Source organism: Arachis hypogaea, chromosome 9 (assembly GCF_003086295.3).
Source record: "Arachis hypogaea cultivar Tifrunner chromosome 9, arahy.Tifrunner.gnm2.J5K5, whole genome shotgun sequence".
In the NCBI taxonomy this organism is placed as follows: Eukaryota; Viridiplantae; Streptophyta; class Magnoliopsida; order Fabales; family Fabaceae; genus Arachis; species Arachis hypogaea.
The window spans coordinates 112464643-112518881 of NC_092044.1; the positions used below are offsets into that span (position 1 = coordinate 112464643).

The 54239-nt window shown below is 31.0% G+C and overlaps 3 protein-coding genes across 4 annotated transcripts; 1 reads left to right on the top strand and 2 right to left on the bottom strand.

Moving 5' to 3' along the window:
- Positions 1 to 25577: 25577 nt before the first annotated feature.
- On the top strand, positions 25578 to 30260 carry LOC112711982 (actin-interacting protein 1-2). Of its 2 annotated transcripts, none has more exons than XM_025764744.3 (7): positions 25578 to 26323; positions 26899 to 27060; positions 27308 to 27494; positions 27757 to 28179; positions 28618 to 29025; positions 29100 to 29397; positions 29900 to 30260. In XM_025764744.3, exons 1-6 carry the CDS (start codon positions 25722 to 25724, stop codon positions 29355 to 29357), a joined length of 2040 nt encoding a protein of 679 aa, XP_025620529.2. In that variant the 5' UTR covers positions 25578 to 25721; the 3' UTR covers positions 29358 to 29397; positions 29900 to 30260. The 2 variants fall into 2 exon arrangements, with proteins under 2 accessions (XP_025620529.2, XP_025620530.2); XM_025764745.3 differs by having other exon boundaries at positions 25714 to 26323; positions 29924 to 30260.
- A 1733-nt stretch (positions 30261 to 31993) lies between these two features.
- Positions 31994 to 34927, bottom strand: LOC112711983 (heavy metal-associated isoprenylated plant protein 37). The gene is made up of 3 exons (XM_025764746.3): positions 34236 to 34927; positions 33953 to 34028; positions 31994 to 33473 (listed from the first exon to the last, which is right to left on the bottom strand). The coding sequence occupies exons 1-3, from the start codon at positions 34272 to 34274 to the stop codon at positions 32335 to 32337; spliced, it is 1254 nt and encodes a 417-aa protein (XP_025620531.1). The 5' UTR covers positions 34275 to 34927; the 3' UTR covers positions 31994 to 32334.
- A 12887-nt stretch (positions 34928 to 47814) lies between these two features.
- Positions 47815 to 48535, bottom strand: LOC112711984 (heavy metal-associated isoprenylated plant protein 22). The gene has a single exon (XM_025764747.3). The coding sequence runs from the start codon at positions 48456 to 48458 to the stop codon at positions 48015 to 48017; it is 444 nt and encodes a 147-aa protein (XP_025620532.1). The 5' UTR covers positions 48459 to 48535; the 3' UTR covers positions 47815 to 48014.
- Between the last annotated feature and the right edge of the window lie 5704 nt (positions 48536 to 54239).

Below are 54239 nucleotides of genomic sequence, written 5' to 3' on the forward strand. Positions count from 1 at the left end.
TTTAATGAGGAGTTAAGGAGGCGTTAAACCCCTTTGTTTCTTATAAAAGCGCTACTACTTTTTCTCTTTTTTCTTTTCTTCATTTCGAAAGCTTTTCCATGTCTTCTTTCCTCTGCAAAGAATTCAATCCTTTCTGATCCTTCGTTTCAATCATCCTTTGATTCTAAAACTTCTCTTTCTTGGATTTCTTGAAGGTCTCAGCTTGTTGTTGTGGAGAAAATCGTTCGGGATTTTGCCATTGATGTGCCCCTTTTTCGTTTTAATTTTTATTGAGGTTGGTATTTATATTTTTTTGGTGTATCTTTTACTTGAGGTTGTTCTGGGTAGTTTTTAGAGCACTATATCGATGTTGTTGTGCTTTGTTTGTTGATTCTTGAAGTTGCTTTAACTGTTGTTTCATTTCTTTTGCTGAAAAAGCCTTTTTGATTTTTTTTTTGAGACTGGTGTAGAACGCTTGATTTTAAAGGACTCCCGAGTGGCTAATTGATATCACCCCTTTATTTGTTTTGATTTTGAATTTTCTTATATTTGTGGAACTATATCTGTTATCATTTTGCTGCCTATTTGTATCTGTGTTGTCCCCAATGATGTCATTATTATGTGACGATGTTTACATAGGAGGGACACCTTTGGTTGCTTGTTGAAAAAAAATTAGAAAAAAAAATGACGAGATCCGACTTCTCTTAGTAACGATCTTTTTACTTTGTATCTGTAGATGTAACCTTTATGTCTCGTGCCGTAGTTCTGAATATGTCGACTAAGGTCCCTCCTAACCTCTTATCTTGGGTAGATACTACTGTACTCTCTTGTGTCTCTGTAGTTGATAGGAAATACTGTGATATTTTTCGTAAGCATCATAAAAATAGAAAAGATGAGAGAAATTACAAATTAATGATACCCGATCCCAAAGAGAAGATTTGCTGTCCCCCCCTAAACAAGTTGGAACACCCTTTTTTCTATGTATATGACTATTTTTTTATTAGATTAGGCATCTGTCTTTTTTGTATCCATTTTGAGACAGACATTCTATAGTTTTACAATGTAGCCTCTTTCTAATTTTATTCGAATTCTTGAGCCTTCTTTAAAAAATACATAATTAAATATCTAATTTGATGACACTAAATATTTATATAAAAATATTAGAATATAATTAAGATCAATTATGATCAATTAGTATTATTTAGTATATCAGAATATTTATTATAGGAGATTACGTTCTTATTATTATGATTCTCTTAGTACCTATAAATACCTTTTATATTATATCATTCCAAATAATTTAAATAGACAACTTAATTATACTCAATAATACACAAATTCTTCCTCCAGTTTAATTTCTTATTTCTAACAAAAAAAAAATAAATTCAAAATTCAACTATCTACACCTATATTTGAATTACTTACATTTGGGTGAGAGACTATTAGTCTTTGAAAAAATTACAATATGGCACGGGAAAAAGAAAATTAATGTAGCTCTTGAAAGTCACAACGGAGAATTTTCCATAACTACTTCTAAAGCTGCAGCCACTCAATAAATTCACCACTATCACATTTTTTTTTTGAAGTTAACAAATCAGCCACAACATTTAACTTCTCTTTGAATAAAATAAAATTGAACTTCTCAATTAAGACACGATAATTTTCTAATTTTCAAGTAAATTACTATCAACACAAGACACTTGTTAGGAATCAAATTAAAGCAACAAGAAAGTATTCATAAAATCAATTTTAATATCGACTATCTTATAACCACACTTCTAAACAAAAAACAATTTTTTATGTACAGAAAAAAAAATTCACAACGCAAAATATTTCAAATAAAGAAAAAGCTAAAATAATTTTTTTTCAAGAGCTATCGTCAGACCTAATTACACAACAAAAACCGACGAAATTGTTATAAAAGAAATGCTGACATCATAATTATTTATTTTTACTATACTCAGTATTACTGAGAGAAGAGACAAGTTAACATCAACACTTTACGTCTATAAAAACCTATTTGAGATCTTAAAATAATGCAACTCTTAAATAAGTCTCGGAACAATTTTTTTTATTCGACCAGATCTCTTGAGAATGGAACATTTTTTGGTATCAAATCCACCACAACTCAATAAAAAAGATGAATTCATCTTTTACAACCAATTCAACATGATAGTATAGAATCAATAGAAAAAATATCGTTGTCCAACCAAAACATACCCAAAATGGACCAGACATCTCTAGTTTTATAACACCCAAAGAAACAATGAAAAATCGTCTCCTTATGTGCAGTAAAAAATCGTCTACTACGATAATTATTACTTTATTATATATATATATATAGGGAAAGTATGAGAAGACAATAATCTTATTGTACAATGTATACAATGGGGTTTAATTGAAATTAAAATTAAATTATGGGTTATTAATTAATTTTGAATTCTTTCTAATTTAAAATTTGAAACAAATTAGGGTTTTCATATTAGTGAATTGAGGCTCTGCAACTAGCCTCTCAGCTTATCTTTCTCTCGCTGGACCCTCTCACCTACTGGACGCCAGCAATTAGCGTGCATCCACAGCCGACACCGCCCCCTCTACGGCAATCTTTGAGCACCCGCCGTCCCCTGAAAATCTTTTTCCCACATGAAATTGATCGACGCAACGTGCAGCCCACCGCAACTTCTTTCTCTGCCGCGACTCCCACACCCGTGAGGCGAGACATCCGCGACTTCTTCCATGCACAAAGCCACCTCCAACACCACCGCGATTCCCCCACTCACGATGAAGAAACCCAACCCCAAAACGGCACTCGAAAGTCGTGCCACTGCGTTGCAAGCCGCAACGCGTCTGATCCCTTGCGTCGCCTTCCCGACGATGAAGAAGATTGCCCTCTGCTCCGATGCGCCACGCGTTCCCAATGAAGAAGCCTGCCCTCTGCTCCCTGCGTCACGTCTATTGAAAGGGGAACAATAAATGGAGCATGTGAGCATTTAACTAATTAACCTGAGTCTCTTTCCCTTTTTGGCTTAGATTTGGTTGCAATTGGAGCTTTCTTATTTGTATTTTTATTGTATTTTGGGGTTGAATAATAAATGAATAATTGCTTTTTTTTCCCTCTCTGTATTTATATTGAGGCATGTCAGGGCTTTAGATAAGCAGTTTTTCATGCTTCAAATGGAACTAGCAGCTGCTAGGAGTTCTCATGAAGCCAGGATCTCAGACTCGAATAGCACGGCCACTACCATGAGGATATCCGGGAAAGGTGCTCCTAGGAAGAAGGCCTTTGTAGTGATTGGAATAAACACAGCTTTCAACAGCAGGAAGAGGCGTGATTCGGTCCGAGAGACTTGGATGCCTCAGGGTATATTATATTTCCCCTAGAAACTGTTTCTGCTAAGAGTCAATGTTGGTATCTACCTTTAAAAAATGGGATAAAATATTAGAGAAAAAGTTTTATGCTGATAGATGTTTATATGGATCCTAACATTGAGAGGACATTGAATTAGAATGGCATGGCCAACTTTAATATATATCTAATACCTGTTTGAACAGGAAAACAACTTCTTCAGTTAGAGCGCGAGAAGAAAATTGTTATTAGATTCATTATTGGTCACAGGTAATTGGTAGGAACAATTCTAGTTTAGTGTGACTGGAAATTATCTTGACAATATAAGTTGTTAAAGTTATCCTTTCCTTTGAGGTTTTAATGTATGTTATTGTGTTTTTGTGTAATTTTTTTAATCCTAAATACTTATTAGGATAATAGTATACTCAAACTTATCTTTACTATTTATTTTTGTCAATTCTATTTCTTCTATATGCCTATGTTGTGCAAATAAATTATGTGTTTAGTTGTTTGAATTTATCCTTTCCTTTGAAGTTTTAATGGATGGTTAATTTCATTATTAATTATTTAGTTGTTTGGATTGGATTCAAGTAAATACAAATAAATTATGTTGGATGTGATGAAACTGAGGCACGAGGTTCAAATTTTAACTTATTGTTGATTTAACAATAAGTAGATTTTACAATCTAGTAATATTCATATGTGATATTGAGCGATGTTTGTTGTGAATTGATACATAGTTACCGAATCACAGTGGCCTCCATAAAGAAGAAATACCAAGAGTTGGATTGCGGTTTGATCTTTGCAACTGGAACAGGATTTTTATGCAAACTATATAATGAAAGTCGGTTTTGTAAGTAAGATTAGGATTCATAAACTAAGTGATGTTTAGTTTTTTGTATTGGATTCAAGTAGACCAAATTAAGTTATGCTGTATGTTCATTTTACTAGGTTTGTAGATGGTCAATTTCATTATTAAGTGTTTAGTTGTTCGGATTGGATTCAAGTAAATACATTTAAATTATGTTAGATGTTCATTTTACTGGATATACAGATGGTTATTTTCATTGTTCAGTGGATGTTTGGTTGTTAGTATTAGATTCAAATAAATACAATTAAATTATGTTGGATGTTCATTATACTAAGTGTACAGATGGTTATTTTCACTGTTACGTGGATGTTTGGTTGTTAGTATTAGATTCAAGTAGATACAATTAAATTATGCTAGATGTTTAGTTTAATAGGTATGCGAATTGTTATTTTCATTTTCAAGTAGATGTTTGGTTGTTTGTATTAATTAGTTATTATGTATCTTATGTGAATACATAAAAAAGCAAAATTTTCTTATAACTTTAAGGAATTTAATTTTTATGCACTGATTGTGTAAACCATTTTACCTAATTGACTAATCACACCTATCTTTTTAGATGATTATTCACGTAATCAAAGTAAAATAGTACTAACAAAAATTACATAAAACTAATTTACACTGACAATGTATTAAAATTAAATTAAGTTTTTAGTCGTTAGAAAGAGTTACTAGAAAATTTTATCATTCTCAATATATATAAATTTTATTGATAGTGGTATAAATTAAATTGTGACCAAGATTAGATAAGAGTGAATTCTCCCTTGATTTTAATATTTTTCTAAATTAACTTACATCTATGTATGTGGTTTATGCACTTGCATCATTCAGATGATTGCAATCCTTTTTAAAGTATGATATATTTGTGTCATCAATGCATGAAAAGTAACAATAATGAAAAAAAGAAAGGTTAAGTAATTAATTTTTACCCTTTAGAACCCAAAGAAATAATAGAATAATAAAATACATGAAACAAAAAGAGTGAGTCAGTTTTGTCACAAAATAGTTACCTTGCTAATGCTGGCTAACTCCAGTACATGATCATTGATCACTAGTAAAATGGCCAATTCCAAATCATAATTTTTAATTACGATACGACGGATGTTTAATTCAATAGGTATGCGGATAGTTATTTTTATTCTTAACTGGATGTTTATTCGATTGAGACAAGCAAAATAAAAAAAGGAATATCTATACATTTGTGACTAAAAAACATCATACTGTCTTATAACTAAACTCTAACTATTCAACAAATAAACAATATCAAAGAGGATTGTACTATTTTCACTTTTATTCGACTTATTTTTTTCTTCTTTTGTCCGTCTTTTTCTTGGATAATTCTTCAATCTATTGTGTAATGGTCCTCTTCATGGGTAAGCCACATATAAAATCACGCAATATGTCCTCTGCAATCCAATGCAAACATCTTTTCAGTTTATACACAAGTAAAAAAATTTAATAACGTAGCAAATAAACCTTGTAATCATTCCAACCTTGTACTCTTAGATTTATAAAGCAGACAAATTTTCATATCAAGAAATGTAGAATTATGAGTTTTATTTTCCTTTTCAAAAGCAACATGCAATACCTGAAGGTTATGAACAATATTACAATAAAACCATAAGCCAGGATCCTTTTTCATATGATTATGCCTATCATGAATATAATGGAGAAAATAATCAGCCTTTGAACTTTTAAATTGAAATTACACAAGTTAGTCATAATAAGTCTCACATTAATAATGATTTTCAAATAAATGATGACACTGCACAAAACAATATACGTGATGATACTGCACATAATGATATAAATAGCACACATACACAAATAGTGACAACTCCTACAACCTTAACTCAAACACACAAAAACCAATCCATGCACTCACATGCCCTATACCAAGAAGGTCTAATAGAATTAGACAACCTTCATCCAATCTTAAAGACTATAAGTGCTAGAATCTCACCACCAACAATAATAGCTCAACCATGAACCACTTCAGTAGGTATTATTTATCTAACACTAAATCAATTGCAACCATCTACACCCATAATTTATTCTACACATTCCAATATACTGAAATTGCAACAATGGAGTTCTTCACTAGGAACAACCAAGTATCTAAGCAAGATTCATTGCATCTAAAATTAGAAGGAACAGAAACAGTAAACCATCTATAATTAGGATGAAAAACTAATTCATCAATACATATATCAGCAGATACACAATACAACTGACCATCCACACACTTAACTAACAATCAAAATAACTAAAGGTCATGTCAAATATCACTAACAATCGAATACCAGGAGCATATCTTTCAACTACAAGCATACCAAACATCAAGGAAAACTAGTTTCACACAATTCATCAAGTAGAGAGCTCCATATATTGTTTTCTTTCTTCACTAGAGGGCATGCCAATAAATGATTCACAAAAAAGCTATTCACTTCAGGCAAGTCTGACATGAGCATATAGAATTGAAATTTTTATTTAACAATCAATAATCATACAAAAACCAAAAGATAAAATAAGCGTGTTCATTATAAACTATTGAATGACATAATAAACAAGACCGTTTAGAAATTATAAGATGCACCAAAGACACAATTATGGTTTCAGTCCTCTTCCTAGCACAAGATTCAGCGACGGCACTTAGCTGTTCATCAGTAGGTTGGAACAAAGATGATAGATACATGTTTCAGGCGGAATCTTAGAAGCCATCCAACAACGCAACAAATACAAACATATAGAAAGCGGACACCGTGATATCAAGTTGTATAAACCAACATGCATGTTGTGAGAATTATTATATAAGGAAAACTAAACAAAGGGGATTCACCTAATAGTAGGTTAACACGCTTGATTTGTTGAGAGCCTGAACTTGAGATAGAATGGTTGTTTTACGGCTTCCTGCGGCACAAAAAAAAAATTAATACGGTGTATTTATCCGGCTCATGTAGCTGGAAGTAGGATTTAAGTATATTAATGCATATAAAGTCAAGCTTGTTTTGCACAAAACAGCATGATACAAAGATGCCTCGCAAAGCCACCAACACATTCCTTTTTCCATGTAGCAAACATTACCTTGTTAGAGCATACTAACTTTAATTTCTTCGCTCAGGTCTAAAAATCAGGGGGTCCAGGCTTGAGAACAAAATTCTTTTAGTGTTATTACATATCAATATCATAAAGAGAGGTTAATTATTTGGTTACAGTGACAAGAGAAACATATTTGGTAGCGAAAATTGACCAATCTTTATCATACTAAAGTAACCATACGTGATAATGTCAACGAAGATTCAACAATGGTCAACCAAGAAAATGTCAAATTAAATGCACATGGTTCACACAGATACACACCAAAAAAAAAAGAAAAAAAATTAATTTAAAATGATATGAAACCAAAAGGAACAAACTTTTTCATACTTTTCCCGCACTAAAGTTAAATCAACATGAATTGCAACAACGTAAATGAACTGCCTAGCCCACAATCTCCGGGATGCTACCATGGCACCCAAAACTTTCTTACCATGGTTAAACGCTCATATAATCAACAAAATCTATCTCTAACACAACATGCAACAGCAATAAACATTCAAAAAATGAACAACTACAGATACTAACAGATACTTCGAGAACGCGGCTGATTACCTCAGATCGGATGTTCAGTTGGTCAGCGATGGCGTTGCCCACGCGAGTAAAACTGCTAGAATGCTCCTTTCGGTCGTGAGCGCTCCTCTGCCTTCAGCTCTGACCGAAGGCACAGCGCGGACGGTTTCCGGGTCGGTGACGGCGGGGTGTTCAGTCGCCGCTCTCCCTTCGGCGCTGATCAGAGGCGGGGCACGGACTTCCTCGGGCGATGAAGGCAGGTTGTTCTCCACGTCCTCGGGCGGTCACGGCGTGGTTCTCTCGACGGCCTCGGGCGGTGACGGTGGGGTCTTCTCGACGGCCACGGTTGGTTGGCGTTTGCGGCGCTGCGGAGTCTTCCTTGCAAAACGGCGCTGAGGGGTCTTTTTGGTTCTGTTCAACAAATGCAAGGTTAATTGATTGGGAGTGAAACGGCCTCAATCTCCTTTATTAGGATTTCGGAGAAAAAATGTAATTAATTATAATTTTGTGGTATGGTTAATTAAACATCTATAAAAGATTAGGGTTATTAATGGGTTAATTTATCCTATTAAACTAAATTGGGCCTTATAAAATAGTCTATTGTAGCCATTGTAGACATATTTCATTGTCTCCCTAGCGTTACCCATATATATATTGTCTGTTTCATATATTATTATTATTAATAATAGATATTTTTAAATGTGAAATGAGATTTATTTATTTATTTTGTCAAGTTATCTCTATTTTTAGTACTAAAACTTAAAATTTCATTTTGTAAACTAAAGTCTTTAAATTTCATTTCGTAAAAGAGAAATATTAGTGAGCAAGTCCTTTCAAGTAAGTTTTAAACATAATTTCAAAAAGAATATTTTTTATTTTTTGTGTTTAATCTTAACTAAATATTTTTTATAGATAAATAAAGAAAATAATAAAAGAGAAAAAAGGAGTGTAGAGAGAAAGAGGGCGAAAGAAAAATGACTCAAGGAGAAAGAAAAATAAAAAAAGATAAATACAGAAAAAGTAGGATAGTATATTGGGTGAAAAATAATTTATGCACCAAATATTATTGTTTCTAAAATCATGAAAAAACTGATCAAATTAAAATAACAATAGTTTGTCTTAGATAAAAACTAAAATGACAAGGATCAAACTAGTTTTTCCTTTTAAGTGATTTAAACATCATCATAAACATCCTTGTTTTTTTCTGCTGAGCTAGCACAATATTGTTTTTGTTTTCGGGAATAAGATAAAATAAGATATTGAAAATAAGACATAATGGATAGAGATATAAAATTTTATATTTTTTTATTCTCTTTGATAATAAACTAAAATAAATTATAAAAATTTAATTTATTCTCATTTTTTTCATTCAAATAATTTAAAATAAAAAATATAATAATAAAAAATATAATTATAAAACATTAACAAGAATAATAAAAAAATAAAAAATAAGTTATGTCCCTTATTAGTATTTTTGTGTCTTTTCTATCAGGATAAATATAAAATATATTAATTCAATATCTCTAAACATATTATCTCTATCCATGTCTCCTCTATCAAACATAATTTTATGTTTTTATATTTCTATCTCAATGTCCTATTTCTATAAATAAATATAGCCTTGTATATATTGTTCACTCGTGTTTGTAGATTCCGACAGATAAAATCGAAACATATACAATAGGAAAAAAAAATTCATTAGCCAACATTTATTATTAACATCTACTTCTACCATACATAATAGTATATTAATGTATGAGAATTTTGATATACAGTTTGTTTTTAAACATCATCCTTCATATATAATTTATTATACATTTTCTTTAATATATCTGAAACTTAAATATAAGATTTTATGCTTAAACCAAAAATATTAGTTGTTTTAAATAATTTTATATTTATTATTATATACTTTGTGTATATTTAATAAACAAAAATACTTTATATAAAAAATAATTATTAAATCAATCACTATATATTTATATATAAATATATTATTTAAAATTATTTTTAATATATATTTTTATATTTAATATATTTTATATTACAATATATATTTTATAATAATTATTAATTTATTGACTATTTTTTAGTATTTAATTGTTAGATGTTAATAAATAAAAAGTGAATTAATATGTATATATGCTACTAATCTATTAGTTTTTAGGTGAATTCTTCCAAACCCATGTTAATTTTGTGGGTAAATTACCCTTGTACATGTGTCATCATCTCTGAGACATTGATCAAAAAAATTTTCAATCTTTCATTAATGTATTCATTGGTTATAGCAAAAGCCTTTAATGAACATATACCATAACAAATACTACATTAATTATTGTATACATATACTCTATAGTATATTGGGAAACATTTGCAATTATAATTTGTAATGTATAACTTATTTTTTATTTTAAAAAATACCCTCCATGTCTTCCTGAAATTCAACATGCATGTCTCAGAACTTGGAAAACGCATAGAACCCACTACCCATGGTTTTTTCTCCTTCGTTCTATACCCACTACCCAACCCTGAAAGTTGTTATCCTAGAACCCACTACCCAACCCTGTTTCGTTTTTTCACCTTCGTTTTACACCCAGCGTCCATTTTGTAAAAATGATCTCGTTCGAGTAACAGGTTCCGGAACTGGTGCTCTGGTTCCGTCGGATTGGCATCGACGTCAACTGAGGAGAGGGTGAATGCTAAACTGATGTGACTCCGGTAGAGAAATTTGTAGCTGAACTTCTGCTTGATCCGAAACTGTGGTTGCTTGAAGCTAGTTTACCAACATTCATTTTTCGGCTGGCTTCGAATTAGGTGCGTCCGATTCGGCAAGGTCACCTCCCTCTGAGAGTGCATTTTTTATCCGTTCAAGCTCAAACTTTGGTTGTCATCAAGGTATGTCCGATTAAGTTTTTTTGTTAATCCAGATTAGTTTAATTTAGATGATAGTCTATGCCTTTTAAACGGTTATCTGTTTAGGGTGTTGGGTTGCTATTCTGGAATTTAGAAATTAAGTAACATTATCTAGTTCTATGCTGTGGCTAGGTTTGGGAAATTGAAATTAAAACCTTATACTGGGGTCGAAAACAATTGGGTTAGTTTAATTGGTTTTGGTTCTTTTAATTTTACATGCAGCTTAGTTTAGCTTCCCGTAGTTACTGCCATCGGCTCTGTTTATTGACATTTTTGGGTAAAATTATAGCAGGGGTTAAATCATGTCCATAAAGGAGGATGATGTGAAGAATGATTCTGATAATGATTTGGGTGATGATTTCGATTATCAACCAAATGCAGAAGGTGATGCTGAAGACGACGATGTGGACTCACTGGATTCTACTAGCAAGAGTGAAGAAGTTTGTGGTGTAAAAAGAATAGCAAATTTAATGGTGGAGGATATTTGGATCCTGGAGTTTAGGACAGAGGATGAGGCTTGCCAATTTTACAACGCTTATTCTTGTTGGCATGGATTTATAATGAGGAAGGACGACGTGGTTAGGGATAATCAAGGTAGAATCATTAGCAGGCAACTTGTTTGCAACAAAGAGGGGTAGATGAATGTGAGGTATCTTGATCTGGATGATAGATCAAGGGAGGCAAGGTCACTAACGTGAACCAAGTGTCCAGCTCGGCTTAGGGTAAAGCTTGACTATGGCTGCGGTAGATGGAAGGTATCATGTTTTGTGAAATCTCACAACCACGATCTGACGCCACCCCAATTTGCGCATCTGGTTCCGGCCAATCGTCGTCTCACTGTCACTGATAAAGTCAAAGTGAAAAATTTTCATAATTTTGGTGTCAAGACCTGCCATATTATGGGGTATATTGCGTTCCAGAAGGGTGGATATCGTCATGCTGGCTTCACACGCAAAGATTTGTACAACCACATTGATCGTTATTGTCAGTCGAAAGTTAAAAACGGGGATGCAATGCGGCAATAAACTATTTGATTGGCAAGTCAAACAACAATCCGCTGTTCTTTGAAAAGTATACATTCACTAGTGACAAAAAGGCTCGAGCATATTTTTTGGGCAGATGGGCAGTCAACTATCGACTATCACTGCTTTTGAGATATTGTTGCCTTTGATTCAACCTACAAGAAGAATAAATACAACAAGTCTTTGGTCATTTTCTCCGGATGCAATCATCACGGGCAGACTGTTATCTTCGGCTCCAGCCTACTATCCGACGAAACCAAAGAGACGTATAAGTGGTTGTTGGAAACCTTTGTTGAAGCGATGGGTGAAAAAAATCCTAAAGCAGTAATAATTGACAGAGACCCTGCCATGCAAGATGCAATCAAGAATGTTCTTCCTGATGCGACCCATCAGTTATGCGGATGGCATCTGTAGAGAAATGCATGTGAAAATATAAAGAATCCTAATTTCCTGCGCGATTTTAAGGGTCTTATATACGACAACAACGACCAGAGAGACTTTGATCAGAGATGGGCAGCCATTTTGGATAAGCACAACCTTGTTGGGAGTACCTGGATGGAAAAGACGTACGAAACTCGTGCGATATGGTCCCATTATTTCCTCTGGGATAAGTTTTTTGGTTACATAAGGATGACATCACAGTGCGAAGGTATAAATTCTCTCATAAGATTTTATGTTAATCGCAAGAACACCCTCATTGACTCATGCATAACCTGGATAGGGCCTTAAAGGAGTATAGAAACAACAAATTAATAGCTTACTTTAAGTCTCAATTCTCAGAGCCAGTGATGATTACCTCGTTGGAGGTATATGAAAGATCTGCATCATGTTATTTCACGCGAAACATTTTCAAGGAAATTCGTAATGAGTTTCAGAGGGCAGGGGCTTTGAATATCAAGTTACTAAGCACGACCTTAGACAAGGTCGAGTTCAGTGTGACTGCTCTAGGAGACCCGGCCAAAGATCGACGGATGGAAGTCGATAGAGGTAAGAATCTGTTCTCGTGCTCGTGCAAGCTGTTTGAATCACGTGATATTTCCTGTAGTCATGTCTTCTGTGCCATGAAGTTCGAAAACATACTTGAGTTTCCAGATTTGTTGATCTACAAAAGGTGGACAAAGAATGCAAAGAACGAATTTATTAGCACAGAAATGCCTGTGAATGATGACATCGAAAGGGTCTTAAAGTTTCGAGTTGGTGCATTGGCATCGAATTGCAACAAGCTGTGTGATATTGCTTGTAAGGATCTTGCAGACTTTGATGAAGTCCAGTCTGAACTTGTCAATTTAGTTATCCGCCTGCAGTCACGCAAACAAGGCAAGTCAACTCCTAATGTTAACGTGGAAGGCATCAACAATCCCTTTGTTGTCAAAAGCAAAGGAGCCCCTTCCAAGAGGTCTTCTTGGAGGAAGAAGAGAGCATGCTCTAATTGACACAAGTACGGTCATTACTACAAGCGCTGTCCAGATCTGATGCAGCATAGTGTGGATGGTAACCCTCGCGATCGATCAGACAGCAATGCATTAGCCAAGGACTCAGGTTTTAGTCCAGAAAGGTTTGCTAATTCTTCGAGGTCGTTCTCAGTTAAGTCCGAACACCACTCAGGACCTAAGACCAAGGTACGATTTGTTTATTCTAACTAGGCTCCTGCTGTGAAAATATTTTTCAGTGTGTGTCCCTTTAAAAACCATTAAACTATGTGAATGTTCCTCTGTTTGTGCAGCCTTTTAAAAAGGGTAGAACAAGAAAGTTTACGGCGACGGGTATGAGGAACCAGAAGGGTAAAGACAACACTTTTGATGAGGTAATTGTTTTGACTGTAAACCTCTAATTTTCGTATCATGAACTGGGTAAATTAATGAAGATCTCGTTCTTCTTGTTTAAAAAAAAATTATAAAACAACGGAGCCTCCATGAAAGCAGTGAATCCATTGACATCGCGTCCATGAATGGTTTTCTCAATAAAAATCTCTACTCGTTAACACAGGTGCGATGCGTAAAACTCCTCTTAACCACTTTGCGATGAATGACCATTATGCTTTTATGCATGATTATGGTTTCTGATTGGGATTATGATGTCATAACCAGGTGAAGGAGTCACAGCAGGACAAGAGACATTCATTCACAAACTATGAATGCGTTAATGATGTCATTGATGAGAAATGTCACACACCACATGTGCAGATCAATGTCCGAGATCCGTTACCATCGTCACTGACTTGTGGCAACAAACAAGGATCGTACATGGCATTGTTCGCGTCGATGCATAGGACACTTTGACCATTTTAAGGAATTAGTCTTCTGAATTTAGTGCAATGCAAATATATTTGGTTCTAAAAGCATGATTTATCCTGATTTACTGACCGCAATGTATTTGTCATTGCTTGGTATTGAGAAGTTTTAATTTGTAGTTATTTACGTTAACAGTAAATATGTCCATTAGGATAATAATTATGTTCAATAATATGTATGTGATTTGCTTACATTGCTGTATTCTAGTTGCAGTTAATTGTGGTTGATTTTTGGGTAAGGAGTTGCTACCATTGTGATTATGCAATTCAGTTGATAAATTAGAGTTGTGTTAATCGATTTTTTTACCTACTTAGTCCATTATGATGATAATCATGTTCAATAATGTGTTTTACTTACATTGTTGTATTTTAGTTGTAGTTAATTGTGGTTGCATTTGGGGTAAGGACTTCCTACCATTGTTGTTATGCAATACAGTTGATAAATTAGAGCTGTGTTAATGGATTTTTTCCCTTCTTAGTGCATTTGATTTACCAACCAAATTATTAGATTGAATGGGTTGTAGTCTCCAGGGTTGAATTGTTCAGCGATGGTTGTAAATCTCTTTTGTTACTTTGAGGTTGTGAATCTATTTTGTTATTATGGATTTCCTATATTCATTGGAAATTTTTTTAACGAGAAATGGCACCCTGTGTATGAAAGCAGTTTCAAATATATATTTGTCATGAATCTTATTACTAACCCACAAGGAAAAAGTTGCACTCCTCACTCATACACACAATGAATTTGGTTATGTCGCAGCAATTTGGCACTTGAATGAAGACGCCGGTGGAAATAGAATATTAGAGCAATACTGCAGGTTTGCGAGTCGAAGCATTAGAGAAAATCCAATACTATTCGTGGATGATAACCTAATTTTGTTGGTGAACAATTCAAAGGAAAGAGAGTTACTCGTCAATTACAGGCACAGAGAGCTTGTGTTGACAGAATATGACATCGAACATGACACTAGAAATCTATTGGTGAGGAGAGCATGGCGAGACCCAGGAATGCCACACCCGATAACAGTAAGGTCTACACTCAAGTATTTTGCAGGGATATTTCCTGTCTAGAAATAATTGACATTTAGATCTACTCCAACTACATGTATTGTGGAACTTGGTTGAACCTCTATGTTTAGTATTCCGGTTGATGTTAATTATGTTTTTTTTGTTAATGAAATCCCCAGTTAACTGTTATGAAATTGGTTAAATCCAAGTGTTTTTTATTTCAGTTTTTCTTTACTAGTGTATGTTTTACATTGGTTTGTAAGACCCAAAATTAAGAGAAATGGTTGCATAACAAATTCAATCTATCTAATTCGATGTTTCATGTAGTGTTCCTCATGTACAGGAGATTTATAATCGTGTTATTCTGTTTCTAACCATCCTAGTATAGGGATTATGTGACAAATATCAGTTAACCTACTAACATTTTACGCGAATATTCAATCAAGAAATGCTATTCCAAAAAAAGATTGAGCAAAGTAAGGGTGGACATACACATGAGTGGAATAAATAGTTACCTGAAAAAACTTGATTTGGCTTAAAATTCCGGAGAGAGTTGGGCTTAACCGGTTTCAAGCCAGTTGCTGCATTAATCCTCAGCTGAATTATCTACTAATTGTTTTTGTAGCTTGCCCAATTTGATAGATAGCCCACTTTACTTTTAGATAGACTTGAACTACCAAAAAGTAAATATTTTTCCAGGTTAGTTGACCGAGCCCAATCCCAACTATATCAGAAAGACTAAATATTCAGTTAATTAAAGTAACTAACACTGGGAAAAAAAATATCGATGACCTTTGATCATATACTATGTTACACCTTAATACCTAACCAGAACTCAACCGGGAAAATCGTGAATCGAGACATGCATACAAAATTCGACCTATAATTCGACCAAAGTTTTCCTATGTAACACGATTCCACCAAAAAAGACGACATATAAACGGGCAATGATGAAACTACTTGAAATAAGTTAGAAGACAAACTTACATGATGGCCCTGGGTTTCAGGAGCACAATTGTATACACCACTGCTTTGTTAGACGATGGCAGAACCTAACCCAGTGCACGGTAAGACCTGCAATAAGCCATACACTCGTTGAATATTACTATATAAGAAGAAAAACAGAGCAACCCAGTACATGGTAAGACCTGCAATAAGCCATTAGCACTCTATAACAAACTCCAGGTTACACTCTACCTCCACGGCCACGTCTCTGAAATGATCAACCCATTAGTACTCGTTCATTTACTTTGGCTTATAAAGTAATAGGAATTCAATAAAGTGCATGAAAGGGTGAATAAAGTCAAACAAATTGAGCAAACAAAGGATTCAACAATAATGGGAAGTTATGGTTTTTAAAAAATCAGATCTTTCAATTGGAGTATTATACATCATGTGCAAGGGTATAAAGATGATGATCTACAACTTCAATACCTGATGAGTTGAAGCCTTTGAAATCCATTATGTTAACAGACAGGCTAGCTTATTTAAAGCATCATAGCTGGTCTCCTTTGCTGAACAATTGATGTGTATTAGAACAAAGCAGTGGCCATTCATCATGATCAAATAAACTACAAGTGTTAAGATTTATTTAGGTTCAAGGGATTAGAAATTTGAAACCTATGCAGGAAATTTTCTGAAAGAAAAGCAATTAAACTTGACTAACAAGTTGCAATTCACCAAATTTTCCAAACCTAACATAACATTCTAGTTGACTTTCAGCTTCTTCATTCTCTCATTTGTTAAAATTTATGCTGCACACTAGTATATAAGAAGAAAAATAGATCTTGTCAATTATCTATTGTGGTGGCTGCATGATTTGTCATGGAAGTCACCAAATCATCAGTCTATATTGTCATGCCCTTCTCCTTCATACTCTTACAGAATTATCGAAGATTGAGTTATAACATGACTGCAATCTTAAGCATTCGTGTCACTAATAAAAAGGTTGTTATTTTCTGGTATTCGGGCTGACTTACTACAACATATTAGCCTTCATATGCTACTGAAATTAGTAGGGAACTTTGATAACTAAGTCACAAAAATAAATACCAAAAAACATATACGTATCTATAGGTAAAACATAATCAAATTCCAACCATGTTGCCCATATCAAAAAATGACATCGACAATTTTTGCTTTAAAAGCTTCAAGCAATTGTGTGTCTACATTCTAGCAGAAAAATTCTGAAAGAAGGAAATTATTCTTAAGTTTCTCAACCTACTAGAGGTGCTTCAGGTTCCGGTTTTGATCTAATGGTTAGACTTTGTTGATGAAGCCTCCTTCTCTCTTGCAGCTGCTTCTCTAGTCTTCTTCCTCAACTCTGCTTGTATACTTTTCTTGTTCAGCAGCTTCTCTAGATTTACTATTCTTTCCTCTACATGTGCTATCAGGTTATTCATTCCCAAATGTTCTTCAACATGATTTTGCTTCCCATCACCCGATCCCTTGTAGTCTCCCCTGCTCTGACCCTTACAATGTGGTCATCAACCCAGAGAAAGAATTTGCAATGTGCTTCTGTCACCTAAATCAAATAGAACACAATGAATGTATGGTTGTATAAAACACTCCAATTCAATCTAATCCACATCTGTGACTGTAATTAATTCCTAAAGGCTAAATCTTAAAAATCCTTTCAAATTTTAAAGCAATTTTTTATATCATATCAGGTTCCATGTCAATTCATGCCTCAATCATTCTTCAAATTTAACCAGCACCAATATCAAATTATATACAATATCAATCTAATTTAATAGCAAATCGCTTACAAAATCAAATCATTTTCATAACCAATAGGCATGCCATTCCAAACAATTCAAAATCACATCCACAACAACTTGAGCTAGGGAAAATAACCAAAATCTATATTCTAAGCCTCCATTCCAAAAATTCAAAATTTACCCAAATTTAGCATAAACTTAGTGATCATACATGAAGAATTGCATGCTTACCTTTAACAATGGGCATCCAAAAATAGCCTATTCGGGTTGGTGTCTGTCTTAGTCATGTAACAGATGGCATATTTTCCGCAGAAGCATTTTGGGGCCACACCATCTTTTACATCCCCAGGTTACAGCGAAATTGAACTTGCATATTCAGCTATTAGTTCCTGTTGTCCGCCGGCTTCGACTATGCCTCGTCTCATGTTTGAGGAGAATGCATCACTGGCCATCAATTTGATTAATATTAAACACCACCATGAAAAACTATTATCAACTATTGCATTCAAAATTGAAACAATCTACTTCGATCAACAGTGATTAAAGAAAGTGAATAACAAAACAAATCATGCAAAGGTTTCGTAAATACTTCACTCTGCCTGTGAGTCACAAAAAAGGACACCCGCGTAACCCTAGACGAAGAAGCAGTAGGTAGGGTCTTCGATGGGGTTCGAAAAAGTCGGTTCACTAACGATGAGTCACCGAATAAATCAGAAGAATGAGGTAGAAAAAGAGGCTGTGGACATTAAAGCGGTTTTTGGGGGAAGGTTTTGCGAGTGGGTCACCGAAAAAATCAAACGCTTCACCTACAGGAACAGTTGGAGGAGCAGTTAGGTAGAAGAGGAAGCTGTGGAGATTACAGCGGTATTAGGGGAAGGTTTTTTGAGTGGGTCGCTGAAAAAATCACACCCATCACCTACAGGAAGGGTAGAGAAGAAGGAGTAGTAGACACAAGGGTAGAAGAAGCAGTGAGGTTGAAGAAAAAGCAGTTCCTTCAAACTGTATTTTGAGAGGTAGAAGAAGAAGAAGCTGTAGATATTGAAATGGTATTTGGGGAAGGTTTTGATTTTTATGGTGTTTGGGGAAGAATTTGTAAAATCAATTATTTGTATATTGTACCCATTTATGTAACAGTATAAATACTTAGTGTGGTATAATGTAAATACTATAAAATACAATGTAGTGTGAAAGCATTTCATGAATCAATTAATGAAAGTTTAAATTTTTTTTTTGATTAATGGCTTAGATGATAACACATGTGTAAGGGTAACTTACCCATAAAATTGTCATGGATTTAGAAGAAATCACCTAGTTTTTATAAACAAAATAAATTTCGCTAAGTCAAATTTCAGTAGGCCTACTTTAATTTTAACCCTTGTTAAAGTCAAGAATAATGATTTACGTGACAATTTTTAATTAGATGACACTCTGAGTCTGAATGCATTTTTTAAAAACTTCAACAATTGGCAGTGATAAGGGATAAATATTCAATTTAATTTTTAAATTTATATGTAAATTTTAATTTAATTTTTAAAATTTTAATTTTTTTTAATTTTGTGAATATGATCCATTTTAGTATCACAAACAAATTTTGTAAAACAATATTGTTTTCAAATAGTTAAAAAAAATTATATTATAAATGATGTTTATTGAAAATTTGTTTTCTAAAAATAAGTAGTATATGTTATAATAAAAAAAGATGATGTGGATACTCATTTATTATGAGCGACTCATATTCTCAAAAATGAATATGTTAAAGAGGTATTGAAAAACCAAATATTTTACCTCTATAAATAGTAAAATGTAATTTTGCATACGTATAGAAGCAATAAAATACTCCTCTCTTCGTATATATAGTATAAATTTTCTTTCTTTAATCTATCTCTCTATAAGTATAAGTTGCAACATATAATATCAGTAAATATATATATATATATATATATATATATATATATATATATATATATATATATATATATATATATTACTTTTATTATAATGAGATAAGAGTATCGGTGAACATTAATACTAGAGTCTTCTATTTATATTTCTTTATTTTATATTTATTTTTCTTTCTTATTTATTTATTCTACAACATGTTATCGGCATGAGACTCTGATCAAAATTTAAGAAGACTCAAGTAATAAATTTTCATTATGTCAAAACTCTCTCATCTTGAATTTAATGCTTTTGATATATCCAGAAACAACTACTTATTATGGATACTAAATGCTGAAATCCATCTTGATTCAATGGATTTTGGAGATACTATTAAAACTGAAAATAATGCATCCCAGAATGATAAAGTCAAAGCCATGTTAGAAAAAACTTTCTCGACCTTCCACTTCTCGAATGTGCTTCTGCAGCAACAGTATCGAGAAAAAGAATTTAAAAAACATTCTGAGCTAATTTCTTGCCTTCTTGTTGCTGAACGCAACAATTAATTGCTTTTGAAAAAACATGAAGCGCACCACTCCATTTCCTGAAGCAATTAATGCAGTAAATCACTACCCCAGAAGAGGTAAATGACAAGGTTTTGGCAACCAAAAAAATTACGGAAGAAAAAAAATTATGTTCACAAGAAAGGATCTCACCAAAAGTGGGATAAAGAAAGAAACAATGGGTAAAATAAATCAACAGAGGGTAAATATTTCTATTGTGGTGGAAAGGGTCATTGGTCGCGTACCTATTGTACCCCGAGGCACTTAGTTGATCTTTATCAAGCATCCTTGAAAAATGATGACAAAGAAAAAGAGACAAATTTTGTTTCAAATGATGTTGCTAAAAATTACACCACTCATTATGAAGTATCTGATTTCTTTGAGGATCCTAAAGGAAATATTGATCATTTGATCAATGATGAAATAGTTTAATATGTGAGTTTGATAAGTACTCATGTAAATAAATAATGTAAGAAACTTTTTGTTAAGTTTTATCTTGAGTTTCAAGTATGAATATATCATGTATATAAACAATGTTTAATAAAATATTTACGTCTATGAATTTTAAAATTACTAAATGTGCTAAGTTCTAAAATAATAATAAAATTTTTAGTATATGATATTATATACAGTATTTTTAAAGAAAATAATTTCAATCAAGAAAATAATTTTACTGCGCATATACTTTTACTCATTTTGTTATTATTATTATTTATCTTTGAAGAAAATGGTAAGGACATACAGTGAATATGTTTGCCTTGCGGATAGTGCAAATTCCCATACCATTCTCAAAAGTAACATATATTTTACACATCTTGTACCAAAAGAAAAATATGTTAATACTATTATTGCCTCAAACAATGTGATAAAAGACTCCGGAATAGCTATAATTTTATTTTTCGGAGGAACAAAATTCATAACAAATAATGTACTATTATCTACCAAGTCTCTAAAGAACTTGTTGAGTTTTAAAGATATTTATCGAAATGGATATCATATTGAAACAATAAATACAAAAATCATGAGTACTTATATATCACAACTCATGATTCAAATAAAAAGGCTATATTAGAAAAGTTACCTTCACTTTCATTTGGGTTATATTATACTAAAATTAGTGCAACTGAAAATTACATGCAATTGTAAACTAGAAGTTTACTAACCCAAATGCATTTATAATTTGGCATGATCGATTGGGTCATCCGGAAACAACCATGATGCAAAGAATTATTGAAAACACTCATTGATATTTATTAAAGAACCAGAAGATTCTTAAATCTAGTAAATTTTATTGTGCTGCAAGTTCTCAAGAAAAGCTAATTTTAAGGCCATCACCAGTAAAGATTGGATTTGAGTCCCTTGAATTCCTAAAAAGGATTCAAGGTGATATATGTGGACCTATTCATCCACCATGTGGATCTTTTAGATATTTTATAGTTCTAATAGACACGTCTTCGAGATGGTCATATGTGTGCTTATTGTCTTCTCGCAACTTGGCGTTTGCGAGATTACTTGCTCAAATTATTCGATTAAAAGCATAGTTCCCAAAACTCCAATCAAAGTAATTCATCTTGATAATACCGGTGAATTTATTTTCCAAGTCTTTGATGCTTATTGTATGGCTAACAGAATAAGCGTTGAACATCTAGTAGCTCATGTTCACAGACAAAATGGGTTAGCAGAATCATTTATTAAATGCCTCCAATTAATTGCTAGACCCTTACTTATGAGAACAAATCTCCCAACCTCGAATTTGGGGCATGCTATTTTACATACTACAGCACTTATTCGTTTGAGGTCGACAAGTTACCATCAGTTCTCTCCTATGCAATTAGCTTTTGGTCAGCAGCCAAATATTTCCCATTTAAGAATATTCGTGTGTGAGATATATGTTCCCATTGCACCACCTTCTCGCACCAAAATGGGATCCCATTATCCCAAAGAAAATTGGGGATATATGTTCGATAAGATTCTCCCTCCATAGTGATGTATCTCGAGATACAAATAGGAGATTTGTTTAAAACTCGATTTGCAGATTGTCATTTTGATGAATCCAAATTTTCAACATTAAGAGAGAGAGAGAATAAGTTTCTTGAAAAGGAACTTAATTGGAATGCATCATCCTTGATGTATTTAGATCCTCGATTAACGCAATGTGAACTAGAAGTTCAAAAGATTATACATTTGCAAAGAATAGTAAATGAATTGTCTAATACATTTTTTGATACAAATAGGATAACCAAATCTTATATACCAGCTAAAAATACCCCAATTCGAATTGATGTCCCAGTTAGACAAGTGGACAATGAAACAAATTCACACCAGAAACATCGTAGATATGTCGGTTCCAAAGACAAAAATCCTCAAAAAAGAAAAGAGGTAAATACTATTCCTGTTGAAAAAGATAAAGACATAGTAAAGACATCTGGAGTTGTCCAAAATTCTGATATAGTTTTGACACCAGAAGACGTTCAGGTACCTGAAAATTGTGAAAATGATGAGATCTCATTAATTATGTCTTTATAGGAGAAAAATGGGACCGAAATAAGACAAATTGTCAATAAAATACTGGCATATAATGTGACATTAAATATCATGCATAAAAGTAAGGATCTTGAGTCAAGAACAGTCAAAGAATACCGATAAAGGAATGATTGGCCAAAATGGGAAGAAGTTATAAAGGCTAAGTTAGATTCACTTGCAAAACGTGAAGTCTTTGGACCTGTTGATACATATGGGTATTTGTGAGAAAACGAAACGAGAAAAATGAAGTTGTACGCTACAAAGCTCAACTCGTGGCACAAGATTTTTCACAAAAGTTCGATATAAATTAGAAAGAAACATATTTTCCTGTAGTAAATGTAATAACATTGCGTTATTTGGTCAGTTTATTTACATATCATAAACTACATATACATTTAATGGATGTAATAACAACCTACTTATATGGATCATTAGATCGTGATATTTATATGAAAGTCCCTAAAAGATTAAAGATATCTAAATCATCCAATGAATACAGGGGTTATACTCACTTAAATCGCAAAGACCTTTATATGATCTAAAGCAATCTGGACGAATGTAGTATAATCATCTTACTAAATATCTGGCAAAAAATAGATTCAAGAATGATGATATCTGCCCATATGTTTTTGTAAAAAATCTGCATATGGATTTATTGCTGTGTACGTTAATGATTTAAATATTATTGGAACCCCTGAAGAGATTCCAACAACTATAAAAGCTCTAAAAGAAGAGTTTGAGATGAAAGATCTTGAAAATACTAAATTTTGTCTCGACTTGCAAATCGAACATACAACAAATGAGATCTTTATTCATCAAACAACATACACAGAAAAGACCTTGAAGAGATTTTAGATGGATAAGTCGCATCTATTAGTATGTACCTCAATGATCGTAAGGTCTTTGAATGTGGAAAAAGATCAATTTCGTCCTAAAAAAGAAAATGAAGATATTCTTGATCCTAAAGTACCATATCTTAGTGTCATTGGAGCGCTAATGTATCTTGCTAATAATACACGACTTGATATATCATTTGCGGTAAATTTACTAGCAAGGTATAGTTCCTCTACAACCAAAAGACATTGGAATGAAATCAAACAAATCTTTCGATATCTTCATGGAACGGTTGATGTGGGGTTGTTTTATCCATATGGATCCAAGTCACAAATAGTTGGTTATGTAGATTCAGGATACTTGTCTGATCCACACAAAGAGAGATCTAAAACAGGATACTTGTTCACATATAGTGGTACAGCTATATCATAGAGATCCACGAAACAGACGATTGCAGTAACATCCTCTAATCATGCTGAAATACTAGTGATATATGAAGCAAGTCGCGAGTGTTTTTCACTCAGGAGTTTGATCCAATATATTCTGTCATCATGTGTACTAATTGATCATAAGATAGCTCTAACTGTTCTATTTGAAGATAATACAACATGCGTTGCGCAACTTAAAAGTGGATACATCAAAGGTGATAGAACAAATCATATTTCTCCAAATTTTTCTTCACTCATGATCTTCAAAATCAAGGAACAATTGATGTTCAACAGATCCGCTCAAGCGATAATTTGGCAGATTTATTTACAAAGTCACTTCCAAAATCCTCTTTTGAAAAATTGGTACATTAGATTGGGATGCGCTGATTTCGAGATATTAAACGATGTGGACAAGAGGGGGAGACCGTACTCTTTTTTCCTTGATCAGATATTTTTTCTATTGGGTTTTTCTTGACAAAGTTTTTAATGAGGTAGTCCCCATCAAAAGATATTGTACTCTTTTTCCTTCACTAAAGTTTTTTCCCATTGAATTTTTCTTTAATAAGGTTTTAACGAGACATAATCTTAAATGGTTATCAAAGGAGAAGTGTTGTGATAAAGATGATGTTGTGGATGCCCATTTATTATTTATCATGGGCGGCTCACATTCTCAAAAGTGAATGATATTAAAGAGGTATTGAAAAAGTAAGCATTTTACCTATATAAATAGTGAAATGTAGTTTTACATACATACACACAGAAGCAATAAAATAATCCTCTCTTCATATATATAGTATAAATTTCTTTCTTTTCTCAGTAAGTATAAGCTGCAACTTATGAAGCACGGACACTTCGCTGAATTGTCGTATCCGAGTGTCAGACACGATATTCATTGATACTCGTCCGACACGCGTGTCTGCTGTATCCAACCGTGTCTTAATAAAAAGCAAAAAAAATCTTCTCCGGATATGTTTGGACACACCTAAATACCATCATGTGTTAACGTGTCTAGTCTTATTCTTAACATATATTCTTAAAATAAATTTAGATATAATATATATTATTATTTATGAAAACAAAAAATATTTTAAATACTTGATATAATTAAAATAAGACATTAAAAATAAGGTGAAAACTCAGGTGCAGTTAACTTCATGTGAAGTTGATAGCTGAGAGCAGTTAGATGATAATTTAGTCAAATCTGTCAAATTATTTAACAGTTATCAACTATCAACTTCACATGAAATAGACTGCACCTGAGTTTCCACATAAAAATAATTAAAATTAATTTATATTTTAAAATATCAATAAAATATCAAAATATCATTACGATTTATTTAAAAAAATACTTTATATTTTATATGTATGTATGTCCTCGTGTCTTATAAGATTTTAAAATTCGCGTATCGACGTGTTCCGTATCGACAAGCTGCAACATATATAATATTAATATCAGTAAATATATATAAATTATTTTTATTATAGTAAGATAAGAATATTGGTGAACATTAATACTAAAATTTTTTATTTATATTTTTTATTTTATATTTATTTTTTTCTTATTTATATATTCTACAACAGTATAACCTAATTTTTGAACACTAAAATCAAAATTTTATTATTTTACTGATTTTAGCGCGACAACATTCTATTAATATTTATGTATTTTAAATTATATTAAAATTAATATGAGTCGTATTTATAAAATTTGAGGACTAAGGGGAGACCATTAAAATTTTAATGATTAAATTAAAAATAGCCTGCAAAGTTTTCAGGAACCAAATTAAAAAAAAAAAAGGAAATCTGAAATGCCATGGAGTTTTGAGCAGAAGAAGAAAAGTGATACAACTCGTTCAAAATCCATTCCTCCATTTCCGCACTTTGATTCACACTTATTTCACTAACACTCGCACCACAGATCCGATCCATCACTACCACAACCCCAACACAATGCCCACTCTCTCGGAGACCTATGCCTGCGTCCCCACCACCGAGCGCGGCCGCGGCATCCTCATCTCCGGCGACCCCAAAACCAACAACTTCCTCTACTGCACCGCTCGCTCCGTCGTCATCCGCAACCTCGACAACCCCCTCAAAGTCTCCGTCTATGGCGAGCACGCCTATCCCGTCACCGTCGCCCGCTACTCTCCCAACGGCGAATGGATCGCCTCCGCCGACGTCTCCGGCACGATCCGAATCTGGGGAACACACAACGATTACGTTCTTAAGAATGAGTTTCGGGTTCTATCGGGTCGGATCGATGATCTCCAGTGGTCTGCCGACGGCATGAGGATCGTTGCCTGTGGTGACGGCAAGGGCAAGTCCTTCGTTCGCGCTTTCATGTATGTGTCTCTCTCATTCATCATTCTCGATCTGATTCTAATTTATTTTTATCGATCTATTTTTTTCTATTTGCTTAGTATCTAATTATGTTCCATTAATCAAACCTTCATATGTAATTAAAAAAGATAAATTGTTTGGTGACATAAGCACATGATGCTTGTAAATTGTAATGCGATCGTGGTAAGCTCGCACCAGTTGCATACAAACTTGTGTGGAGTGAGCAATACACACAGCGGGCACGCGCGCTTATTATAGTATTTGGTGATTGTATTGCCATTTGGTTTGGAATTTATTCTCTTCGAATAAATTGATTAGTTCACACTTGCTTTGGAGCTTTCAGATGAATAAAAGAAAGATGTAGTGCACGAGATCAGATATTCCACTCATGGAATTTGGGTCAGGGTAGATGTTCACGACTAAATATTATATCTGGATTATTTCTTTTGAAATTTAAAACAATTTTGGTAGAGGCACATGAATAATTTTAAATTTATCAGTAATTAGCATCTTGTGGGCTTCCAACTTTTCACCACCTTACCCCATTTTTCAATTTCATTTGTTTTGTAATTTCAAGGTGGGATTCGGGTTCTACTGTTGGTGACTTTGATGGCCATTCCCGGCGGGTTTTGAGTTGTGCATTTAAGCCAACAAGGCCATTCCGCATTGTCACATGTGGAGAGGACTTTTTAGCCAATTTTTATGAAGGTCCACCATTCAAGTTCAACATGTCAATCAGGTAAGTATTATTTGCTATATGGCATTGCATATTTATCTTTCTTATTCAACAATAGATACATACTACAAGCTATCTATGAGCTTTTCCCTTCTTTATCATTTTCTCTTGGGTGCAGCACACACGGAAAATAATGCACATTATTAGTTATTTACATTTGATTTGAGAATAGTTCATAGTTTAACCATATTTTACTTTATTTTTTTTGAGTTGAGTAGATCATAGTGATACTGTGTATTTTTATCTGCAGGGACCATTCGAATTTTGTCAACTGTGTTAGATATTCGCCAGATGGGAGCAAGTTTATTACGGTGAGCTCTGATAGGAAGGGAATTGTATATGAAGGAAAGACAGGGGCCAAACTTGCAGAGTTGCCTTCAGGGGATGGTCACAAGGGCAGCATATATGCTGCTAGTTGGAGTCCTGATAGCAAACAGGTCAGCTTTCAAGTTCACTCATTTTCTATTTTCCCTTTTCCCTCAGAACTGTGGTTTTAATGGTTAATGTTGTTTCCTTACGACTTGTCAAGCATTGTTAAGACTTAAGAGATTAATCACTATATGTTGAATAGATTTTAATGGTGACACAAATGCTATTTGATTATATTCTAAATTTCATTACATTACAATGAGTGTTTTGACGTTATGATTCTGCTATTTGATTATATTTTAAATTTCATTACATTACAATCAATACCAGGTAGTAACTGTGTCTGCTGATAAGACCGCAAAAATATGGGACATTCTTGAGGATGGTAGTGCAAAGTTAAATAAGACTCTGTCTTTTACGGAAACTGGCGGAGTGGAAGACATGCTTGTTGGTTGCCTTTGGCAGAATGCTCATCTGCTTACTGTCTCTCTTGGTGGCACCATTAACTTATATGACGCTAAGGATCTAGATAAAAGCCCTTTATCCTTATCTGGCCACATGAAGAATGTTACTGTTTTGAATCTGCTTCACAGAAGTGAAAAGATGCTGTTGTCCAGCAGCTACGATGGAGTGATCATTAGATGGATTCCTGGCGTTGGTTATAGTGGTAAATTTGAGAGTAAACAATTTGGATTAATCAAATTGTTAGCAGCTGGCGAAGAAGAAATTATTACTGCTGGGTTTGACAACAAGGTAACATCTTTGACATGCGTCTTCACTATAATCAAATTGGTTTATTTGATTTGCACCATTAAAAATATCATCAATATTTCTTCAAACACTGAGATTTTACCTGTGATAAGCTTAATAACCAACGAAACCAAGAACTAAAAGTAAATATTAACAGCTCTGCTATCAGCTAATGATCTAAGTGTTGTAAAATTTAACTTTGTATTTTTATTTCTTTTATCTTTACTCGAGAGTAATACAAGCAAAATTGTTGACATCTTGATTTTGATAATTTAATCTGTTGAGGGAGCTGATCATCATTGGATGGTCAGACTTGTCACTAGCCAATTTTTTTGTATATTTATTATTATTATTGAGCTTACTTTTGGTTCCAAAGCACAATGCCACGATGGTTATTGCCTTCAATTGATATGATATGAAATTCCATGGTATTAACTAAAGGTATCCAGAGTTCCTCTTCACGGGGACGATTTTGGTCCTGCTAAGCAAGTTGATATTGGAAGTCAGCCTAAGGATGTGAGTCTTGCAGTTAAAATCCCTGAACTTGCTCTCATTGCAATTGAATCTGGGGTTGTCTTACTCAAAGATTCAACAATTTTGTCAACTGTAAACCTGGGCTTTGTTGTGACTGCCTGTGCAATTTCACCTGATGGTAGTGAAGCAATTGTAGGCGGCCAAGATGGTAAGTTGCACATCTATTCTGTCTCAGGTAATACACTTACAGAAAAAAGTGTCCTTGAGAAGCACCGAGGTGCCATCAGTGTAATCCGATATTCTCCAGATGTTACCATGTTTGCATCTGCTGATTTGAATCGTGAAGCTGTTGTGTGGGATCATGAATCCAAAGAGGTAACTTGAGCCCAACATGATTACTGCTTCCTTAATCTGGCTTTATGAATATAACCAGAACATTTCTATTTCAGGTGAAACTTAATAACATGTTGTTTCACACTGCACGTATTAACTGCCTATCTTGGTCACCTGATAGCAGACTGATAGCTACCGGTTCACTTGATACATGCGTTATTATATATGAAATTGGAAAGCCAGCAGCAAGCCGCAGAACCATAAAAGGTGCTCATTTAGGTGGAGTTTATGGGTTAACTTTTGTTGATAATGACAGAGTTGCCAGTTCAGGCGAAGACGGTTGTATTCGTATGTGGACTTTAACTTCTGAGTAATCTTAGCTTCAGAACCTTCCCATGCTTAATGCAGTTCGCGGTAAGAAATTCACAGTTCAGCTATCTTATGATAATATTCAGTATTCTGCAATGATTTTGGAGTGGTAAGGAGAGTTTAATGTGGGTGTATCATCCCTTCCTAGATTTCTAATAGGACTAGAAGTCTCGAGTCTCCAAGCTAGATTTACATATGCAGATTGCATAGGCAACTCCTAAGAAATTAGAATTAACTCTTAGCAAAATACCACCATTAGTTGGTGAATAGCACTTTTGCTTCATTTATTTAGCTTAGACCAATCTTATTCCTTGTAGGTATTACAGTAGCAATCGAACTCCTGGCCTCAGTAATGGAGGAAACTCTTAATGGTTCTTGAGTAGCTATATATATATAACACGAGGAGAGAGGATGGAAATGAATATTAACTTTTTTATTTTTTGGGACACATAATATTAACTTACTTTAATCAACCTTGTCTATCTTATTTATTTGCTACATAGTACATAGTATGCAAGTCATCATTAAAATTATGGTCTGAGTGCAGGAGATTGGCTTTCTTGTGTGGCAGATAAAGGTGAGCCCCCGTATTGGAGAGAACAGTAGGGAGATGAAGAGATAAGATAATGTCATTCTCATGGAGATGGAAGTGAGTCGCAGATGCTGTAGCATTACCATTGTTGTTTCTTCACTGTGTTTCCTTCTTAAGCCAATGGAATGGGCTTGAGAAATTCTCAATCAGTTTTGTAATTTACGTAGAAAAGTCCGCATTACACACATTTCTAGACTAGACAGAGAGGCCTAATTGCATGAAACTAGACAGTTCTGCAAGTGTAGAGGTGAATTCAATTTGATTTTGTTTTCTGTATCTATTTGCAGTCTTTACTACTGATTAGTTGGTGCAGCAAGATCTTTTGTTTCAACGTTCTATAATACTACAACTCTAACGGTAAGAATAAGATGCGTTGAAATGGTACATGACCCCTGGTCAAAAGTCAAAACTCGTCAACATACCACTTAAAATCCAGTTAAACTTTTTCTTTTCTTGGGCACAATAAAACAAGTTCTAAATTATACTAAAACTCTTGAAAGTTAATTTTGTCGAGTGTCTTTAAAAAGATCTACTCTTTTCGGACAAGTTCTAAGAAAACTCTGTTTTCTCTTTTGAAAAGTTATAATGTGATCCCTCGCTGTGTCGCCATATTGAGAGAGAGAGAGAGAGAGAGAGAGAGAGAGAGAGAGAGAGAGAGAGAGAGAGAGAGAGAGAGAGAGAGAGAGAGAGAGAGAGAGAGAGAACTCTTAATTGGCGCTGATTTCTAGAAAAGTAAGGTTGGTATGGTATTGGGGCAAGGTTCTTAATTGAGAGCTGAGAAGAATAAGGATTTGGACTAGCAAGAAGATATTTATCAAACAACATTCAAATGTTTGTACATTCTGAGAACAGTTCCAGTGAGTGAAAAAGTGTGTTTTTCTCATGTCATTGTTGTCCCCCTCCCTGGCCCCCCAAACTTTATGGGGTAACCACTAGCCATCAAGATACAATTCAGCATTTCAGCCTAGCGTTGCACCAAAAATAAATAAATATTCATCTTTTCAAATTTTACAGTAATCTAGCTCAAAACATTGAACAGTACAAGACATTGGTTTATGCGTATGGCAACCCCATTCCACTGAATGATTATTATTTATTTCTCTTTTTCATGGATTCTCCTTGTCTTGAGGGTACTGTTCTGTATTTCTTACAATCTTTTATACCAAACCAACCCTTCTACCAAACTGCTCGTATTTTTTTATTTTTACATGTTTTTTCACCTTCCTTCATTGACCTCAAAACAGCTTGAGCTTTTTCATCCACGAATTATACCATACACAGTTGCTCCAAGGACGTACCAATATTCCAAAAGGGGCCCCTTTTATCGGATATTGTAAAAGGAAATCTCTTTTTTATAGATACATATTCTTCAACGGACCTTAACACACATAACACATTATTCTTATTTTGAAAATTTGAAGTGGCTATTTAGTATTTACTTTAACAACATTCTTTATCCCTTGACCCCCCAAATTTGATGAGTACTAGATATATTGGCAAAAGTAGCTGTTCTAAAATCCAATGCTGTGTTTCAACTTTGAAGCTCCTTTTTTCCTAATTAGAAAAAGAAAAAGAAAAAAGGGTATGTTCAACCAATAAAACTTCTCTCTCTTGAATTGCACCTTCAATATAGTGCATGTGGTTGGGTGTGCCTATGAGCATCATGTGTGCATAATTAGCATAACTAGCTTAACAAATATTATATTGTATTATCATATCACAAAGCTTCAAGTTGCAATGTGGTCCTGTCGGTTACAGCATTACAGGATTACACACGTGACATACGCGTGCTTACCCACCTTATGTTTGCACAATACAATATTGAATATTCAGAGAGCTATGAACATTGTCAACCCAACTGTTCCTACACACACTGTCATCATGTCTTCTTTGTGCACGGAAAACAGTAACTCATGTCCCCTTTGTCTATTTTGAGAATATCCCTATTAATGTTCTAATCCAATATAATAAAACTAGACCCATTTCTTAATGTATCCCAGACCCCAAAGTTAGGCTTATTAATTATTTATTTAGCCTCTAAGTTAGGAATTAGGATAAACTCAGAGGATATTCATTCATCAATTCCAAATAGTACTAAATACATTGATATGATGAAGTTAGTCATGAGATAGAACAAGCCACAAGACATGTATGTCTTTTCTTAAAAAAATAAAAATAAAAAAGGCAAACATAATCTTCTCAACTACTACACAGGACACTGATATGACTCAGTCATACATCCATGATCCACCACCAAACACACACATCTGCCACACCCAAATCACACACGGTCAAACTCTATACTAGTTGGAACATAAAGGTCAAATAACATGCCTTGTTCCTCTTTTTCCTTTTTCTTTTTTCAACCTTTCTGGCTCTACACAATCCTATTACATTATGGAACAACTACTAGTATTGTCATCACTGAACATATGTGCTGCAGAGTTATCATCAGTTGCTGGACACTGGTGTGGGTAATAATTAGGCAAAGCATAAGAGTAATTTGCAGGGCTGTAGTTATTACTATGATTGTAGTAATAGCCAGTGTTAGGAGGAACAAACGGGGATCTGTGATACATCATCTGAGGTTGTTGCTGCATGGCTTGTCTTGCCTGCATGTTCATGTTCATCATTAATGAGGATGGAGATGGATGGTTATTGAAGCCATTCATGTTCATTAGCAGTGATGATGGGTATTGGCCGGTAGAAAAAGCACCATTTGGGAGAACAGCAGCTGTAGAACCTGGAGCCATGTTGTTAGACAGAACAGGAAAACCACCCAAACCATTGGAATTTGCCCCTAGAACAGTGGCACTGCCAACATTATTAGCAACATTGTTGTTATTATTCCCATTGAAACCAGCTAGATTCATCATTGCACCAATGTCACTAGCCCTTTTGGCTTCTCCAAGATTGAGTCCTTCACCACCTCCCATGTGGCCATTGTTCAATTTCAGTGCTGCCATGGTTTTCTGATCAAGAACACCACCATGACCATCCTTAAGTCCCATGTTATTACCAGGTCCTCCCTTTTTACCAACATTGTTGTTATTGCCAGCATTGTTGTTCATTTTAACATTGTTGGAACCACCAGAAATTGCTCCAACACCTTTCTTCAAGTTGTTTGCTTCTGCTGCTGCTGCTGCTGCCTGCTGCCTCAGCAAATGAAGTTGGTTGGCTTTTTCCCTAATGAATCGCATCTCTTCATCATCGTCTTCGTCCTCATCATCGTAGTCATAGTAATCATCATCCTCTTCAGAACTAAAGGCAGATGGGAACTTCTGCTGCTGATTCTTGAAGGCCTCAAGACCCTTCACCAGTCCTTGCTGCTTTTGCCCCCCTTTGTTCTTGTCATCTTTGACAATGTTGTTGTTGTTCTTCTGCTTTGGATTCTGAATTGTTTTCTGCTGAGACCATGGCTCAGCATACTTGCCAGCTCTGACCAGTTTCTTGATCAAAGTTGCAGCATCCACACTTCCTGAAACTGTTACTTTCTGCTGATCTGCATCTATTTGAACTTGGTAGACACCTGTAGAGACCAAAACTATTATTCCAAAATTTCATATTAACCAAAAGAACAACTCCAAAATATTATGTCCACCTAGTAGGAAGTGTATAAAGATGCTAGTTACTCCACTTTTCAGAGCATTCCAAAGTGACACAAAGCTTAAATTGTTACTCCACTTTACACCTCTCTACATTTAATACACCAAGGTAAACTAAGACAGGCAAAGACAATTTTCGCTTTCAGTTTTACTATTATTTCCATAACTCCCAATAGAGTTAGTTGCCTTTGGAAGTGAGTAAATAATATTCCTACACTCAGTTTGATTATGATTAATAAACTATAAAATGTGCTATATAAGAAATATTTACCCAATGCTTTATGGACCGTACATCTTATCCTCAAGAATGAGGATAGTGAGAGCAATGTGAGTAAATAGTAAGGACAAGACAGAATATGGGAAATACTAAAAGAGATGAAAAGAAAGTGAGTGAGGGTGAGACCTTCAATTCTCTGAAGGAGTTTCTTCACTTTCTGCTTACACCCATCACAGTGAATGTTCACTTTGAGAACACAAGTCTGTAGATGTTAAAAAAAAAATAAAAAGCAACAAAAGAAGAAAACAAATAAATAAGTAAAGATTCCTGAGGAAAAGACCAATGCCAAACTTTGCAGTGTTGATAGGAAACTAAAAACTAGAATAAAAAGGAAAGGGGCATAAAAATGAACGAAAAGAGGTTCTCTCAAAAGACAGAAAGCATGTGAATGAATGGAATGGAGAAAGACCTGGATTTTAAGGAGCTTAAAGTCTTCTTCTTTAGTCATTTCTTCAGTGCTGTTTGCAATGAAACAAGTTCCCTCTTTTCTCTCTCTAACCCCCACCACTACTTCTGTTTGCAACCAAAAAATAAGGTTAAGCAGCAGGAGCCTATTTCCAAAACCAAAAGGGGTTGTTGCATGTGAGTTTCTACAAACTTATAGATTCTATGTTCTCTCTCTCTCTACTAAGTTAAGTAGCTAACAAGCTTAAAGCTAGTAGCCACTCTTGTTCACTTCTTTTCTTTCTCAAAAGCAAACAAACAAAAACATTGGCACATGGGACTTGGGACTCTCTCCCTTCTATTAAAATAATAACTAAAAAAGGTTGCAATGTAAAGAAAGATGTGAGTGAAGTAAAAAACTAAAAAGAATTGGAGCCAAACGCCAAGGAAAACAGTTAAACCACCAATAGAAAATTGAGAGAGAAAAAAAAGTCAAGGTGTCAAGTCAAGAACAAAAGAAAAGCTGGAGAATTCAAATAGTAAAAAGAAAAAAAGAAAAAAAAAAGATAGTAGGAGAGAGAGAGAATTGCGGGATAGCTCTGAGTTTCTGAAATGGATGTGATTTAACGTTAAATACTGAGTGAGAGACAATAAAAAGAAGAACAGCGACTTGACATGCCTATTTCATACTCTGTACCCTTTGTCACATCTTAAATCGTACTCTCGTGATGATATTTCATTCACTTAATTATGCTTACCATTAATTAATTAAAGCAATACAAATAACTCTATGTTCTGCTAATTCTATTCAGTTGAAAAAGTACAAATTAATGCATGGTTGGTTGATATCGTGCTTATTAGTTAGTTTTGAATGATGCTCCACCGACAGAACTTGTTCTTCTTCCAATTGAATGCAGAAATTTCTTAACATGTTCTAACTTCTAAGAAAAATCAAATTGTTACTGTTTATAATCATTTATGAAAAATAAGTAAATAACCAGGGCAAGGTGAGTGACATGATATATTTATGAACGGTAAATAATGTAATATCAATGATGTTGTTACATTCCTCTATGATCATGTTACACATTCTGATAAGATTTTATGTCCAAGGTTATTCTCTATTCATATTCATTGCTTAAGCTCAAAAATAAAGATGTGCTAATAATAATAATAATAATCATCATCTATGCACTCATCATCAGTAGATCAGAAACAGTTCAATGATGATGGTCATCATGCAGGGCAAGAATCTCAATTAATTAAATATTTATAGCTTCAGAAAAATAATGTTTTTTTTATTAATTTTGCCTTGCAATGAATCTTAGAACTGTTATTAATCTTATTATCATCTACGAATACTAGACACGTCAACACACAATTTTAAAATTTTATAATTATAGGTTTATGCATATATATATATATATATATATATATATATATATATATATATAAAATATAAAATATTTTTTTAGATGAATCGTAACAATATTTTGATATTTTATTGATATTAAAACATAAAATAATTTTTAATTATTTTAATAAATAATATTATATATTATTTCTAAAATCATTTCAACAATACTAAGAATAAAGTTGGACTTAGACATATTAACACATGATGATTTTTGAACGAATATCAATAAATATAATATTTAAAATATATTCGCAATGCAAATACAACTACTCACTAAAATGTCAGTGCTTAATATGTTATTATTAGTTTTCTTAGAACTTTCGTATGATATATCAATCTTTTTAGTGTTAAGAGTAATGATTTGTAAACACACAAATAAAGTTTTGTTAAATTAAATAATAAGGTTAAATTAGATGGTGATGATGACTTCACTAGTTATATAAGGATGGTGAAGAGTGAAGGAGCATCACCGTACATTGGAAGCAGTAGTCAATCCTTACTTTGCGATCTGTGTCTGAGACAAGTTATTCGCCATTGTCACGACTCGTTTGTCTTTCGGAATTGGGACTTACTTTGCTAATCATTCTCTACCAAATCAATCCATCGTTTTCCTACGCTGGACTTTGATGACACATATATATGTGACCAACTTTGAGACTGTTACCCTTACTTTGATTATATGCGTCACCATAATATATATAATCTTTCCAACTTAGAATAAATATGTGACATAATAATAGTATTTAGATGGATCAACCATGCTGGAACTAGCAAATGATAGTATTTCGAATGAGCATGTTATGTTAACAACATTTTTCACTCAAGTGAATATGGTCTTGTTCTGCCTTTTTTATGTATAATTTAGTTTTTTATTTTGGTTAAATTTTATTAAAATAATTTTGTATTGATTTTGTTGGATTAGTTTTTTTTAATAATATTTGTTATATTAAATTTGCTATTTAGTTTTAGATTGTTAATAATAATTATTTGATTGAGATGGTGCCCGAATTGGGCTAATTTTTTTTATATTGTATAAATATATGTGTAATACATTGTTATGGGAAGATTAGGTGTTTTTTTTATATGGTGTTTTATTTAAATCAGACGGTCCGATTTGTTTGAAAAAAAAAGTAAAGTACAAATCGAAGGGTCCGATTTGTTTGATAAAAAAAATTACAAATCGTATGGTCCGTTTTATATTTTTAATTTTTTTTATTTTTTAAAATAGAAATCGGAGGGTCCGATTTCAACATTAAAAATTTTTTTATTTTCAAAAACACAAATCAGACCATCGGATTTGTGATTGTTGATTTAAAAAATGTAACAAATCGGAGGGATCGATTTGTTCACACCATAGCAATGAAAAACTTATCTCTTCTCCCATTATTATGAGATGCGCTCAGTTCTCTCCCACACAAAAAAAATAAGCGCCTGAATTGTTGATGGTGGGTGGTGGTTTGGTTAAGATGGTGACTGTACAGTGGTGTCACTTATAATAGTTTGCAATAAGAATAATATTAAAATTTTAACATAAATAATGTAGAGAATTTGGTGTTTTTTTATGAATGATTGCAAATGTGAATTTTAAATTTTTTTATGTCACAAATTTGAGAGTCAAATTTGCATGTTAGTTTTGAACAATATTTTAAACTTACAAATTAGACTCTTGATTTGTTTGAAAGCGAAAAAAATTAATCTCACTATAAAATCGGATCTTTTGATTTGTGCATTATAAAAATCTGACTTTAAAATTTGTCAAATTTGAGGATTCAATTTGTTATTTAAATTAAAATAAAAAATTTTAAATCCATATCAAGAAAAAATACACTAATTAACTATGATACTGGATTACACATCTTTTTTTTTTCATTTTGAAAAAAATTAGCCTATCTTATACTTAAATATCAAACAAGTTAAAAAAAATTATGTTTTATTGTGTCTATATCACTATGTTTATGTTTTAAAGTAAACACAAAACAAGTCACCAAAAAAAAAAGTAAACACAAAACAAGCACAGAGGCTGATTTAAGGGGACTTGCATGGCCATGGCCCCTAAATTTTTTAAAACATAAAATATATTTAATATAATGTGTAAGAATTTTAATATTATACCTTCTAGTTCAATAGTTAAAAGGAGACATTTTATACTTTAACATATGATTTTAAATCCCATTTCATGCATTTTAAATTTATTTTTTTTATCTTTTTTGTAATTTTTTTATCTATTATTATATAAAAATAGTTTAATTTTTATAATAATTCTTAATTGAATGTAAAAAGAAAATATATACATAAAAATAAATTAGATTAAATTTTATTTTTTATGATATTAAAGTCAAAATATATTAAGTGAATTATTTATTAATACGAATAGATTTTATATATTATATTCATTAATTTATTTTAAATATATATATTAAAAGTATTATAGAAACAAATTTATATTATTTGTTATATCTTTTATAATATGGATAAAAATTAGAATTTTATGAAAAAAATTTAATATAAATGATTTTTTTAAATTAATTTTAGTTTAAAATAACATTAAAATGTACAATTTTTTTTATTAAAGCTTTTAATTTTAATATGTACTTTCAATTTTTTATTTTCAGCCTTCTTTATAAAATTTCTGAATCCACTACCGAAGACAGTCTTATGTTCACGTACTTGAACTTTTATGCACGTTTTTATTATTGCGTATGTATTTTTTTTCTCCGCTCATAGTTTCAGAATCATGAACACTAAAGTAGATGAATGATAATGTTAATAAGTCAATCATATCTTTAAAGGTATATTTAGTTTAATATTTGAGTTACAAAAAGCAGATTTAGTAACTATCAGAAATAAAAATAATAAAATTTTTTAACTGTGACATAGAAAATTTATTAACCATTACATATGAAATTTCTTAATCAATTAGAAATTATAAAAAAAAACACTAAAATTCCTTAAAAATAATACAAAATTTTTTAATTATGACATAAAAAGAATTTAATCTATTAAAATTATCAAAAATAAAATAATATCAAAATTTTTTAAGCATGAAGTAAAAAAATTTTTAATTGCAACACAAAATACAAAAACTAAATCTTAGAAAAACAAAATAACACATAAATTTCGTAAATGTAATACAGAAATCTCAATAGAAACAAAATATAAAAAATAAATCTCTAGTAGTCAAAATATATAAATAACAGAAATTTTTTTTATGATGACACAATATCCATGACAAAATATATAACATCTATGACAAAACATATAGGTTGTTTTATCTTAATTTATATACCTATTTTTTATTCTTTAAATTTTTGAATTGATGATAAATAATTTGTTCATTATAAAAATGCATCGTGAGTTTTTTTTTTGTTATTATTTTTGTAGAGAGAGAGAAAAAAATAAAATAAAATAAAATAAAAAAATACAGGATAATAATGTAAAAAAAGAGGAAGTAGAAGAAAAGAGAAGAAAGGGAGAAAAAGAAGACGCAAACAAAGGAAAAAAATACGCGTATGCAAATGTAATTTGATTCAATTTAATTTAAAAATTATTAACATTATATTTGGTTAAAGAGTAAATAAATTAAAAAAATTAATGGAAAGAAAATAAATAAAAAATGATATTTTTTATTATCGAAAAAAATAGAAAGAAAAAAAATTTTGTGTGTCCTACTAAACAAAATCTTTTTCGATCACAAATAAGAAAACAAAAAAAAAAAGCTATATTTTTATATTTTCAATGTTATCCTTAGTTATATTATTATTAATAATTATTAATATAAATTTAATTTTAATATATTATTATAATAGAAATTTATATTTAAACATTATATATTAAATAAATAATTTAAATTAAATATATTAAATTATAATATTTGTAAAATATAATAAAATATAAATAAATAAAAATATTTATACTTTATTTTATTATAAAAATATTGATATAATTTTATATTATTTTTTATTTATTCAAATAATATACAAATAAATTTTTTTTCTTTTTCTTATTATTTTTTTTATTTTCTTTTCTACATCCAAACAGGTTTACGTTTCTGAACTAAAAAAATATTACTGAATGAATAACATGACACTCAAAGTTCAAACCAATAATATCAAAGCTACGCAACTGAAATTACTGAATCAACTAAACATTTTGATAAAAATCAGGTGCATGTAAAATATATGAATTATTATAAGAGCAATGCTAGGGGCCAATAATTTTTGTGATTGTTAGCCATCAATTAGTCATCAATGATGATTTGATGGTGTGAGATTGGCATGAAATTTCATGCAATGGCTCATCTTTCTCTGCTGGTTACATGCCAAAATTCAATAAAATTGTTGACCCCCTAGACTTTTCCTTATTATAATTTCTCGTTTATGGGTGACCAAGACCACTGATCATCCCCGCATCCAAAATCAGCCAGTGTCAACCACAGGAGCCCATCAACGTAACTAAACATAAGAGCAATAATTCACCATATTAGAACTCTGCACCATTTTGTTAATGTTCTTTCAGACTTCCAGTTTTCTTTTATTCCAAGGTAGACCACTTGGCCCACTATATGATATTATGATATCAAAAGGATCCTTACCTTTTATATTTAATTAAAATATATATTTTAGGACACTTGTTAATCTCCTAAATTATATTAAAACCTCCATTTTTTTGTTATTTTATTTTAGTTTTACACTAGGTCCAATTTAGTTAAATAAGTTAATTAAGCTCTTTTTAAAAAAATTAGCTTAAACAATAGATTACTATATTAAATATAATTTATAAATAAATTATTTTGTATTAAAGTTTTTAATTCTAAAAGTACTTATTTTATAAAAATGTAATAAAAAATAGTAGTATTATGAAAAAAATTATTTTTTAACTTCTTTATAAATTCCTAAATAACTTCTTAAAAAGTTGCAATTTAATTTTAAAAATGGCACCAGATATTAATACTACTAATTTTCATAAGTCAAAAACTCAAAAAAATTATTTTTAAAACTTTTCAACCGCCCGTTATTATACCTTTCATGTTCTTGCTTTCCTTAAATATTTTCAATACCTATTCCAAAATGTTGTTTCTATTTTAAGTAGTTAAAAAGATGTAGCATCACTTTTTGTAATTTCATAATACAAAATAGATGAAAAATCAAATGCAGTTAACTTCATGTGAAATTGATAGTTGATAATCGTTAACTAATTTAACAAATTTAATTAAATTGTCATCTAACGACTGACTCATATGAACTATTAACTTCACATGAAAAGACTGCACATGAAACTCACCTACAAAATACACAAGAGAAGAATGTTTTGGGTTGTAAAATTGGAAAAAAAAAATAAATCGGAAAGTGAACTACTTGAAAAGAGGCAGAGACTACGAATATAGTGGGAAAAGAGAAGAGGTTAAAATACAAAGAATAAAATTGAAATTTTAACCGTATAAGGCCCTAGTTTCAAAACATACTTCCTGGTTATAAAGCCAATTATGGTAGGGATATGCATAGGAAATGAGTAATGGTGTTGGGCCTGTAAGTGACACAAGTCACAAGGGCCAATTTTGTTTGATAGTTTGATGATAGTGTGTTATAGGGTGATGCACGCAATCACACAAAGTGTTTAGAGAAAGAGTAGGGTGGGGTTTGAGTCACCAATACGAGGGGCTTGTTAGGTCATCATTACTTGCTAGTCCCAACCACCTGCATCTGCATGCTGTTGCACTTTCTTTTCTCTTCTTTTCTAACCAGTCACTACTATGTCTTTGCTTCTCCATCAAGTCTCATTTTTCTTCTGCCATATCAAATTAACTTTAACTGCCACTCAAATGCTACCACCCTTTTCATAAATATTTTATACAATTATTTAAATTTAGATAACATGTATTTTTAGATTACTATTAGTGTAATATTTTAAATATATTTTTAATAAAAAAATTTTAATTTATAATCTGAATATATATTTTTAAAATATAAAATAATTAAATTTTTATTTCTTTAAATAATTATTTATACAGATAATATAAAAATAATTATTTTTATTAATGTAATATTATATAATTAAATATACATATAAAATTATTTGGATCAAAATTAAATTCATATTTAAAATAATATTACACATATTTATTAGTAGATAAATAAATGCAATTGTTGCAGTAGTGGAGTGGAATAGCTGCATAGGGCACTACCTCGTGTCTTCTGGTCTGCTCTGTTAAGAAGTCTAATGGCTAATGCTACATTACATTTCTATGTACCTGTTTATAAAATAAAGTTGTGATGAAAATATAAACGTTAATATGCTGTGATTAATTAAGAATACTAATATGTTATAGAAAAAATAGTAGATAAATAAATTATTTTGGTAAGTAAATTTAATTAACTTTTTTATGTATCTCTTTCTTATTTTTTAATTAAATTTTTATTATATAATAAATTATTAGATCAATTTAATTAAATTTAATTATTAAAATAATTTGTTCAACGGTTTAGAAAGTGAGACTTTTACAATTAGGCAGTATATTTACGTTTAAAATACTTTACTAGCATTGGATTTTTATTCTTCTCATGTATGTGATAACTATTTATATAAAATTATCTCTATCTATATATATAAATATGGTAATTAAATAATTTAATATATTTAACAATTTACATTCTAAAGATTCCTTACTAGCATTTTTATATAAGGATAAGTAATATAACCTCTTGTCTTGTTTAATAATAAAAGATAAAAAAGTGTCTTAGGTCAGCATGTGGGAAGGGTGGTAGTAATAGGGTGGGGTGGCACCAAGTTGAGTAGGGGTGAGTTTTTTAATTTTTTTAATAAAGGCTACACTTGATTTTAAAACTAAAATAAAATAAAATATTAAAAATAAAATATAAAAAATAAATTTATTTAGTAATAAATTAAAATAAATTATAAAAGTTTAATTTATTTTTATTTTTATTTAAAATTTTTAAAAAATATATATAATAATAAAATATATAATTATAAAAAATTAATAAAAATAATAAAAAAAATAAAAAATAAAATATATTTTTTATCAGCATAAACACAAAATACATTATTAATATCTTTAGACATAATATTTTTATCCATATCTCATATACTAAACATAATTTTATATTTCTATGTCTCTATTTTAATATTTTATGTCTAAAAATAAATACAACCTTTGATCTATCTTCTCTTATAATAATCTACCTAAAATTTGTTCCATTTCTATTTGTAAGTAGTATAAAATTGACCCTAACCTATTTTTGTGAAGATTCGTTTTGTTTTTATAATTATTAAAATTTAATAAATAAGATTAAATTTTAAAATTAATATAATTATTATCATATATATAATATAAATTAAAATAAAAATTTAAAAATAATATAATATTATTAATTATTTTACATATATTATAAACACCAAAACAAGTAAAACGAATATTACTTAAATCTAATTTCATCCCACTAAAAATCTACCCCAATGTAAATAAAAATAAAACAAGTATCTGCAAATTCAGATAATATTGCCATTCTTAGTAATAAAATAGGGGAGGGATTTTGGGTGGCCTTGGAAGGGAGGATTGTTATATGAAAAAGTGATAAATGAGAACAGATGGAGGGGTCCCCTGTCCCTTGTCCCCAGTAATGCCAGGTTTGAATGTGATGTGTCCATTTGTTTTCTTTTAGCATCTTTTTATGGGGAAAGAGAGGTGCGTTTCTGGACACCACATTTTCCTTATTTTCACTCTTCCTAAATCCCATCTACCTGCCTCTCATCACACAATTTTAATCCCCTTTGATCTTCACTTTGTGTTTAGATTAACCTTTACAAATAGATTATAGATACTTGCTTTAACTTATTCTAGGAAAGTTAATCCAAGAGCGGATCTCACTTATTTCAACTCATGCCCTTTTTAATAATCAATCTATCCATTTATAAGAGACAGAAATTAAGGTAGTGTTTGTTTTGCAGTATTGGGATAGAAAATGAGAGACTAAGACACAGTATCATGTTTGTTGGTTCAGAGACTGGTACTAAAATTTTTGTTTCTGTCCCCAAAATTTCAGTATTTTAGTGCCTCCAAAATGTAGGGACACAAGGGACTGATATTTTTAGAAACAGAGACTGAAATTTTAATAACATTTTATACCTAAAATACTTTCATTTTAATTAATTAATTCCAATTTTATCCTTTGTGCAAATTAAATTAGAGTTTTATTCTTATTTCAATTTTTGTCTCTCACTTTGCACCAAACAGAATACTAAAATTTATTTCAGTCTCTGTCTTTTAGTCTCTATCTCTCAGTCTTAGTCTTTCAGTATCTATCTCTCTACCAAACGCTACCTAAAAGACTGAAATTAAGAAACAAAGATTGAAAAATAAAGATTGAGATTGAAATAAGTTTTAGTATTGTATTTGGTATAAAATGAAAGACAGAGATTGAAATAAAAATGAAGCTTTAATTTAATTTGCACAAAAAATAAAATTAAAATTAATTAATTGAAACGGTGATATTTTAAGTATAAAATATTATTAAAGTTTCAGTTTCCTGTATCTCCACTTTTTAGAAGTACTAAAATATTAAAATTTTAGAGACAAAGACTAAAATTTTAATATCAATCTCTAAATCAACAAACATGATACTAAATTTCAGGTCAATAACTAATCTCGATTATATCTTTCATTTACCTCCATAATAGTTTGATATGAAATGTTTGGTTTTTCTTTTCTTTTTGAGGCTAAGAGCCCACCAAAAACTACTTCACAAGAAGTGATTGGCCTGGGCTAAACAGTGGGCTTGGGCTCTTGTGTCTAGAGATTAGAGACTATGCTATTTTCCAAAATTTCATCCAAGAGCAATTTTGAATGTACTCAGACCAAAAACAAATGCTATCTATCTTCTATTTATTTATTTTATATGAGAATCTACAAAAGGCAATTCCTTTATGAAAGAGTGGGGCTACTTTGTTATTCTACCTCCTACCCACACCCACAAAACTCTTAACAATTGGAATCAAAGCATTTAAAAAAACCACTTTCTGCTGTTTCTTTTTGAATATCTAAAGTTGAAAATTATCAATGCCTATGCCAATAAATTCTCTCTCTCTCTCTCTCTCTCTCTCTCTCTCTCTCTCTCTCTCTCTCTCTCTCTCTCTCTCTCTCTCTCTCTCTCTCTCTCTCTCTCTCTCTCTCTCTCTCTCTCTCTCTCTCTCTCTCTCTCTCTCTCTACTATTCTGATTTATTTTATTTGGATTGCTTACTTCTGTTTTCTTTATCCCAATGCTGTTTCTTTTTGGAAGAAAGGAAAGAATATGAAGGTTCTGAAATATTGTGGCTTAAAAAAAGGAATGAATTCATATTATAATTGCAAAATGAAAATAATTGATATACATACCGTTGGCATTCTATGAATTAAGAAATTATTATATATGAGTGTTATTGAACAACAATCTTAATAAAGTATTATATACTTGTGATTACGTGCGATTTATTTATTTATTTATATATTCAACATCTCTATATGTTTGTATATGACTTGATCTTCTTTAATTAATTTATATATTTCTTGCAGATTAACATATATGTAAATCTTTGTTGATTGGTATGAATTTTTTCCCAAAAAAGTATATAAGCGTGGTCACAAAATTGAAGTCCAAATCAAAGTTATATATCTCTATATATTTTTTTCTTCCTTGCTAAGACAAAGTTCATTCATGCATTGGCCAAAGAAGTCACAATAACGCTTAGTTGCGGTTCATATGTTCCTTAGTGGGGGTATATATCCTGTGCTAAATCATAAATAGCTACTTCTTTTTTTTGAAGAGTAGCTAAATTGGACCCCTACTCTCCTTTTCATCACTCCATACCCAACAGAAAATCATATAAAAATCAAAGCCTAACTTAATCAAGATGGATTGAAGCAATGTTATAATGTTAGTTGTAATGTAATAGTAATAATAACCCTTTAATTTATTTCCATCAAAGATTAATAGCAAGAAACTATAATTCACTTGGTTGAGTATATTCATCTGTTTAAATAAATATTGAATATTAAATTATATTTTGTGTAGATAAATCTTTAAATAAAATTTATATGTATAATGGATTAATAGTTGACATGCCGAATTTAAAAAATATTATAAAAAAAATCAGATACTATGCATGGCTTGATGCTTATCATCAAATTCTTTTTGCCTTCACCTTTTAATTTATTAAGGCTGATCAACAATATGCATATTATTGTAGTGAATTTGACATTGACAAAAAGATAAACAGCCTGCGGTAAGTAAGTGCAAAAAGATAAGTTTCATTTGAATCTCTAAAAGCTACTTTCGTTAAAAAAATATTAACTAATAATTTCATGCCAAGTGGAAGTCCATGATCGATCATGAGTTCATTATTATTAGTAATAAGTAACCTTATTAGCTTAACAAATTAATACCCATGCATGTTAATTAGTTCTTGTTGAACAAGGAAAAACCAAATTCGTTTTGTATGATAACAGAGTCTACACGTGTAATATATTGACATGCAGAAACCTATTTTAGAGACACAAGCTAGCTAGGTAAATTATAACCACATCCATAAGTTAGCTCACTCATCTATCATTGTCAATATGTGTGTTTATTTTCTTATCTTATTATTAACACTCATTGCCAATTTTTAAGATAAGCTTGTGTTTAGGAATAATAATATGAGTGCTATGCAAATCGATAAAGTCTAATATATATAATAAAATTACTTATTTTAAAAATTTAAAATAATAAAAAAATATATGAATGATTATATTTTTAGTATATTTTTTACATAATTTTTTTTTAATTTGTCTAAACTTTACATGAGTGTATTTTTTCTTTTTTTTTATTTGTTTAATTTTATATTGTTTTTCCTTTTTTTTGGAGTTAAACAAAAATCAAATTTTAGATTTTTTATCACAAAAAATTTAATATTATATTATAAAATTATTTTTTCTAAAAAATTAAATTAATAAAATAATTATATCTCTAACAATATAATACATTTTCCGATCATAATATCTCTTACAATATTTCCTTAATTTATATTCTGTAAGAGACTGGGCATGCAGTTTGGTGTTATCTAGGAAAATATAATATTGAAAGATATCTTTGGACTTTGAAAAAAAATGAAATACTTTTGTCACAACCTCTAAATTCACGTAAGAATTGAAGGCGACTAAGAATCATACTTTAGTAATGTATGTAATAATTTAGTAATTCTTATATTGATGTGGTCATATGTTAATTGCAGTGATGAGATTTTACAGAACCAACCATCACGAGTGCATTAAAATTCCATCTTATTGCCTAACCCTGATTGTCCCTTTTGTTGTAGAATCTTAAGATTAAAGGAAATGAAAGATATGATGATGTTCACTGTTTGACAAACATGACAACAAATTGTTATTTTATTTTATTTGATGAAAGGAAACCTATTGTAACATGATGGTATGATCATAATTAAATTATTTTATGCATAATAATCGATGAGGGTAAAAAGTCTAATTATTTTACACCTAGCTACATGCACCACCCTATTAAATTAGTGTATATGATTAATGATTAATTTTATCCTCTGCCATCAATCATGGTTACTTGCTTTATGGTGGAATCAAAATATATCCTTTTGGGTATTGGATGTCTATTTTAAGAATCGTTTATTCGTTAAAGTGCTTTTGCTCTTGCAATTAATAGTGCTTCTTGCTGCATGGCCCTGTCTAGCTTCTATATTCTATTTGGCAGATACAGTAACAATCATATATATAGTTTGTTTGAATCATTACTAACTAAATAGTAAATACTGTCACTTATAAAAGATTTAGACATTTTTTTTCTTCTATTTTTTGCTTTTCATTCATCAGTTGTGACTTTAATTATTGCTTTGTAGATTTTGTATGTTAGTTGTTAAAAGATATATAAATAATTATTTATCTTCTTCTATCAATTTAAATATTTAGAAGAAATGAATTTACGATATATTATAATAATTTTTATGACAAAAAAAATTATATTTCAATTTTTGTTAAATTCTAAAAGAAATTTTTAGTACAAGATAAATGAAAAAAAAAAGTGTGTATAAATTTTATGTAAACACAAAAAAAATATAATATAAATAAACACATAAAAAAATATAACTATTTATATACCTCTTTTAATCGACTTAAATTTAAAAAAAAAATTAACTCCAAAATAAATACATATATATAAAGATGGATGTTATAATAATGATGTCTTCACATGAAAATCACGACATAAAGATGATTAAAGTATCCAACAAAGATAGAAGTAGTACTAGTGTAGTAGTAACTAAGAAAATGATGAGATTATATTAGAGTGGTTACTACTAATAATAAGGAAGCATGGATAATTAAGAAGAGATTACATGATGGAACAGGAATTAGGATTATCATCACTGAAGAGAGTAGCAAGCTTCTCATGGGGAGCATTGGGGTTAGGGAGGGCGAGATCAGTGTTCTTGACATAACCAGAAGGAGCCTTCTTGTCATAAGCTTGAGCAACAAAAGGGTATGCAACCAAGTTATATTGAATGTAAGGCCAGAACTCTGCTCTCTTCCCTGTGCTCTGCACTTTCTTCAGAACTCTGTTTCTATCCACATACCCTGTCACTGTTACCTTGCTCTGTTTCCTATTCACCTCCACTTGTTTCACTCCTTTCATGTTTGCAACTGAGTTTCTTACTCTCCTCTCACACCCATCACAGTCCATCTTCACCTTTATTTCCACCGTCTGCATTGGCTTCCGTTTCTTTCTTGGGGTCCTCGACACTGAGAAGTAATCTGAAAGGAAATCAAGAGCACCCATTTTTATTTCTTCAACAACACAAGACTTTGAGTTATTGTGTGTGTTATTGTTTTCCACAAGCTATGGGAAATGCTCTTATTCCTTTATATATATAGCGCAAAGTTGTGTGCGCAAATTCTGCTCAATTTTAGGTTAATAATATTATAAAATTCATTAGTTAGAAATTTCAGGTCCAGTCAACTTTACGTGAAATTGATAATTAAGAGTCGTTAGATGATTTGACTGATTTGACTAAATTTTCATCTAAAGACTCTCAATTATCAACTTCATGTGAAGTCGACTGCACCTAAATTTTCACCAATCGACTATACTATGTGTATATTAAAATTAGTTATTAAAATCAGTTATTACTATAAAATATATATTAAAATATAATACAAATTAAAATAAATTAAATCACATATCTATTTATATTTTATACATAAATACATTTAATAACTGATTTTAATAATTAATTTTCACGTGCAAATAATAATTTTGTTATAATATATAGTGGCTTAGATATTCACATTATTTGTGTCGCTAATCATGTTTCTCTCCTACGCAAGAGTAGTATATATCAATCATAAAGGACAACTTGGTATTATTCACCTCCAAGCTAGCTATCTTATATTATTATTTTCGACTATGCTATGTTAGTATAAAATATACGTAGAATATAAATATATATTAAAAATAAATTAAATAATATATATTAATATATAAATATATTTAATGACTAATTTTAGTGTACAAATAATATTTTTGTATTACTTTATATATTTGACAACAATAGACAAAAATGATTGAATTCAACACGTTAATTAATTAATTCCTGTGATATATTCTCATGTCGTATATAGCTTAGCTGTTTTCTTTTGCTCAAAGTAACGTGGTAATAACATACAGTTGTTAATAGAGTTGGTTTTGAATTTTTTTTTCTCTAAGTTGATTTTTCTCTTGGTAGTGATTATTAACAATTATTTAAATAACGTGTTCTAAAAAGCTTAAGTTAACAACTTAATATTAAAAGTATAAAATTGAATCAACAAATAAATTAAAAAATTTAAGAAAAAAAATTAAATTATTTAAACTAATAGATAAAAAATTAATGATTCTAATTATTATTAATTAAAATGATACTGAATTTTTTAAACTAATAGAAAATATATATTTTTTAATTTTAATTTCCAATAGTTTAATTTAAGAAATTTAAAAATAAAATAAGAATTATTAAACTAAAAATAGAACAATTAGTAATAAAAATTAGGGCAATTTACTTAAATAAATAGAATGGCAGAATTCTTTACCTAAATGTACAAAACTGATTGTTGTTACGTGTATGTGCAAAAATGTACTCTATGTAATCCGTGGCAACCCACCACGGTTTACGAAATGTACATAAACCGTGGCAGGTCACAACGGTTTAGGGGCAAAAAATATTGAGTGTAAACCGTGGTAAGTCACCACGGTTTATGAAGAATGGATGGCATGCATAAACCGTGGTAAGTCACCACGGTTTATAAGGAAAGTGGCTTACACATAAAACCCGGTAACCCACCGCGGTTTATGTGTGTGTAGCTATATAAGTAATCTTGTCTAAATTTTTGTTAACAAGGTAATTATTTAATATAGAAAATCCAAACAGAACATTTATTTTTTTCCAAAGATAGTACTACTATATACATTTTTTCACAAAAATCCTGTAATTAAATATTTTGTTAGTACACTTTGTATCATGTTACATTAAAAATAATAAAAAAATTAACAATAAGGTATTAAACATATATATAGGATAGCATGTTACCAAAAATAGTATAAAGAATATAACAATATAATATAAGCTATAGCATGATCACCAAAAAATAATATGGGCATGAGTAATGGCAGAAAAATACAAAATCAAGAGTACAGAACTAAGAAAAATCATAAAATGTAAATCTCCATCTGTAAAGTAAAAATAAAAAAATAAAATAATAATCTCAATCCGAGACCATATAAAAAAAATAGTATATAGTAATACATAGCAATATATATGGCATATATTGTACTATCCTGTAATTATAATGAACAATAGTTATAATAAGCACCAAAGAATTATGATCTATAACTTGAGTCTGAACTTGCAGCTACTGCTCTTGATTCTAATGGAGTTATTAGCATTAAGATTATCCACAACAATCTAGCACCTAACCCTGAAGGTGATCTTGAATAGCTTCAACTTCCCAAACTTAATTCTCACCAGGTTGCTTGGCCTTCAACCGAAGAGGAACACTTCCACTTTGCTGCAGTTGTTGCTTGAATAGCCAATGGAGGGTGAGGATCGCTTGTACCGACTAAATGGCGTCGCTCATGTGGCATGATATATCGACGAAATGTGAGGCGTTTATTATGTGTAAGTTACTTATATAGCTACACACACATAAACCGCGGTGGGTTACTGGGCCACTTTCCTCATAAACCGTGGTGACTTACCACGGTTTATGCATACCATCAATCCTTCGGTTTATGCACGTTTCGTAAACCGTGGTGGGTTGCCACGGATTACATAGAGTACGTTTTTGCACATGCACGTAACAACAATCAGTTTTGCACATTTAGGTAAAGGATTCTGCCATTCTATTTATTTAGGTAAATTGTCCTAAAAATTAATAAATTAAAATACAAATCTTCAAAAATTAGAGGGAAAATTATTAAAAAATTTATAAAATTATAAATAAAAATTTAACTCGTAAAAAATTATTAAATTCGCAAAATAAAAATAAAACAAAAGTAGAAAAATAATATTATAAAATTTATAAAAAATGATAAAAAAAAATAAAACAATACTCTATTAATTTTTTTAACAAGTTTTAAAATTGGTATCGGAGTTAAGGTAATGATTTCAAGGATATAACAACATTTTATATTAAGAATAACACTTTTAATTATGTCACATATCAAAATTTTAATATATGATAATTTATTTAATAGACGAGATTAAGTATTTTTATTTAAAAATATTTAAAAAAAATTTAGAGAGTCAATAATTAATCAATAAAAGAAAAATGAGTAATTTTACATTATTAAAAATTGGGAGCCACATAGATATGCTTAAAACGTTTTTTTTTAAAGATATTTTTAAATAATTAAAATTCAATACATATAATTAATTAAACTATATTATTTTTATCAAAAGTATATCAGATAAATTGATTTGGCCAAAAAATTAATAAATTATATCTTAAATCGGTCTAAATTAATATTTTTTTATAAAAAATAGTTATAATATTTCTTTTATAAAAAATAAATAAAATATTCTTTTATATATATATATATATATATATATATATTAAAAATCCTAAATTCTAATCCTTTTCTTTTCTTTGTGTTGTTATAGAGTTAGAATTTAAGATTTTAAAATTAAAAAAAATATATAATAAAAATATTTTTGTTATTTTCTATAATAAAATTATTGTAGTCATTTTTTATAAAAAAATATTAATTTAAATCTGTTCAAAGTTTAGTTTACCAATTTTTTTACCAAATCAATTTATCTGAATTAATTTTGACAAAAATAATATAATTTAATTAATTATATGTATTAAATTTTAGTTATTAACAAACATCTTTAAAAAAAGACGTTTTAAGTATTTTTATTAAAATATCTCCCTTAAAAAATAAAAACAATAATAATAACTAATTGATGACTATAAATTATAAAACATGTTCAAATCTTCTATTTTAAACATCTTTACTTGAATTTCCACAGTTTAATTAACCACACCAGCTGTAAATACCCCCTGCAAACACGCATGCATACAAAAAAAAAAATAGGAAAAGGGAAAATAATATTAGTAGCATTAATCAATCATTATCGAGTGGTATTATCTTTACCTAATCACGGCAAGGGGACGAAAACGATGAATAATGTTTCTAATCAGTAAATCCCACGTAAACTAATATTTTGAAGTGGCCACCAATTCAAGGTCTTGATGCTAAACGTGTGAAGAAACGGAGTTAATATTGTTTTAAGAGAAAAACTATGACTAAAACAAGAGAAATCATCGTTCAATAATAATAATAATATACACATTAAAAATCAGAATTTACATATTTTAATATATATTCTACGTTATAATTGAATTGAGATTAAATAAACCTAATTCAACTTAGATCTAATTAAAAAATAGTTTATATTTATAAATTATTTTAGAGATTTTATTTTTAAAAGAGTAGAAATTATAACAAGAGTAGTTAAGAGCAAAAGAATTTTTCAATAATTTTTTTAAACAATATAAATAACTATTAATTAAATTAAAATACACTATACTTCTAAATTATTCGTCTAAATTCCAATATTAGAATAACTATCTATACATCTAATAAAATAAATATTCGATATATCTATTATTCATATTGTTTAATATTTTTATTGTAATCCTATACTTTTTCTAATTATTTTCATCATCTACGGTAAGAAACTATAGAAAATCACGTCTATCCACGCGATTAATTCAAAATATTTGTGGTGATTATTATGTTTTGATATACGTAGATTGATATGTATGTTGATGTTGCTTTCAAAAATTAATAGTTGAATCACAGCTGGTTAATGATGTGGAGGCTCAGCAGATCAAGTATGTTGCATTTGCATGCATGAGACGCCAGGGCACAATGAAAGGTTGCCACCACTTCAATTTTGATGGCTATTATTCCACCTTTTAATTTGAGTTGTAACTATGTTAGTAGCTACCTACATTTCATACTAACACAAAGTCAATGCCAGCATTTATTATATATTTATATACCATAGTAGTATTAATACTCCATACAACTTGAATCGGAGTAGGTAAAACTGATTTGACTTTTACGTTTGATCATCTTGTAGTTGCGGCTTTGGCTCTAATAATTAATTTTTTAATTAGAAGATAAAAAAAATTACTATACTAGTATATACAAAGCAATAATAGACTCTGTATATGTATAGAAGATCTCATTACGTAATCATTATCACCATTGATTGATGAATGATGATCAAGTATATGTATAGATCTCAATCATTAAATCAAACAAAATGTTACTACTCATTCGGATTTTGGACTTTAATAAATTGAGAACACGTCAAAGCCATTGAATTGAAATGCATATATACATCTAATATGATATATGTGTTGGGTTTTTCTCTCCTTTGTGAGGCCCAAGCCCAACATTTTGAGGGTGTCTCTTGCACCCATTGTGCCACAACCCTAGTTCAGATTTTTGGGGTCATTGAGAGTGAGTGAGAGTAGCCACCAAGTGAGAGAGAAGGGGAAAAACAAAATTCCCGTTTTTGCCCAAAGCAGTAAATTTCAAATATCAGTTTCTCAGTTGTTCACCGTTGGATCGGCTTGAAATTTAAACTGCATGTTCTTATCATCTTGTTCTTCATTCTGGTCGGTGGAGATGTTGATTGGAGATTTGCAGTGAGAGAAATTGGCTTCGACAGCAGCTCTGTTTTTTGGGTATATTTCATCTTCTTGCTTTTCATTTGTGAGCTTTGGTGCTTTGATGTTTTGGCTGGTTATATGCACATTTTTGTGCTTTGTTTGAGACTCTCTTGTACCTCATTTGATTATAGTGGAGCTATTTCATTGGTCTGGACGACTCGTGGTTTTTACCTCTTACCTTGAGGGGGTTTTCCACGTTAAAATCTCGGTGTGTTCTTATTATTGCTTTACTTGCTATATTTGCTTGTTATAGTTGCTGCCATATTGTGTTGTGAGTGCTTCCATATTGTTTTTGTGTTGGACATTTGTGTCGTTTCCGCTGCTAGGCTCTTTC

Bases quoted from the DNA above. Each gene is read 5' to 3' on its own strand.
- LOC112711982 (XM_025764744.3), top strand. From the start codon at position 25,722: ATGATTAAATTAAAAATAGCCTGCAAAGTTTTCAGGAACCAAATTAAA. The intron at 26,324-26,898 runs GTATGTGTCTCT...TGTAATTTCAAG, and splicing joins TCCTTCGTTCGCGCTTTCAT to GTGGGATTCGGGTTCTACTG. The intron at 28,180-28,617 runs GTAACATCTTTG...TATTAACTAAAG, and splicing joins CTGCTGGGTTTGACAACAAG to GTATCCAGAGTTCCTCTTCA.
- LOC112711983 (XM_025764746.3), bottom strand. From the start codon at position 34,274: ATGACTAAAGAAGAAGACTTTAAGCTCCTTAAAATCCAG. The intron at 34,029-34,235 runs GTCTTTCTCCAT...TAACATCTACAG, and splicing joins TTAAGCTCCTTAAAATCCAG to ACTTGTGTTCTCAAAGTGAA. The intron at 33,474-33,952 runs GTCTCACCCTCA...TGGTCTCTACAG, and splicing joins ACTCCTTCAGAGAATTGAAG to GTGTCTACCAAGTTCAAATA.
- LOC112711984 (XM_025764747.3), bottom strand. From the start codon at position 48,458: ATGGGTGCTCTTGATTTCCTTTCAGATTACTTCTCAGTGTCGAGGACC.